The following is a 72089-nucleotide window of genomic DNA, read 5'->3' on the forward strand; positions in this document are numbered from 1 at the left end:
ACCCTGTAAGTTGTCTTAATATCTCTCAGTTGCCCCTCCAGCCAGTCAACTTTACCCATTAAGCGGGCGTTCTCCCGTACAGCCTGCTCATTGAGCTTGGCCTCGGTGACCTGGCATTGCGGGTACTCTCCGGTGTTACAGGAGGTTTCCTCCTGAGTGTGCCTTTCCTGCCTCTCTTTGTATAACTCATCCACTAATCTGTTCCCCACTGTGGCCCTTGCGGCTGACTGCTCCTCTGACTCTTGAAGTTCTGCCTTAAGCTTGCCAACCTGCTCCCTGAGCAGCTGGACTTGCTTCGGCAAACACAGGAGCCAAATGGCCTTTTGTTTTGCTTTTTTGTACTCGTTACTCCCCGTCCACTCAGTAGCTTTGTCCTCAGGACTCTCAGCCCGCTACAGGTCTAACACCCACTGCTGTGTTACGTTAACTTTTCTGAATACGTACGAGGAAATCTTATCCTCCATTGCCGATCTCTTGACCTTGAGATCTTCCATAACTGTCTGTTCACTCAAACCAGGGTCCCTTCGTGGTTGCCAGATTCTGTAAGTGATTTTGCCCTTGGTGGTTTCGAATCACCCCCCCCCCGCCTGCCGTTACAACAGTTCTAGACCCGGGAATTATAGTAGTGAACAGAATACAGTTACAGACAGATCTTTCACTCTCAATCGTCACAATGCTTTTATTCAAGTTAAAGCACAACCTGCTTCCAGTAAAACACACCCTGGTGGCATAAAGTAAACACAGTACCACACAACACTGGCCCATCTGAACAGGCCCCTATCGCGAAGTACCCATGACTAAAACACCCCTGCTTGACTCAATAGTGCACCACCGAATCTGTCCAACAGACTGTGCATACACCTATGATCCACGCAGAACCTCCCCACTAAACCCCTAAGGCTTGGTTGGGACACACAACATTCCTTCACACTATGCAGTGGTCTAAAGGAGATGTGGGCTGGGATAATGCTCACCAGTTACCTGTTTGACTTACTCGCTGCTTTTCCCGATGAGGCGTATCTTCTGGTTCTGTACCAGTCTGTGGTTTCCAAGTCCAGTCTTAAGGTCAGCTTCCCAGTTAAAATAGCAAAGCTCTCTTTGCTCATAGATGGTTTCTTCTCTTCCTCCCAGACGGAGTGCTCTGTCCTTGAATGCGTTGAACGAAGCAAGCAAGCGTAGAAGAGAGATGGCAGCAAACTGAAAAATGCTTGCTGAATCCTCGTGCCAAAAAACAGTCCTTTGCCTGAGGCAGTCCAACTAAAGAGCATGAATCACATCTCTGGCTTGTGCCTTTGTTTCCGGGCTCTTCCTGGGGACAAAGGCTCCAATGAGTCTAGGTGGCCAATCGCTTCCTTTGTCCTGAGGTTCCCGCACTCCAGGGCTATGTCATTCCAGGATGATAGCTTGAGCACTGACCAGTTTACCTGATCTCTCACTGATGGGTTCCCATTACATGACAAAAGGGTCCTCCATCAGCCATCTACCTGCGATGAGGTTTATGCTTTCAGCCATTGACCCATCTCAGACTATCCCCGCCCACCTGATGTGTATTCCTGTGGAACATGCCTGGGCCTGTCCCAGTCATGCTGTCAGCTCTTCTGCAGATCAGCCATGATCTTATTGAATGGCGGAGCAGACTCGAGAGGCCGTATGGCCTACTCCTGTTCCTATTTCTTATGTAAATGAAATATGGAAAAGCAATGTCCAAAACTTAAAAGTCCAAAATCCTGACGTCTGTGTCGATGTTTACGCCGATACTTACAGCTGTGCACCCACACACTTGGGGGGAATGTTGACCACGACCGTGTCATCTTCCCAACACGTTATCAGAACGCCTGCATGGCCCTTCAAACACGTGCCTGAATGCATTCACGCAAACATGTACACGCAAACAGTGGTTATAGAAAATGCCAGTGATGCCGGTGAGTCATGCTTCCAGCAGCATCCTAGCATGCGCATGGGTGCCTGTGCCCTCACTCACCTTGGCCAGCCTGCTGTTCGCTTCAAAAATTGTACAGCACTAAATGGCTAATAGTGGCCATCTGTTGCTGCAGATTGCCCAAAATTGGTCAAACATCGCAACAAGGATAGATAGACTGCAGTGAGAAGCAGGCACATCCATCTCACTGATATATGTAAGTAAATCATCATCATAGGCGGTCCCTCGAACGAGGATGACTTGCTTCCACGAGTTGACAGGTGTTTCAATGAAGGACCCGATGTTCCAGTCCTGAACTCCAATTGAGGGGGTGGAAAGTGCCTGTGCATGGATTTTTTTAACATGGGGTAACCGTTGCACACCAGCCACCACACGGGCTTGACAGAACTAGGCCTTTATCCAGTGGCAAGGGCTAACCAGGACGACTGGAAACCTGCTTTGCTGCACGGACCTAGCGCGCACACATATCGCAGTGTGGGCTGGCCCGTGCTGCCCCTGGGCCCTGGGCTCTTCTGGGCCCCGTACCCTCATTTGCCGTACCTCCGCCATAATCTCTCACTGCTCCACCGCCTCAAACATTCACCACATCTCCGCCACGATCTCTCGCCGCTCCTCCGCCAACATTTGCCTCACCTCCGCCGCGATCTCTCGCCGCTCCTCCACCACAAAAACAATCACACGCACCTCTGCCACGATCTCTCACCGCTCCTACACTATGATCTCTTGCCGCACCTATGCCACAAACTCTCGCCGCTCATCTGCCCCGACCTTCCCACTCCTCTGTACCTGGGCCCCGCCGATGTTCCTGACGTCTCAAAATCGTCACACATTTGGAGCAGCTCGCGCTGGAGGTTGAAGTATGCCGCTCCAGCTCTTTTGTAGCCCGACCTGCGGAGGTATTCTCTCGTAAGTAACAGGTAAGTAAATACCTGTTTTCTTAAAAGCATCCTTAAATCTCCCTTTACATGCAGCACTTTCATATTATGAGTATTATATGGTATTATAATTTAGATGGGGGGGGGGGCGGAGGGAGAGTCTGTGATTACTTATCAATTTGGAAGGGGTCCTTCAACTAAAAAAGTTTAAGAACCAGTGATGTAGGCTAACACTCTAGTGCAGTACTGAGGGAGTGCTGCACTGTCAGAGATGCCATCTTTCAAATGATATGTTATACCGAGGCCCCGTCTGCCTTCCATTGGAAATATCCAATGGCACTATTTTGAAGAGAAGGGGAGTCCTCCCTGGTGTTGAGGCCAATATTTATCCCTCAATCAGCATCACTAAAACAGATTATCTGCTCATTACATTGCTGTTTGTGGCACCTTGCTGTGCGCAAACTAGCTGCTGTGTTTCCTACATTACAAGTGACTACACTTCAAAAGGACTTCATTGGCTGTAAGATCTTTTGAGACGTCTTGATGTAGTGAAAGGCTGTATATAAATGCAAGTTCTTTATAGACACAATTCCAAATATTTATCATCAGAGCCACCTTGGAAAAGCTGAAAGGGTGTGTTTTAATGGTATTTTCTTTTTTTTGTAAAAATTTTAATTTCATTTGAAAAAGGAATGGAAAGTAAAAGTTATGGAAAGTTTATTATTTTTAAATCCAGCCAAATTAAGGTAAACTGTCAGTTTCAGAGTTCTTGGATTTTAAGAAAAATGAAACATCTATTTAAAAAAAAACTCTGGTAATTTTAAAAGGAATGAAACATTTTTAATTAGTGAAAACACTGCAGACATTGGTCATCTCCACCCCCAGCAGTAAATATGTTTTTGGCCACTGTGGACCAAACCATGCAAAGTCTATGCTACCCTTTCCATATTTGGCTGTTCGAAAGAAGCTTAATGAAAACTACAGGAACGATATCTGTTTCTTATGTAGCTTACTGGGCTGGAAATTGATTAATGCTAATTTTTTTTAAACTACAAAAAATGCAAAACTCAGCAGGACATCAGATAGGGAAGTACAGGATTTTGACTCAGCGACGACGAACGAACACCCGAACTATGTCCCAGTCAGGATTGTGTGTGACTTGGGAGGTAAACTGGGAGATGATGGTGTCTTCAAGACGTTGGTACTTTTTACTCCCTCGGGGCTGGGAGATGCTGTCCAAACTGGCTTGGTTAGAGGACATCCCATTTCTAACCTAAATTGAGAATCCTAGGGACCAGGAGAAACTTCTTTACCCAGAGAGGGGTTAGAACATGGAACTCGCTGCCGTATGGGAGCGCTTGTGGCGAATAGCACGGCAGCATTTAAGACGAGGCTAGTTGAGTGCAGGAGGCAGAAAGGAATAGAAGGTTGTGAGCATGTGGAATTCTCTACCACAGAAAGTTGTTGAGGCCAGTTTGTTAGATATATTCAAAAGGGAGTTAGATGTGGCCCTTACGGCTAAAGGGATCAAGGGGTATGGAGAGAAAGCAGGAAAGGGGTACTGAAGTGCATGATCAGCCATGATCATATTGAATGGTGGTGCAGGCTAGAAGGACCGAATGGCCTACTCCTGCACCTATTTTCTATGTTTCTATGTCAGGTTTCTAAAATTTCCAGCATCTGTAGTATTTTTGCTATTGACTTGATTAGAAGCTGTCTTCCTTCCTCCCCATGTTCTGGGACAATTTGCAGCAGAGATCATCATTCTGCTCAGCTGGGGAGCGAGCACCGAGCACTCGCGCTGCAGTCGAGCCACACCTCTCCCCAGCCTGCTTTGTGACGTCATATAGTCAGACATGGGTAGAGCGGCGTGCAGCCAATGGGTTCACAGCCACCCTCGTGGGCCATCAGCAGGCGCTGTGAGCGCCCCGCCCCGCGCGGCTCTGCCCACGAGCGCCGTCACCTCATTGTTAACTGCCGCTATTCTGGACGCTTCTTTCTCGGGCCAGAGCCACAGCATCCAAGAAGAGGCGAGCGAGCGGATTGAGCCATGTTGTTGTTGCTACTGGAGGCCGGCTCCTCTCTGATAGAAAATGCCGTGGAAAGGGTGGCGGAGGGCAGTTTGACATTCACCGTGCTGGTTACTTCAGCCTTTATCTTGAGTCTGGCGTACTTCTCCAAAATGACTTTCAAACAGGCTGAAAATCAGAAAGATTTGGTATGTGTGACAATTCCGTGGCATGATTTTTTTTGCAAATGTTTATGTTGGTTTATTAATATGCACGAATAATTTATGCTGGCAACAATGCGTTGCCTTTTTCCATCGAACCCAGTTAGTTCGCGCTTGGTTCTGTAGTCATTCAGATTTATAAATGATTCATAAATTTTCTTCTGACATGGCAATAATTACAAACCGACTAGAAATATTGAGCTGTTTAATCTTCAAATAATAAAGGTTTATTTTGAACGCATGTATCACTTTTTGAATGAGTTCATCAGCTGTAGTGAGGGAAAGGTTTCAGTTGGGTTGGACTGTAACAGATGGATTGGGTGCATTTCTGTTGCTGCACACGGTCTGACAAAGTTGTTCTGGGGTTGTCCGTCCACTAGGAGCCAATTTTGCCCTGAGAATATGCAAGACAAATTATTTTGTAGTAGAATCACTAAAGCAAAGGATCCTTTTGGTCAATACAAAAGCAAAATACTGCCTATGCTGGAAATATGAAATAATAACAAAATGCTGGAAATACTCTTAGACAGCATCTCTGGAGAGAGGAACAGAGTTAACGCCGCTGAATTTACAGCCCCTACGGGCGCATGTGTAAAAGGTGTGCATGTGCCTGTCGGAGCCCTGCAAATTTCAGGTTTAGGCATGCAAAGCGCATGCGCCTAAACCCGGAACTTGCGATCTGTCAAAATTTGACCGATCGCACGTATCCAAAGGTAAAGGACCTCCGCCAGCGGAGAGTTGGGCTATTTGCCCAAATTCTGTCCAGCGAATGCCCTTGAAATTCTTACGACTGATAAAAGCAGGTGTAAGGCTTTCTTTTATCAATGTAAGACTTTTTAAGGACAGAATTTTCCCCCCAATAATTTAAACATTTAAAAAATAAGAAGTTTATTTTTTAGAGCCTTTAAAATATGTACATTTTTTGTTTGTTTCAATAATTAATTAAATTCCATTTTGATTAGTTTTAAACATATGTTTTAAAAAAAATTAATTTTAAGTGCTTGTGTGTTTTTGGGGGATTCTCATTCATACTTACGGTGAGTTCCATACGTACGTACCATAACTATGATTGAGAACCCCCCAACTTTGGTTGGGCTGGCGCACGTCATCCCAAGGACGTGTATAAAGCGCTTAAGTCCCTGGGATACGTGCACCTCTACGCAAGCCTTTATGTAGAGGCCCAGGACCAGAAGTCTCCAAATCTCCGGGGCCACTAGGTAAATTCATATACATTTTTCAGGTTGGAGGCATCCGCTTGTGGGAAACCTCAGACCGCAATTTCTGGTCCAATGTTTCAGATCGATGACCTTTTGTCCGACTGGAAAAAGTTAGAGATATAACAGATTTTAAGCAAGAGCAGGGGTAGGCAGAGGGGAGAAAGGAACACAAGGGAAGTATTTAATAGGGTGGAAGGCAGGATGATTAAATGACAAAAGGGATGATAGTACAAAGCAAAAAGAGATCATAATCGGACAAGTTGAAACAAAATATAAGTCTCGAAGAGGTCTTTTTGGCCGCATTGCTGTTTAGTGAGAATTTTATGCACTTCTATCTGAATAGATAAGAAAATGAGTAAATATATGCATCAAGATGAAACTTTAAAAACAAGTGATAATATGTGATCAATTATTATTTTACTGAAAATATTTGAGACTAGAAAATCTAAGGACTCCTTCCTCGGGCAGTATATTAATAGGCCTACAAGGATGCAGGCATTGATAAAATGGCAGAGACATTTAATAAGTAATTTGCATTTGATCTTTACTAATGAGAAGGATATTGGAAAGGAGTCAATTCCTGAAGTGGTTGAGAGCAAGATGATTGCTATTAGATTAGGAGAGAAGTTTAAAAAAAAAAATTAGGATTGCGAAGAGGAACTATGAAATTAAATTATCAAGGAACATAAAACAAAATAGTAAAATATTTTACAGGTACATCAATACAAAAAGGAAGGTTTGGGATGGGAATAGTGCCATTAAGGGATAGACAGGATAATACCACAGGTAACGGTAGAGAGATGGCAGAAATATTAAATAATTCTGCTTCAGTATTTATTAGGGACATGACATTGGATGATGATATTAGTAATGAGATAAGTACATTTAAAATAAAAAGAGGGGATATATTAAATAAACTAATCAAACTCAAAAGAGGGGTTGCATCCACGCATTTTAAATGAATCTAGGGAAGAGATAGCAGAGGCCTTACTACATATATCTAATAATTCATTAGAAAAAGATGTAGTGCCAGAGGACTCGCGGATAGCTAACGTAATACCTATATTTAAGAAGGGGATAGACCATATCCAGGGAATTATAGACCAGCTTAACATCGGTGGTAGGAAAAATAATGGAATCCCTACTAAAGGAGAAAATAGAAGAACATCTTGAAACCAAAAATATTAACAAGTAGCATGGATTTCAAAAGGGAAAGTCTTGCTTGACCAACTTCATTGAATTTTTTGAAGCGGTAACAGAGAGTAGACAATGATAATGTAGTACAGGTTGAACCTCCCTTATCCGACTCCCTTATCCGGCACCACCCCTCGTCCGGCATGATTCTGGTGGCCGGGGGTGCATGTGCAGAACGCGACTGACCTCCACCCCGACTTTGGGGCCGTGCTGACACTCGCTGGGGCCACGCCAACACTCTGCCTGCTCGGGGCACCGACCTCCCTTTATCCGGCAAAATTCCTTATTCGGCACAGGCCAAGTCCCGAGGGTGCCGGATAAGGGAGGTTCAAGCTGTAGCTGTAATTTATCTAGATTTTCAAAAGGCCTTCAATAAGGTACCTGTAATAGACTGATGAACAAGGTCAGAGAATGCAGAGTCAGAGGACAAGCAGCAGAATGGATAGCTGGCTGGCTTCAAGACAGAGAATAGGGGTAAAAGGTAGTTATTCACAGTGGCAGAAGGTGGGTAGTAGTGTTACACAAGGATTAGTGCTAGGACCACTGTTCACAATTTATATTAAGGATTTAGACTTTGGAATCAAAATCATAATTTCTAACTTTGCGAATGACACCAAATTGGGGGCAATAGTCAAGACTGAAGAAGACTGCCTGCAACAAATTATAGGGGGACATTTAATAAACTTGCAGAATGGGCATATAATTGGCAAATCATGTTCAACACACAACATAAGAAATACGAGCAGGAGCAGGTCATTTGGTCCCTCGAGCCTGCTTCGCCATTCAATAAGATCATGGCTGATCTGATCTTGGCCTCAACTCCACTTCCCTGTCCGTTCCCTATAACTCTTGACTCCCTTATCGTTCAAAAATCTGTTGATTTCTACCTTAAGTATATTCAATGACGCACCCTCCACAGCTCTCTGGGGTAGAGAATTTCAAAGATTCATGACCCTTTGAGAGAAGAAATTCCTCCTCATCTCCATTTTAGATGGGCGACACTTTATTCTGAAATTATGCCCCCTAGTTCTAGATTCCCCCACGAGGGGAAACATCCTCTCTGCACCTACCCTGACAAGCCCCCTCATAACCTTATACGTTTCAATAAGATCACCCCTCATTCTTTTAAACTCCAATGAGTATAGGTCCAACCTGTTCAACCTTTCTTCATAAGACAACTCTTTCATCTCAGGACTGCCTCCAATATATCCCTCCTTAAATAAGGAGACCAAAACTGTACGTGGTACTCCGGTGTGGTCTCAACAATGTCCTGTACAGTTGTAGCAAGACTTCCCTACTTTTATACTCCATCCCCCTTGCAGTAAAGGCCAACATTCCATTCGCCTTCCTAATTACCTGCATACTAACTGTTTCTGTTTCACGTACAAGGACCCCAGATCCCTCTGTACCACAGCATTTTGTAATCTCTCCCCATTTAAATAATAATTTGCTCTTTTGTTTATCAAAACAAAGTGGAAAATCTCACGTTTTCCCACATTATACTCCATCTGCCAAATGTTTGCCCACTCACTTAACCTATCTATATCCCTTTGCGGACTCTTTGTGTCCTCTTCACAACTTGCTTTCCCACCTATCTTTGTATCATCAGTAAATTTGGCTACATTACACTTGGTCCCTTCATCCAAGCCATTAATAAAGATAGTAAATAGTTGAGGCCCCAGCACTGATCCTTGTAGCACCCCACTAGTAACAGATTGCCAACCTGAAAATGATCCATTTATCACGACTCTCTGTTTTTCCTTAGTCAGCCAATCCTCTATCCCTGCTAATATATTACCACCGACCCCACAGGTAAATGTGAGGTTGGTGGGAAGAATACGGAGGTCACTTATTACTTGGAGGGTGAGAATCTCGGTGGGGTAGAGGAACAAAGAAATCTCGGAGTACAAATACACGAATCACCAAAAAGTTGCGACACAGGTTAGCAAGGCCATTAAAAAAGCAAACCAAGCACTCGGGTTTATTTCTAGAGGTATAGAATTGAAGGGTAGGAACATAAGAACATAAATAGGAGCAGGAGTAGGCCACCTGGCCCCTCGCGCCTGCTCTGCCATTTAATAAGATTATGGCTAATCTGATCATGGACTCAGCTCCACTTCCCTGCCCGTTCCCCATAACCCTTTATTCCCTTATTGCCCCAAAATCTGTCTATCTCCGCCTTAAATATATTCAATGACCCAGCCTCTGCAGCTCTCTGGGGTAGAGAATTCCATAGAGTTACAACCCTCTGAGAGAAGAAATTCCTCATCTCAATTTTAAATGGGCGCCCTAGTTATAGTTTCCCCTCTGTATGGAAATATACTCTCTGCATCTGCCTTGTCGGCCCCCTCATTTTCTTATATGTTTGAATAAGATCACCTCTCATTCTTCTGAACTCCAATGTGTATAGGCCCAACCTACTCAACCGATCTTCATAAGTCAACCCCATCATCTCCGGAATCAATCTAGTGAACCTCCTCTGAACAGCCTCCAATGCAAGTATATCTTTCCTTAAATACGGAGACCAAAACTGTATGCAGTACTCCAGGTGTGGCCTCACCAATACCCTGTACAGTTGTAGCAGGACATCTCTGCTTTTATACTCTCTTCCCCCTTGCAATAAAGGCCAACATTCCATTTGCCTTCCTGATTACTTGCATAGTAACTTTTTGTGCTTCATGCAAATAGCCTACTCCTGCACCTATTTTCTGCAAGGGCCCCCCAGGTCCCTCTGTACTGCAGCACTTTGCAATTTTTCTCCATTTAAATTATAATTTGCTTTTCCACTTTTTCTGCCAAAGTGGATAACCTCACATTTTCCCACATTGTACTCCATCTGCCAAATATTTGTCCACTCACTTAGCCTGACTATATCCCTTTGCAGATTTTTTGTGTCCTCCTCACAATTTGCTTTCCCACTCATCTTTGGTTTCATCAGCAAACTTGGCTACATTACACTCAGTCCCTTCATCCAAGTCATTAATATAATAGAGATTGCAAATAGTTGAGGACCCAGCACTGATCCCTGCGGCACCCCACTAGTCAACTGTTTACAAACCAGAAATGACCCATTTATCGCAATTTCTCTGTTTTCTGTTATTTAGCCAGTTCTCTGTCCATGCTAATATATTACCCCCAACCCTGTGAATTTTTATCTGGTGCAGTAACCTTTTATGTGGCACCTTATTGAATGCCTTCTGGAAATCCAAATACATCACATCCACTGGTTCCCCTTTATCCACCCTGCTCATTACATCCTCATAGAACTCCAGCAAATTTGCCAAACATGATTTCCCTTTCATAAAACCATGCTGACTCTGCTTGATTGAATTATGCTTTTCCAAATGTCCCGCTACTGCTTCCTTAATAATGGACTCCTGCATTTTCTCAACCACAGATGTTAGGCTAACTGGTCTATAGTTTTCTGCTTTTTGTCTGCCTCCTTTTTTAAATAGGGTCGTTACATTTGCAGTTTTCCAATCTGCTGGGACCGCCCCAGAATCCAGGAAATTTTGATAAATTACAACCAATGCATCCACAATCCCTGACGCTACTTCTTGTAAGACCCTAGGATGTAAGTCATCAGGTCCAGGGGACTTGTCCGCCTTTAGTCCCATTATTTTACCGAGTACTACTTCATTAGGGATAGTGATTGTATTAAGTTCCTCCCTCCCTACGGCCCCTTGATTATCCACTATTGGGATGTTTTTAGTGTCTTCTACCATGAAGACTGATTTAAAAAATGTGTGTTCCACATCTCTGCCATTTCCCTGTTCTCCATTATTAATTCTCCAGTCTCATCCTGTAGCGAAGTTATTCTAAACCCGTATTGAACCTTGGTTAGAGCACACTTCGATTACTGTGTACAGTTTTGGTCGCCGTATTAGAAAAAGAATATAGAGATACTGGAGAGCGTGCAGAGAAGATTTACAAGGATGATACCAGAAATGCAAGGGTATACATATCTGGAAAGGGTGAATAGGCTAGGTCTCTTCTCTTGAAATAAGAAGGCTGAGGGGTGACCTTATAGAGGTCTTTAAAATTATGAAAGGTTTTGATAGTGGATGCAGATAGAATGGTTCCACTTGTGGAGAAGAGCATAACTAGAGGCCATCAATATAAGATAGTCACCAAGAAATCCAATAGGGAATTCAGAAGAAATTTTAACCAAAGAGTGGTGAGAATGTGGAACTCGCTACCACAGGGAGTGGTTGAAGTGAATAGTATAGATGCATTTAAGGGGAGGCTAGACAAGCATATCTGGGAGAAGGGACTAGAAACATCGAAAATAGGTGCAGGAGTAGGCCATTCGGCACTTCGAGCCTGCACCGCCATTCAGTAAGATCATGGCTGATCATTCCTTCAGTACCCCTTTCCTGCTTTCTCTCCATACCCCTTGATCTCCTTAACTGTAAGGGCCATATCTAACTCGCTCTTGAATATATCCAATGAACTGGCATCAACAACTCTCTGCGGCAGGGAATTCCACAGGTCAACAACTCTGAGTGAAGAAGTTTCTCCTCATCTCAGTCCTAAATGGCCTACCCCTTATCCTAAAACTATGTCCCCTGGTTCTGCACTTCCCCAACATCGGGAACATTCTTCCCGCATCTAACCTGTCCAGTCCCATCAGAATCTTATATGTTTCTATGAGATCCCCTCTCATCCTTCTAAACTCCAGTGAATAAAGGCCCAGTTGATCCAGTCTCTCCTCATATGACAGCCCAGTCATCCCTGGAATCAGTCTGGTGAACCTTCGCTGCACTCGCTCAATAGCAAGAACGTCCTTCCTCAGACTAGGAGACCAAAACTGAACACAATATTCCAGGTGAGGCCTCACTAAGACCCTGTACAACTGCAGTAAGACCTCCCTGCTCCTATATTCAAATCCTCTAGCTATGAAGGCCAACATATCATTTGCCGCCTTTACCGTCTGCTCAACCAGCGTGCCCACTTTCAGTGACTGATGAACCATGACACCCAGGTCTCGTTGCACCACCTCTTTTTCTAGTCTGCCACCATTCAGATAATAATCTGCCTTTGTATTTTTGCCCCCAAAATGAATAACCTCACATTTATCCACATTATACTGCATCTGCCATGTATTTGCCCACTCACCTAATCTGTCCAAGTCACCCTGCAGCCTCTTAGTGTCCTCCTCACAGCTCACACCGCCACCCAGTTTAGTGTCATCCGCAAACTTGGAGATATTACACTCTATTCCTTCATCCAAATCGTTAATGTATATTGTAAAGAGCTGGGGTCCCAGCACTGAGCCCTGCAGCACGCCATTAGTAACTGGGGTGCCATTCTGAAAGGGACCCGTTTATCCCGACTCTCTGCTTCCTGTCTGCCAACCAGTTCTCTATCCACGTCAGTACATTACCCCCAATACCATGCGCTTTGATTTTTTTACACCAATCTCTTGTGTGGGACCTTGTCAAAAGCCTTTTGAAAATCCAAATACACCACTACCACTGGTTCTCCCTTGTCCACTCTACTAGTTACATCCTCAAAAAATTCCAGAAGATTTGTCCAGCATGATTTTCCCTTCATAAATCCATGCTGACTTGGACCAATCCTGTCACTGCTTTCCAAATGCGCTGCTATTTCATACTTAATAATTGATTCCAACATTTTCCCCACCACTGATGTCAGGTCTATAATTTCCCGTTTTCTCTCTCCCTCCTTTTTTAAAAAGTGGCATTACGTTAGCTACCCCCCAGTCCATGGGAACTGACCCAGAGTCAATAGATTGTTGGAAAATGATCACCAATGCATCCACTATTTCTAGGGCCACTTCCTTACGTACTCTGGGATGCAGACTTTCAGGACCGGGGATTTATCGGCCTTCAATCCCATCAATTTCCCGAACACAATTTCCCGCCTAATAAGGATATCTTTCAGTTCCTCATTCTCACTAGAGGGTTATGCGGATAGATTTAGATGAGGAAAGACAGGAGGAGGCTCGAGTGGAACATAAAGGTTGGGCCGAATGGCCTGATTCTATGATGTATATTCATTGTAATCCTATGTAATATTATGATGGCTAAAATAAACATTTTAGATGAGTTAGTTAGGCTAAAGGAAGACAAAGCGCCAGGGCGTAATGGGATATATGTGAGGGAGGAAATTGCAGCGGCCCTAGAAATTATATTTCAGGATTATTGGTGTGAAAGAGTATTGGAGAGTGGACATTTTTTAAAAAGGAAGATTGAGCTAATCCAGGTATTTACAGTTTGTGGCAGGGAAAATGTTATAATTAAGGATAAAATTATGTATCGAGATAAAAAGACAATAGAAGTGGCCAGCATGGATTTCAAAGGGATGATTGTGCTTGACAAACCTTCAGAATTCTTTGAGCAGGTAACAGGCATGGTAGATGAGGAAATGCAGTAGATATAGTGTATCATCATCGTCGGCGGTCCCTCGAACCAGGATGACTTGCTTCCACATGAGTGCACAGATGTTTCAATGAAGGACCCAATTTTCCAGCCCTAAACTCCGATTTAAGGGGTGGAAGATGCCTGGGCGTGGATTTTTTTAACGTGCGGTGACTTGCACATCAGTCACCATACAGGCTTGACAGAACTAGGCCTTTATCCAGTGGCAAGGGTTAACCAGGATGACTGGAGACCTGCTCTGCTGTACGGACCTAGTATGCACTCGTATCAGTATTCGCGGAGTCAGAGGAAATGTATTAGCATGGATCGAGAATTGGCTGGCTAACAGAAAGCAGAGAGTCGGGATAAATGGGTCCTTTTTGGGTTGGAAATCGGTGGTTAGTGGTGTGCCACAGGGACCACAACTGTTTACAATATACATAGATGACCTGGAAGAGGGGACAGAGTGTAGTGTAACAAAATTTGCAGATGACACAAAGATTAGTGGGAAAGCGGGTTGTGTGGAGGACACAGAGAGGCTGCAAAGAGATTTAGATAGGTTAAGCGAATGAGCTAAGGTTTGGCAGATGGAATACAATGTCGTAAAATGTGAGGTCATCCACCTTGGGGGGGGGGGGGTGGGGGGGGGAACAGTAAAAGGGAATATTATTTGAATGGGGAGAAATTACAACATGCTGCGGTGCAGAGGGACCTGGGGGTCCTTGTGCATGAATCCCAAAAAGTTAGTTTGCAGGAGCAGCAGGTAATCAGGAAGGCGAATGGAATGTTGGCCTTCATTGCGAGAGGGATGGAGTACAAAAGCAGGGAGGTCCTGCTGCAACTGTACAGGGTATTGGTGAGGCCGCACCTGGAGTACTGCGTGCAGTTTTGGTCACCTTACTTAAGGAAGGATATACTAGCTTTGGAGGGGGTACAGAGACGATTCACTAGGCTGATTCTGGAGATGAGGGGGTTACCTTATGATGATAGATTGAGTAGACTGGGTCTTTACTCGTTGGAGTTCAGAAGGATGAGGGGTGATCTTATAGAAACATTTAAAATCATGAAAGGGATAGACAAGATAGAGGCAGAGAGGTTGTTTCCACTGGTCGGGGAGACTAGAACTAGGGGGCACAGCCTCAAAATACGGGGGAGCCAATTTAAAATCGAGTTGAGAAGGAATTTCTTCTCCCAGAGGGTTGTGAATCTGTAGAATTCTCTGCCCAAGGAAGCAGTTGAGGCTAGCTCATTGAATGTATTCAAATCACAGATAGATAGATTTTTAACCAATAAGGGAATTAAGGGTTATGGGAAGCGGGCGGGTAAGTGGAGCTGAGTCCACGGCCAGATCAGCCATGATCTTGTTGAATAGCGGAGCAGGCTCGAGGGGCTAGATGGCCTACTCCTGTTCCTAATTCTTATGTTCTTATGTGCTGCCCCTGGACACTCGCCTTTCACGACTACCAGGTCTTTGCAGCCACTTAAGTATTTTTGAAGTGTAGTCACTGTTGTAATGTAGGAAACACAGCAGCCAATTTGCGCACAGCAAGCTCTCAAACAGCAATGTGATAATGACCAATTCATCTGTTTTTTTTAGTGGTATTGATTGAGGGATAAATATTGGCCAGGATACTCTGGATAACTCCCCTGCTCTTCGAATTAATGCCCTGGGATCTCTTTCGTCCACCTGAGAGGACAGGCGGGGCCTCGGTTTAGAAAAACTTGCATTAAAAAGACTGAGCCGCATGGTCTATATAGGCTTTAGGAAAGCCTTTGACAAGGTACCACACATGATTACTAAAGAAGAATGAAGGGGTATGGAATTAGGGGGGTAAATAATAGGAGCTAAGGGCAGTATTCAGAATGATTGGAAGTGGCTAGTGGAGTCACTTCTAACAATTATCAATACTTTGGATACAGAGGGAGTGATGTTGCAATTTTCAGATATACCAAAAACGAGGTAGAGTTAATTCTTTAGAAGATCAACAACTTGCATTTATATAGCACCTTTAACGCCATGAAACATCCTAAGGCTCCTCACGGAAGGGTTAGCAAACAAAATTTGACACTAAGCCACATAAGGTGGTATTAGGACAGATGACAGAGGTAGGTCTTATGGAGCGTCTTAAAGGAAGAGACAGAGGTTTAGGGAGGGAATTCCAATATTTAGAGTCTAGGCAGCTACAGCTATGGCTGCCAATCGTGGAGCGATTTAAAATCAGGGATGCGCAAGAGGCCAAAATTGGGAGGAGCATAGAGAGCCAGGAGGGTTGTAGTGTTAGAGAAGGTTATAGAAATAGGGAGTGGCGAGACTATGGAAGGACTTGAAAACAAGGATGAGAATTTTAAAACTGAAGCATTGCTGAACCGGGAGCTGATGTAGGTCAGCGAGCACAGGGGTGATGGGTGAACTGGACTTGGAGTGAGTTAGGACATGGGCGGCAGCATTGTGGATGAGCTTAAGTTTATGGAGGGTGGAAGTTGGGAGGCCAACCAGGAGAGCATTGGAATAGTCAAGTCTAGAGGTAACAGTGACATGGATGAGGGTTTCACCAGCAGATATGTGGTCAGAAGCTCATCTTGGGGTCAAACTCGACACTTGGTCAAACTTGGCTCAGCCGTAGACAGCTGACAGGGAAAGGGAGGGAGTCAGTGGCTACAGGATGGTGCAAAAAGATGCTGCAAAGACCGAGCCGGTAGGGAGGAAGGAAGTAAACGAAAGTGTTCGGTAGACAGGACATTGAGGGCAGCACGTTGGGTTGATAAGGCCATAAAAAAAGCTCAGTGTTTGATTTTACACAAGTTCCACACTACAGGAAGGATACTAAGGATTCAGAGAAGGTTTAAGTAGAATTGTGTCTGGTATAGGAAATAGAAATAAAACAACTTAAAATTGGGTATTTTTTCATTGGAATCATGCAGATTATGGGACGATATGATTGAAGTGTTCAACATTATGACTGGATGATACTGGGGAGATAGAAGCCGACTGTTTCCAGTTATTGAGGGGCCATAGATACAAGATTAAATGCAAGTACAGTATTTTAGAACAGAGTGTGGAGATACCATTTACACAGGTATGCAACAATAGAATTCACCTCCAATGTTAGTGGTTGAGGCAGAAACTATGTCAATGTTCAAGATGGGATTGGATGAAGAGATATGGAAACAGGGTGGGTAAATGTGGTTGCATGGAGGATAAACATCAACGTGGACTGATTGGGCCAAATGGTCTGTTTCCATGTCGTGTTGTAACTTTGATGTATTTCAATGAATCCACTGGATTTGTTTACTATGTTATTTATTTGATTTTCTTTCAGAACTACCCACCTTATATTCATTCTAGCATTCCATTCCTTGGACATGCAATTGCTTTTGGAAGAAGTCCAATTGAATTTTTAGAAAATGCATACAGTAAGGTAAGTGTTCAATATATTTTTATTCCCCTCAATCACGCTGCAATAATCTAATTGTGCTTAGTTTCCAATTCCTACAGTTGCACTATTTCTGTTCTTGCTGATGTAAAAAAAAGTAAGTCCTTGCACAGAATGTTGGATTTTGAAATGAGGATTGCAAAGGCAGGTACATGGAGTTAGGCCATAGATCAGCCATGATCTCATTGACTGGCAGAACACGCTCGAGGGGCTCAATGGCCTACTCTTGTTCCTATGTTCCTCTGATTGCAGTGTGCATATCTCGGAAGAACATCGTGTGGGTGAGATGGGAAGAAAGCTCTCCAGGCTGTTCAAATTCATATTGTTGAACAGAATTTGCACCATTTGAATTGTCATGGATTCTTACATTTATTAAATATTTTGCAGGAGTTTGAATAATTCTAGCAAAAATTTCCACAAATGTAGCACTAAAATTTCTGGCTAGCCATCAAAATGAATGGCCAACCGTTCAGGATTTTTATTTACAATAATCAACTTTGATTCCACAAATGACATTTCAATGTTTTCCAGTGGACTTGAAACCATTGTGTTTCATATAAAAGGACAAATATAGACATAAATAAATATTTTAATTTACCTGTTCATCAGATATTTATCTAGCTTCTCTTTAGTTAATCAGCATAACATTAACTCTTTTGATGGGTGTCTATTTCACGTATCTACTGAATAGGATTGATACTAATCTTTTACCTCATTTGAAGTCTACCACTGCTCTATGTATTCTCTCAGGGTATAATTACACTGCAGTTACTAGTCTGGTTCCAGCCAGGCAGAATCACATTTACCTTCCCTGGATCCTGGCTGAAACTGTACTGGTCTTGCCTGACACATCACTGTCCACATGACTCCCAGCATTTTTTTAATTTCAATGTTTAGAGAGCGAAGATCCCTGCTCTCTAAATATTTAAACTGAGGTTAGATAGGTATACAAAATGTCCAACTGAATATTTTCTAAAGCAGGTTTGACACTGCTCTGGATTTACCATCCATACAGTATCACTCCAAAGGGTTCTGAGTCATATCTCAGCACATTGCTTTTGGAATCAGGTTGGTCTCCGGATTTACACTGCATGTTTAGACAGCACAACACTATGGGGCCAAGTTTCCACCGACCCCTAGAATGGCGCACCACCGTGAGGTCCGTCGACTTTCTGGAACAAAAAGTGCGCCTAATCCTTAATGTGGTATTCTCCATGCTCATCAGGCCTCCTTCGGACTCGGCGGAGCGCAGCTCCCCCTACTTCCTCCCCCCCCCCCCCCCCACCATCTCTTTCTTCCTCCCCCCCCCCCCCCCCCACCATCTCTTTCTTCCTCCCCCCCCCCCCCCCAATCTCTTTCTTCTTCCCCCCCCCCCCCCCAATCTCTTTCTTCTTCTTCCCCCCCCCCCCCAATCTCTTTCTTCTTCCCCCCCCCCCCCAATCTCTTTCTTCTCTCCACCCCCCCCCCCCATCTCTTTCTTCCCCCGCCCCGCCCCGCCCTCTGGCCTGTTAGTTTGGAGTAACTATTGGCTGTCTGAACTTGCTTAAATGGCCAAAACAGACGTAAGTGGCTGGTAATGCCCTCTTTTTTTAAAAAAGAAACTGTATTAAAAAGAAACTGAACTAACTCACTGAAACTGGAGCAAACTAAATGTGAAGAATTGCGATTTTAAAGATACTCCAAAAAAAACTAGTTGCTCCAAAAAATAGGAGCAACTGCTGTGGAAACTTGACCCTAAATGTGCAGTGAAAATGCTCCCTAAAAGGCAGTTAATGTTTATTAGAGCTTCACCACCCCTCCCCACAGATTAGTAGATATTTGCAACAAACTCCCGAATAGAAAAAAGAGCAGAGTGAACATTTGGTTAACAATGGGATTGAAGGTTATATAAATAACTATGGTCATGGTTAGTTAGTTGCTTTTAGAAACCTGATATTTCTTGTGCTGGTGGGACCATAGAAATGTCATAATGTGAAACTAAATTGGTCATGGTATAGGTTGTATTCGTGGAATTTGACTAGATTATTTCAGTCGGGTCAACGAGGAATTTTATAATCTTGGCTGTTCTTCCTGTGGGTATTTTCCTTCAATAAATGAAATAAGTGGCGAGTGCATGATGAAGACTAATAAAGTTCATGGTCTGTTGAAAGGACCAGGTTTTCTGAGGTGAATGGCATTTTTCAATACATGCTTTGTTTTTAACCTGCTTTAAATCATCAGCAGCATAAATGTACAGCAAAATACTCCAGATGCTGGAAATCTGAAATAAAAACAAAATGCTGGAAACAGTCAGCAGGTCAAGCAACATCTGTGCAGAGAGAAAGGAATGGTTAATGTTTCTAGTCAGGGAAAGGTCCTCGACCTGAAACATTAACCCAAACCACCTCTCTCCATAGCTGCTGCCTGACCTGCTCAGTGTTGCCAGCATTTTCTGTTTTAATTCAGCAATATAAATACCCAGATTATCTCCACTCATTCTTCCACTGAAAATAATGACCCAGAATTTGCGGTCAGCGGTGTAGCAAAGGCGTTTGCCACTGGCCCCAAAGTAAGCTTCGCACAAAGATCTCATGATCTCTGTGTCGAGAATTCTGGGTTTTCCGACGAGTAGTTGAAATCAACGTAGTGTAAAAGGGAATCCCATAGTGTGAGCTGCTGTGACGTCAACCAATCAAAAAACAAAATTCTCAGTGCACCAGGAAATGGGTAAGCTCCTTCAATTCTAACTTTAAAAAACAAAGATTGGGGCTCTCACATGGGGTAAAAGCAAAACTGAAATAAAGATAAACAAACTTTCAAAAAAATGTACATTTGTTTATAGCTTAATTTTAATTTTTATTAAGCCAGTGGTCTAACTTTTAATGGGGTATTTAACAGCGTAATTACTGCAGAAGAGCCAATGCTTTTCAGTTTCCATGGTTTGAGATTTCACTGATTGTCAGCTCTGTGGTGTGGGCATAGTGCAGCTTGTGGAGGAGCAGTGAATGACTGACTGCAACTAAATCCTGAAGTTGCGGTTAGTTTCAAAGGTGAAATGACTGGGACCACTGTCAGTTTGCCGTCATCAGGACCCCAGATTCTGGGCCAATGAATCTCTGAATGTCCCTTCATAATCTGGTTGGCAACCAGTAACTAGTTGGGTGCCGCAGGGATCAGTGCTGGGACCCCATCTATTTACAATCTATATTAACGACTTGGAAGAAGGGACTGAGTAACGTAGCCAAGTTTGCTGACGATACAAAGATGGGAGGAAAAGCAATGTGTGAGGAGGACACACAAAATCTGCAAAAGGACATAGACAGGCAAAAATTTGGTAGATGGAATATAATGTTGGAAAGTGTGAGGTCATGCACTTTGGCAGAAAAAAATCAAAGAGCAAGTTATTATTTAAATGGAGAAAGATTGCAAAGTGCTGCAGTACAGTGGGATCTGGGGGTACTTGTGCATGAAACACAAAAGGATAGTATGCAGGTACAGCAAGTGATCAGGAAGGCTAATGGAATCTTGACCTTTTATTGCAAAGGGGATGGAGTATAAAAGCAGGGAAGTCTTGCTACATCTATACAGGGTATTGGTGAGGCCACACCTGGAATACTGCGTGCAGTTTTGGTTTCCATATTTATGAAAGGATATACTTACTTTGGAGGCAGTTCAGAGAAGGTTCACGAGGTTGATTCCGGAGATGAGAAGGTTAACTTATGAGGAAAGGTTGAGTAGGTTGGGCCTCTACTCATTGGAATTCAGAAGAATGAGAGGTGATCTTATCGAAATGTATAAGATTATGAGGGGGCTTGACAAGGTGGATGCAGAGAGGATGTTTCTGCTGGTGGGGGAGACTAGAACTAGAGGGCATGATCTTAGAATAAGGGGCCGCCCATTTAAAACTGAGATGAGGAGAAATTTCTTCTGAGGGTTGTAGATCTGTGGAATTTGCTGCCTCAGAGCTGTGGAAGTTAGGACATTGAATAAATTTAAGACAGAAATAGACAGTTTCTTAAACGATAAGGGGTTATGGGGAGTGGGCGGGGAAGTGGAGCTGAATCCATGATCAGATCAGCCATGGCCGTATGGCCTACTCCTGTTCCTATTTCTTATGTCCTTATAATGAGTACCAGAGTCCCCTCATTGCTCCTCTTTAAGCTCTTACAAGTGTTTTTACATTCTTTTGAAGGCATCATGCCTGAAGTTATGTATGAAGTTATAAATGTGGCTTTAACCATGGATTCTCCAAGATTTGAATAACCGGATCTGACATGTAATGAAATGCCCTTGAGATGGAACTCAATTTGTTTTCTTGATGGTAGCTTTCTATTGGTTATAGCCTCACTTATCTATAATCGCACCAAAATCATTTCCCTTTGCCAATGTATATCGTGCAGTGTATTTATGAATCCATTTTTCTGTACAAATGGGTATTATATATTCACTTGTAGGTAATCCTGATGAGGTTGTGCGGCCCAATCCCATTAACCATCTGATCAAAATAGTATATTTATAGCCACATTAAAATCCATCTGCCATTACGTGTTTCATCCAGTTAATTGGTACCGATCCCTTTGAATCCAGTCAGTGTATCACAATTCAGCTGCTAAATGGCTAATGTCCTCAGTCATAATTGCACTGCTGTGGATTTACATCCGATTTGAAAATCTAATGCATCAATCTGTTCTATAAATCAGTAGGGTGCAAGTTTAAATCTATCTTCTGCAGCTGAATTTTCACAAGTTGCTGTTTCGAGATGTGTTGAACTCTCTCAAATATAATCAGAAAGGCAGATTTTTATTTAATTGAAGCTTGCGCAGAGAATTACTGAGCTGGAACTAAAGGAATGTACCTTTGGAAAATAATAGATAAAGTAATGTGAATTCATTTGGTTATTTAAAAAAAATAATTCCTAATCTCTTTTTTTTTGGTTTTTGAACAGTATGGTCCTGTGTTTAGTTTTACGATGGTTGGGAAGACATTTACTTATTTGCTGGGGAGTGACTCTGCAGCTTTACTCTTCAACAGTAAAAATGAAGACTTGAATGCTGAGGATGTTTACTCCAGGCTTACAACACCAGTTTTTGGCAAAGGAGTTGCTTATGATATCCCAAACCCAGTATGTATATTCTATTGTTGTATAGAAAATATGATGCTACAAACATCATAGAATCTCAAGCCCTATCTTGTCATTAATTTGTTAAATATTTATTACACTGTCTATTTTCTTTTTTATTAAGATTTAGTTCTGTTTCATTGCCAGTTTAGCTGTGGTGGTTTATGAAAATCTTTCAGGATAGTAAGCTGTTGAAAATGGAACTTGTCTCATGAAAGCAGCAATGAAATAGTGTCAATCTTGCTCGCAATAAAACTACTACTTCGCAGCTTACCGTAAGCAATTCATTTATGTCTCAAAAAAGCTATCAAATGACCTTCGGCTTTGGTCATGTTTATGATATACATGTAAAGTGCTTACAATAAATTCCATATAGTTATGTAAAGTGGCTTTCACTTCTTTATAGACATGTATCTGTTTTCAAAATCTTTGCCATGAACAGATAAAGTACATAATGGTTAGGATTATAACAACTGATCATCCCAGCTTGCTCTTTCATAGTGGCCAATTATAGTGGGGCATTGGTGGATGCTTGGAAGCAGGTCTCCAGATCTCGCCTCAGCCAGAACTGGTGTGTGGAGCAGAAGAGTTCAGGAGAAAAAGGAAAGACAATGAGAAATAACATCCATCTACATCTATACAATTAAATGTCTTGTGTGCGTCACATAGGTAGCACATTAAATCTGGTCCGAGCATGCACAAATTAAGTGTTATGTTTTTCTGATTGGCTCAACAAGCACTATGTTAAATTAATCATATTGATGTGTACAATTACAGATCAAGAGCTCAAATGAGAATCCTGCACAAAACTGACCAATTTAATTGCTCTAATAATTTCTAAGACCATCAAACTGGTTGCAGCAGCAAAGATGCAACAAGCCAATTATGTTGCTCAATTTATTTTTTAACTTTTTATTTCAGCTGCCATCTTGATTTCTGATCCAGCTGTATAGATAACATTTAAACATAATAAACACACGCAAATTAAATTAATTCTGGGGGGGCGGGGGGATCAAAGCTAAACTTACTCATAAAATTAGCCAGCCATTGTATGTTAGAAATGCTTCCAAAATATTTCCCCTGTGTACGCCTAAGGTTTGATTGTGTAACGGGGTCTTTCCCGGAGAGGCTCAACCAAACAGCAGACTTGCATATAACATCATCTGTCTGAATATATACTTTGATACATCAGTATCATAGAATTTGTGGCATACTTTATTTGATCATGTTTCTCAGTTGACTTAACCTTCCACTGGTAATAACAAATGCAGTAGAACAATCTACCTCCTACTGTTCTCAGTTCAGTTAATTGTGTATCCATTTTGAATATCTTTTTTGATGAGAAGACATGATAGCATGCACTTCAGTTTATAAGAGATCAGTTTCATAATTATTAATTTCATTAATCAAGTAATGTTAATACTTGTTTTAATCATTGAAGATGATTCTGATAAAGATGCAAGCATAGCTTATCTATGTCTATTTCTCTTCCCCTCTTCACTTTTTATTTTAAAGACAATTATATTAATGGCATATATTGTGGAAATGGACATTGTGGTTTTGATGTCCATAAGATTGTCCATAATTTGAGTCTTGTACCACACGTGTAGTCTGAGAACCAATTTCCTCCCCCCACTCCCTCTGTTGGGGCTATTTCAGCGCATGCAACCCAGAGCTAAAGCATAGACATGATTCAGTTACTTCATGACAAGGCTGCCCACTTCTCTCCCTACCTCTTTTCATAATGCAGAGTAAAGGAAGCTGTACTCTGCATTTATCCTCACCCGAGAGTGGCCAGCGCTATCCAAACTTTTTCATCTTTGAGCTTAAAAATTTCACCTTGCAGTAATTTAAGAAACTGTTCCAGATTGTAGAAGGTTAATTTCTTTAGAGTATTGACTTGTTTCCGTAAATGCAAATTGTATTAATGCATCTTCATTATTTCATATATTGTTGCTTTCTCATCCTTCAAGATATTTCTGGAACAAAAGAAGATGCTCAAAACTGGTCTCAACATTGCTCAATTTAAACAGCACATCTCTCTGATTGAAGAGGAAACCCATGAGTATTTTAAACGCTGGGGTGACAGTGGGGTTAAAAGTAAGTGCTCGAATGTTTCATTTTCACAATTGTGCATACTGTCCCAATATGCTAATTTGGATTGATGAAGGCATTTCATAACTTTGGTTAAGATCTGAATCTTTAATTTAAAGCTCATTGTTTGTCATAAAACATATACAATTATGGGCTTTTCATTTCCCCGGTACTGAAAGGAACCAAGACTTAAGCCCATACACAGCTCAATAGGTAAGTGCAGCGTTGAGCACTGGAAGGGCCCCACTTTTGTTTCTAGGTCTGTACTTCATTTGCTGATCTTAACCATGTGGAAGTGTGCCTGGAAGTAGAGTGGAAAATTAGCCAGGGCTTCTATCCCTGAGTGAGACCCATCAGAGGCTATTTAAACCAAGCAATGTAGACTCTGGATGCAAGATAACATTAGGCTCAGCTGTTAGTGCTCCATTTGGTCCATCTTAGCTTGTCTGATTTTGCTGTCCAAGATCACACAGGAAGATTGGGCACTTGGATGAGGTACCAGAGGATCACATGTGTCCACTGAAATTATCCTCTGTGTAAAACAAGAGTTCTCCTCGAAAAATCTTCCCTTTTCATTTCCACCCATGAATGGTTTAAAAAAAATGACAGAAAAATTTAGCTTAAAAAGGAAGGCCCGTGACCAGTTAAGTCGTTGAGATCAAATGTTTGTAAACACATGGTTCGACACTGTTCATTCTAAGTGAGCCTGCTTTTGAAAAGAATAAGAAGAAACTGCTTTAAATTTGAAAAATCCAGGGAATTTTGCTTGCTCTTTACCTTTTCTCTGTAGAGATGTAACATCTGCAAATATCACTTTTTTCTAAGGGAGAAAGGCTGGACACACAATTTTAAAATTCTTTCTCCTCCCACAAATGTACTAACTCTTGCTGGAGTCATCATCATAGGCAGTCCCTCGAATCGAGGATGACTTGCTTCCACATCAAAAAGTTCACAGGTGTTTCAATGAAGGACCTAAAATTCCAGGTCCTGCACTTAATCTTGAAGGGTGGCAGACGCCTGTGCGTGGATTTTTTTAACGTGGTGGCCGTTGCACACCGCCACCACACAGGCTTGACAGAGTTAGGTCTTGGTCCAGTGGCAAGGATTATCCAAGACGACTGAAGACCAGCTCTGCTGCACGGACCAAGTGCGCGCACACATATTGCAGTGTAGGTTGGCCCGTGCTGCCTTGCTGGAGTACAGCTGCACTAGTACTAGGGGCTCTGTGGTAGCTTTTTCAATCTGAACAATGTGTCCAAAGGATATTCAACCATGCAGTCTAGCATGGTAAAACATATTCCTGTTCTTGCACAATATCCACACATGTACTTCCCAGTGGGGTTTACAGGATAACTTTGGAGAATTCTGGCTGAATTTTATTTTCCAAAGAATTGAGGGAAGAAAATGGCAGAAGAAAATGGCAGACAGGAAAGTGCAACAGTGTCACCAAATGGCCAGAGGCCTGTAATGGCTTGGAGGACAAGCAAATGTTGACTGATACTTTACCAGTGAAATATTTATACCTTGATGTTGACGCAAAGCATGGCAAGAGTTGTGACGTGTAACAAGTTTAATATGTACAAGAAATGCATTCCATATGCAAGACTTTTAATATATTACTAACTGCTGTCCCATGGCATTGCTTACTATGAGTTGGAAGTTTTATAAGATCAGCTGCTATGCAAGTATTTTTACCTGGGATGCTAAATTATTGACCATGGAGTTCTGGGAAGAGGTTCTGGGGTAAGCAGGGTTCTGTAAACACTGGAAATAGATTTTTCTGGGAACATTGTGGGAGTACTGAAAGTGCCATCCAGAGGTTTGTGTGGACGAAGAATGAATCCTGGGATCCAGGAGAACTGGGAAGAGTGCTTGGGGGAGGTCGCTGATATCTCGCAGTATTGCATGGGAGCAGGGTCAAGCAGATCTTTTAGAGGGGATGCACCTAAGAGAATCAAACTCATACTGCCATTGGCCTCTTTCTAACCATCATTCAACATCCTCCTACCATGTTCCACCAATCGGCCTCTCTGACCCATCCACAGCCAGTTTTGTGCCCATAGGTTCCCCCACCACTATTTTCCCCATCACTGGTTCTTGCCTTTATGCTACTGCCTTAAAGCATTTAAGAGTAAATTTTCTGGATGGAAAATCACAAACTGGTGTACAATTTCCTGATCTGCAATTCTGGCATGCGTTCGAAGTCGAGGTGTATTAGCGAACTTGCTGACCTTTAAAGTCTTTAGTAAATATAAAATCCCATAAACAAAATCTACTTCAAACCCCCAAAAGTTCATAAATTGCAGATTTTCCAAGTTTTATATTTAAAAAAAATTTCTTGCGCCTCAAAAATGGTTGAAATTTTTTTAACTGAGTTTTCAACAGTAATAAAAAAGTGAGTGACTAAAACATATATTTCCAAAAAGCAATCTTTATTTTCATTTCTAACCATCAATGGAGAAACCACATGTCTTGTCTACCATTGTTAATAACCTTACATAAGTGACATCAATTACCTGAAATAAAGCTTTGAGAATTCAATTTCTGTGGTACTTAATGTCTTTTGGGAAAAGCAATGGAAATCTGAACTCTTCCCATGATGATATATCCAGTTATGCTGATTGGAAGATTGCATGCTTGGGGAATTTTGCAAACTTCCCATGCTGAAAGTTCTGTCCAACTGTTTTAGAAACATAGAAAATAGGTGCAGGAATTGGCCATTCGGCCCTTCGAGCCTGCACCACCATTCAATAAGATCATGGCTGATCATTCCCTCGGTACCCCTTTCCTACTTTCTCTCCATACCCCTTGATCCCTTTAGCCGTAAGGGCCATATCTAACTCCCTCTTGAATATATCCAATGAACTGGCATCAACAACTCTCTGCGGTAGGGAATTCCACAGGTTAACAACTCTGAGTGAAGAAGTTTCTCCTCATCTCAGTACTAAATGGCTTACCCCTTATCCTTAGACTGTGTCCCCTGGTTCTGGACTTCCCCAACATCGGGAACATTCTTCCTGCATCTAACCTGTCCAGTCCCATCAGAATCTTATATGTTTCTATGAGATCCCCTCTCATCCTTCTAAACTCCAATGTATAAAGGCCCAGTTGATCCAGTCTCTCCTCATATGTCAGTCCCGACATCCTGGGAATCAGTCTGGTGAACCTTTGCTGCACTCCCTCAATAGTAAGAACGTCGTCGCTCAGATTAGGAGACCAAAACTGAACACACTATTCCAGGTGAGGCTCACTAAGGCCCTGACCAACTGCAGTAAGACCTCCCTGCTCCTATACTCTAATCCCCTAGCTATGAAGGCCAACATACCATTTGCCGCCTTCACTGCCTGCTGTACCTGCATGTCAACTTTCAATGACTGATGAACCATGACCCCCAGGTCTCGTTGCACCTCTCCCTTTCCTAATCTGCCAGTACAAAATGTCCAGTTGAAGCTTAGGCTTTTGACACTGGCTGATAACCATGAGGCATTAAAAGACACAAGACAATTCAATGGGCAAATTTAATCAATTGCATTATATGTAATTTATGAATTTTTACATTTTATTTAAACCTTATTTGGGTAATTTAACATTTTCAGTGGCTGAAAAAAATTGATGGTTGAAATGCTTTTTTCAAAAAGTGTTTTGAGTGATTCAGTTGGTTCATCAATAAACTATAACAGCAAAATTGTTACATACAGTTTTCCCGTTATAAAATGTTAATAGTTAGTCGACATATTTACTGAGGTGTACGAAAGCATGGGCCTTGGGTTAAACATCCGTAAGACCAAGGTCCCCCACCAGCCTGTCCTTGCCGCACAGCACTGCCCCTCAGTCATCAAGATCAATGGCTCGGCCCTGGACAACGTGGACCATTTCCCATACCTCAGGAGCCTGTTATCAACAAAAACAGACATTGATGAGATTCAACACCGCCTCCAGTGCGCCAGCGTAGCCTTTGGCCGCCTGAGGAAAAGAGTGTTCGAAGACCAGGCCCTCAAATCAACAACCAAGTTCATAGTCTTCAGGGATGTAGTAATACCCGCCCTCCTGTATGGCTCAGAGACATGGACCATGTGCAGTAGACACCTCAAGTCACTGGAGAAATACCACCAACGATGCCTCCGCAAGATCCTACAAATCCCCTGGGAGGACAGACGCACCCACATCAGTGTCCTTGTCCAGGCCAACATCCCCAGCATTGAAGTACTGACCACACTTGATCAGCTCCGCTGGGCAGACCACATTGTCCGCATGCCAGACACGAGACTCCCAAAGCGAGCGCTCTACTCTGAACTCCTTCATGGCAAACGAGCCAAAGGTGGACAGAGGAAACGTTACAAGGACACCCTCAGAGCCTCCCTCATAAACATAGAAACATAGAAAATAGGTGCAGGAGCAGGCCATTCAGCCCTTCTAGCCTGCACCGCCATTCAATGAGTTCATGGCTGAACATGAAACTTCAGTACCCCCTTCCTGCTTTCTCGCCATACCCCTTGATCCCCCGAGTAGTAAGGACTTCATCTAACTCCCTTTTGAATATATTTAGTGAATTGGCCCCAACCACTTTCTGTGGCAAAGAATACCACAGGTTCACCACTCTCTGGGTGAAGAAGTTTCTCCTCATCTCGGTCCTAAATGGCTTACCCCTTATCCTTAGACTGTGTCCCCTGGTTCTGGACTTCCCCAACATTGGGAACATTCTTCCTGCATCTAACCTGTCTAAACCTGTCAGAATTTTAAACGTTTCTATGAGGTCCCCTCTCATTCTTCTGAACTCCAGTGAATACAAGCCCAGTTGATCCAGTCTTTCTTGATAGGTCAGTCCCACCATCCCGGGAATCAGTCTGGTGAATCTTCACTGCACTCCCTCAATAGCAAGAATGTCCTTCCTCAAGTTAGGAGACCAAAATTGTACACAATACTCCAGGTGTGGCCTCACCAAGGCCCTGTACAACTGTAGCAACACCTCCCTGCCCCTGTACTCAAATCCCCTCGCTATGAAGGCCAACATGCCATTTGCTTTCTTAACCGCCTGCTGTACCTGCATGCCAACCTTCAATGACTGATGTACCATGACACCCAGGTCTCGTTGCACCTTCCCTTTTCCTAATCTGTCACCATTCAGATAATAGTCTGTCTCTCGGTTTTTACCACCAAAGTGGATAACCTCACATTTATCCACATTATACTTCATCTGCCATGCATTTGCCCACTCACCTAACCTATCCAAGTCACTCTGCAGCCTCATAGCATCCTCCTCGCAGCTCACACTGCCACCCAACTTAGTGTCATCCGCAAATTTGGAGATACTACATTTAATCCCCTCGTCTAAATCATTAATGTACAATGTAAACAGCTGGGGCCCCAGCACAGAACCTTGCGGTACCCCACTAGTCACTGCCTGCCATTCTGAAAAGTACCCATTTACTCCTACTCTTTGCTTCCTGTCTGCCAACCAGTTCTCAATCCACGTCAGCACACTACCCCCAATCCCATGTGCTTTAACTTTGCACATTAATCTCTTGTGTGGGACCTTGTCGAAAGCCTTCTGAAAGTCCCAATATACCACATCAACTGGTTCTCCCCTGTCCACTTTACTGGAAACATGCTCAAAAAATTGCAGAAGATTTGTCCAGCATGATTTCCTCTTCACAAATCCATGCTGACTTGGACCCATCATGTCACCATTTTCCAAATGCGCTGCTATGACATCCTTAATAATTGATTCCATCATTTTACCCACTACTGAGGTCAGGCTGACCGGTCTATAATTCCCTGTTTTCTCTCTCCCTTTTTTAAAAAGTGGGGTTACATTGGCTACCCGCCACTCGATAGGAACTGATCCAGAGTCAATGGAATGTTGGAAAATGACTGTCAATGCATCCGCTATTTCCAAGGCCACCTTCTTAAGTACTCTGGGATACAGTCCATCAGGCCCTGGGGATTTATCGACCTTCAATCCCATCAATTTCCCCAACACAATTTCTCGACTAATAAAGATTTCCCTCAGTTCCTCCTCCCTACTAGACCCTCTGACCCCTTTTATATCCGGAAGGTTGTTTGTGTCCTCCTTAGTGAATAACGAACCAAAGTACTTGTTCAATTGGTCTGCCATTTCTTTGTTCCCCGTTATGACTTCCCCTGATTCTGACTGCAGGGGACCTACGTTTGTCTTTACTAACCTTTTTCTCTTTACATACCTATAGAAACTTTTGCAATCCGTCTTAATGTTCCCTGCAAGCTTCTTCTTGTACTCCATTTTCCCTGCCCTAATCAAACCCTTTGTCCTCCTCTGCTGAGTTCTAAATTTCTCCCAGTCCCCAGGTTCGCTGCTATTTCTGGCCAATTTGTATGCCACTTCCTTGGCTTTAATACTATCCCTGATTTCCCTAGATAGCCACGGTTGAGCCACCTTCCCTTTTTTATTTTTACGCCAGACAGGAATGTACAATTGTTGTAATTCATCCATGCGGTCTCTAAATGTCTGCCATTGCCCATCCACAGTCAACCCCTTACGTATCATTCGCCAATCTATCCTAGCCAATTCACGCCTCATACCTTCAAAGTTACCCTTCTTTAAGTTCTGGACCATGGTCTCTGAATTAACTATCATTCTCCATCCTAATGCAGAATTCCACCATATTATGGTCACTCTTCCCCAAGGGGCCTCGCACAATGAGATTGCTAATTAGTCCTCTCTCATTACACAACACCCAGTCTAAGATGGCCTCCCCCCTAGTTGGTTCCTCGACATATTGGTCTGGAAAACCATCCCTTATGCACGCCAGGAAATCCTCCTCCACCGTATTGCTTCCAGTTTGGCTAGCCCAATCTATGTGCATATTAAAGTCACCCATTATAACTGCTGCACCTTTATTGCATGCACCCCTAATTTCTTGTTTGATGCCCTCCCCAACATCACTACTACTGTTTGGAGGTCTGTACACAACTCCCACTAACGTTTTTTGCCCTTTGGTGTTCTGCAGCTCTACCCATATAGATTCCACATCATCCAAGCTAATGTCTTTCCTAACTATTGCATTAATCTCCTCTTTAACCAGCAATGCTACCCCACCTCCTTTTCCTTTTATTCTATCCTTCCTGAATGTTGAATACCCCTGGATGATGAGTTCCCAGCCCTGATCATCCTGGAGCCATGTCTCCGTAATCCCAATCACATCATATTTGTTAACATCTATTTGCACAGTTAATTCATCCACCTTATTGCGGATACTCCTTGCATTAAGACACAAAGCCTTCAGGCTTGTTTTTTTAACACCCTTTGTCCTTTTAGAATTCTGCCGCACAGTGGCCCATCCTGTTCCCCGCCCCGGGCCTCTCCGCCCCCCACCCCCCCCCCCCTTTCTCCCCTCCGTCTCCTGCCTCTGCCTCCCTTTTGTCTCCCTCTGTCTCCCTGCATTGGTTCCCATCCCCCTGCCATATTAGTTTAACTCCTCCCCAACAGCACTAGCAAACACTCCCCCTAGGACATTGGTTCCGGTCCTGCCCAGGTGCAGACCGTCCGGTTTGTACTGGTCCCACCTCTCCCAGAACCGGTTCCAATGCCCCAGGAATTTGAATCCCTCCCTGCTGCACCACTGCTCAAGCCACGTATTCATCTGCGCTATCCTGCGATTCCTACTCTGACTAGCACGTGGCACTGGTAGCAATCCCGAGATTACTACTTTTGAGGTCCTACTTTTTAATTTAGCTCCTAGCTCCTTAAATTCGTTTCGTAGGACCTCATCCCTTTTTTTACCTATGTCGTTGGTACCAATGTGCACCACGACAACTGGCTGTTCTCCCTCCCATTTCAGAATGTCCTGCACCCGCTCAGAGACATCCTTGACCCTTGCACCAGGGAGGCAACATACCATCCTGGAGTCTCTGTTGCGGCCACAGAAACACCTATCTATTCCCCTCACCATTGAATCCCCTATCACTATCGCGCTCCCACTCTTTCTTGCCCTCCTGTGCAGCAGCGCCAGCCACGGTGCCATGAACTTGTCTGCTGCTGCCCTCCCCTGATGAGTCATCCCCCCAACAGTACTCAAAACGGTGTATCTGTTTTGCAGGGGGATGACCACAGGGGACCCCTGCACTACCTTCCTTGCACTGCTCTTCCTGCTGGTCTTCCATTCCCTATCTGGCTGTGGACCCTTCTCCTGCGGTAAGACCAACTCACTACACGTGATACTCACGTCATTCTCAGCATCGTGGATGCTCCAGAGTGAATCCACCCTCAGCTCCAATTCCATAACTCGGACCGTCAGGCGGACACACTTCTCACACACGTAGTCGTCAGGGACACCGGAAGTGTCCCTGAGTTCCCACATGGTATAGGAGGAGCATATCATGTGACCGATCTCTCCTGCCATGCCTTAACCCTTAGATACCCTTAAATTGGTAATAACAATGTTACAGTTCACTTACTGATATAAAAAATAAAAAGAAAAGCTACTCACCAATCACTTACCCCATTGGCTGTGACGTCACCTTTTGATTCCTTTCTACTTCTATTTTGCTTTCTCTCCCGCTGTAGCTGCACCGGTACGCCTTTTATAGGCCGCTCCGACACTGCTCCCGCCTCTCGCCAACTGCCGCTGACTCTCGAGCTCCCGCTGGGCCTTTTATAGGCTGCTCCGACACTGCTCTCGCCAATTGCCGCTGACTCGAGCTCCGCTGGGCCTTTTATAGGCTGCTCCGACGCTGCTCCCGCCTCCCCAACTGCCGCAACATCCCCACTGACACCAGGGAGTCCCTGGCCAAAGACCGCCCTAAGTGGAGGAAGTGCATCCGGGAGGGCGCTGATCGCCTCGAGTCTCATCGCGGAGTTCATGCAGAAGACAAGCGCAGGCAGCGGAAAGAACGTGCGGCAAACCTGTACCACCCTCCCTTACCTTCAACGACGGTCTATCCCACCTGTGCCAGGGACTGTGGCTCTCGAATTGGAGTGTACAGCCACCTAAGGACGCATTCTAAGAGTGGAAGCAAGTCTTCCTCGTTCCGAGGGACTGCCTATGATGATGATGATGTTAGTTAACATAAATCTGACGGGAAGAATGATTTGTGGACATCCAATGAGTGCCATATACAATATCTTATATATATAAATATGGTATTTCATATTTAATGTCTCTAATTTAATCGATCTCCAATTTATTTATTTTTAGATTTGTTTGAGGCCCTTTCGGAGCTGATCATTTTAACAGCCAGCCGCTGCTTACATGGTAAAGAGATTCGAAACCTGCTTAATGAAAAAGTTGCACAGCTCTATGCTGACCTTGATGGTGGATTTACCCATGCTGCCTGGCTTCTTCCTGGTTGGTTACCTCTTCCCAGCTTCAGGTAATGAATAGTGGGTAAAGTGGCAAATCGTACTACTCTGGTAAGACTTGGGTCAAACAGAGCAATTCTTTGGATTGGGACAAAAGTAAAATATTGCGGATGCTGGAAATCTGAAATAAAAACAGAAAATGCTGGAAATACTCAGCAGGTCAGGCAGCATTTGTGGAGAGAGAAACAGCAATGTTTCAGCCCAACGACCTTTCGTCAATGATCTTTGGATTGGGATACTGTTGAAATGCTTTAGTAGTACTCCCATATTTTAAATTATTGTCCCATGTGCATGCAGGTGTGTGTATTTTAAATGTACTATTCCTGTTTTTAAATTCTATTTATACTAGTTATCTCCTGTAGCATTCCTCAAGGTGAATCAGATGATTATGCTGTTTCAGAAGAACAAAACCATATACCGTGTAGAACATAATTTGTTCTGTTTAAGGCTAGACATTTTTTTGCTATGCATTCTTGAAATGAATGGTTTGGTCAGTTATAGGTCAGGTTGTAGACTTTGCTTTTGTGTAAACTGCATCCATTTGCACTGGATAGTGTGTGACATTGAGTGTTAATATAGAGTTTTTAACATTCTTGGAAGTCTCATGACATTGCTTATGGTGAGTCAGAGAATATGTTGTTTTATAACGAGAGGATTTATGTCAATAGCAGAATACAAGAGCAAAGACTTACATTTGTACAAGGAAATGGTTCAGCTGCAGAGTACTGTATGCAGTTTTGAGTGCTCCATTATAGAAAGAACATTAAAACCATAGTGTCCATCAGGTCGGGACAGGACAAGGTGGGTTATAATGCCTCTTTACTGAACTACTTTGCAGAGACTCACTGTCTAAGCTCACTCATGAAGATGGCATTTCATTGAGGTATTGGGGAATTAATTGAGGTATTCGGGTGTTTCCCAGCCTGAGGAATTGTTTCCTAGTGAGCAGTCAATGCCTTCACGAGAGGGTGAAGAAATTGGTGGTAGATATGGGAGGAGAAAATACACAAGTGCTGAAATAGTGCAAATGTATGTCGTGCTGGAACATATTTATAGTAGTGCAGCTTGGGGTGTTCTACATAATCAGATTGGGGCACATTGATGTAATAACATCCCATCATGTTCTCACTACTTTGCAATTAATTCTCAAACTGTGGCACTGTTGTGCCCCTGTCAAGTGGTTTAAAGCTGCCTTTGTAAATAAGTTTCATCCACATTGTTCTCTTAAATCATTAAAACTTCCCTCTTTATTTTTGGATAGGCGGCGAGATAAAGCACACCGAGAAATCAAGAATATCTTCTATAAGGTAATCCAGAAACGGAGGGAGTCTAATGAGAGGGAGAGTGACATATTGCAGACCTTATTGGATGCCACTTACAAGTAAGTCCTCCACTCTGAATACTAAAGAAGGCTTTTCTTCTTTCAAAATGTTCACTAGTTTATATGTGAAGAGATAACTTCTTCAATTCTTCTTTGATATGGTAGTAGCAAAGCAAATCAAAGACCAATATCTAAGTCAGATATCCAGGCCAAAGCTTCCAGTGTAACAGCGTGAATATCTTGTAGGCTGCCTGCAAATTTCCTCCGGGCAGTGCTCAATGATGTGCTCCAGGGTGTGATTAGGAGCTCCACAGTTGCATGATGGGGATGCTTTAATCTTCCATCTCAGGCGAAGGTGGCAGCATCGACCATAACCGGTTCTGACAGTTGATGGTTGTCCACTGTTTGCGGGGAAGGTTTGATCCTTCAGGTGCAGTCCTCTATAAGGAATCCATTCCATATGTCACAGTTCTTCCAAGCATTTCGCCATCAGTCATCAAGACTGAGGGGAGATTGCTGAAGGGCTTCGATGACGGTCCAAAATGGCCTTCTAGATTTGAGACGGGTTGGTGGTAGAATGGTCATATTGGCCTGGATCGGCCTTTGCTTGTGTAGCAGTTGTATTTTCTGGAGACTGCATATTCGCGGCGTAGGTGTGGTGGTGCGATATTTTTTTTTGCAATGAAGCTGAAAATTTTGAATCTTTCTCTTCAATTCTAAAATGCTACTCTAGACCTGAATTATGGAGCCTTGTTCATGTTTGGTGTACACGTACCCCAACATCTCAGTTGGAATTAAGATGCTGATAATGATTCAGATATAAATGTTTAAAAGGCTAGGCATTTTTTCTAAGTACATCAAAAGTATAGATTCTGATAAATATACACTTGAATTTTCAAATTACTTTAATGAGCAGTGCTGAAGTGTGTTGGAAGAGATGAAATGCATCTACACAACATAAGCAATGTGCTGTATTTCTTAACTGTTCTATTGGTGCAGTTTAGATTATTGTTACTTTTCTCCTGTGTTTAAAAGCAGTGAATATATTCTTGTGCTATTTGTATCCTAGACTGTATGGATAATGATTCGACATCATCTTTCAAAAGGGAATTGGATATATACTTGAAAAGGAAAAATTTGCAGGGCTATGGGGAAAGAGCAGGGGAATGGGACTAATTGAATAGCCCTGATAAAGAGCAGGCACTGGCCCAACGGACCAACCTTCTGTGCTGTATCATTCTGTGTGGTAAGCTTTCCACCCACTAACGTTTGCTGAGTTTCTGATCTCGGCTGTGTTGAGTGCAATCCAGGTGCTTCTTCACAAGGACATGCTCCTCTCTGCATTCCTTCTACTCCTTTTGGGGTTGGCATAGATGTGAGTTTACGAGCAAGGTCCCAGTCTGCTCTTTCCAGTTAAGGAAAAGCTGCCTGTCTTGAGATGGAAAACATTCTTTTTATTTCAATCATTTCTTACTATAGTACTGAAATTTACTTTGATTTTACATTTTTTTTTCCAGGGATGGTGCTCCTCTGACCAATGATGAAATTGCAGGCATGCTTATTGGGCTGCTGTTGGCAGGGCAGCATACTTCCTCCACTACCAGTGCCTGGATGGGATTTTTCTTGGCTAAAGACAAAGTGCTGCAGGAGCATTGCTATGCAGAGCAGAAAGTTGTGGCTGGGGAGGACCTGCCACCACTACACTTTGATCAGGTACATGCCTGGCCTAAACTGCGAAAAGTAGAAAGATTTGTAAACTATGATTGTTTAGCAGATGAACAGTTAAACACATTAATTACAAATGCCTCTGTGTACTTCTCATTCACATTAAAATTTGAGCGTCTCTGCAAATTAGAATAGAGCTCCTGCAAAGTCTGGGGAAAAGCCTGTCACACACGGGTGATACTGTCGGGAGCATGGTTCAGGATATTGTGGATCCACAGCCCTGATTTTCTGCCCATTATTAAGCAATGTGAGCATTGATTTTTCCTGAAAGGCCCTGATCAAGGACTTCGCCTTCTGTTCCTTTCATGGGATGGTATTACACATTTTAGTCATTTGTTTTCCCATTTTAAAATAGTTTTTGTGCCCTTGAAGGTGAAAGATGGAACAATTTTAGCTTTTTTGGTACTGCATTTCTCTCAGATTTGTACTATTCCCAACGCCAAAGTATTTTCTGAGTAATGTGGCATGTCTGCTTTACAAAAGAAGAGGATGAAGTTGATACTAAAGCAAAATACTGTGGATGCTAGAAATCTGAAATAAAAGCAGGAAATGCTGGAAATACTCAGCAGGTCAGAACTGACGAAAGGTCATCGACCTGAAACATTAACTCTGTTTCTCTCTCCACAGATGCTGCCGGACCTGCTGAGTATTTCCAGGATGAAGTTAATGTTGAGTAGAGGAGGGGGGGGGGGGAGATAAAGATATTAAATAGGATAAAAATAGATAGAAAGCAGCTGCTAAATAGGTTTGCATCACTCAATTAACAAGTCACTTGGTCTAGTTGGGAGGCAGAATAGGTTGTTGAGGGAAGCTAGGGTGGAGATAGAAGAAGCTCTGACTACAATCTTTCAATCCTCATTGGATATTGGAGTAGTGTCAGAGGACTGGAGAATTTCAAATGTTACACCCCTCTTCAAAAAAGGGGGCGAGGGATAAACCCGGTAACGACAGACCAATCTTTCTAACGTCTGTGATGGGAAAACTACTGGTGACCGTTGTCGAGGACAAAATTAATTCTCACTTGGAGAAGCATGGGTTAATAAGGGGCAGCCAGCACGTATTTGTTAAAGGCATATCGTGTTTGACTAACCTGATTGAGTTCTTTGAAGTAAAAAGGTGGTGCAGTAGATGGTGTAGATATTGACATTCAAAAGGCCACATAACAGTGTCACGGATTGTTAACCGGTTTATTGGGTATGAAGTGTATAGTGACCGTGTCGTGACTCCTAAATTTCATCCACTCCACCGTTGTAACACACGCACCGAGTATTCCGAGAAATCGGGTCTGTGTTCCAGGGATGAGGATAGATTGGAGATGGTGCAATCGTTCTCTTTAGAACAAAGAAGACTAAGAGGAGATTTGATAGAGGTGTTTACAATCATGATGGGTTTAGATAGAGTAAATAAATAGAAACTGTTTCCAATGGTTGAAGGATTGATAACCAGAGGGCACAGATTTAAGGTGATTGTCAAAAGAACCAGAAGGCGACATGAGGAGTGGTTAGGCTTTGGAATGCATTGGGTGGTCGAAACAGATTCAGTAGTGACCTTCAAAAGAGAATTGGATAAATACTTGGAAAAAAACAGTTACAGGAATAGGGGGAAAGATCAGGGGAGTGGGACTAACTGGATTGCTCTTTGAAAGAGCCAATGCATATTTGATGGACTGAATGGCCTCCTTCTGTGCTATACTATTCTATGATTATCTTTATCAGCAAGTCCCCTTAACCTTAGGATACCCCTGTGAATATTTCCTCTTCCAACAATTGCTATGGTTCACTTTAGTACCTGAATTCTGAGCTGTGGACTTGATTTGAGAAAGTCATATAAATCACCTGTAACAGCAAATATTAGTTCTAGAAATTCCGTACAATCCCGGTTGGGACGCTAATCGATTTCCATGCCCGCGAAATTGAGTCTCTGCTGAAAGACTGCAGGGGGTGCCAGTGGTGTAAGTGCGCGTCGTTAGGCTCCAAGCAGTAACAAAAATGAGGTGTTGTACAATCAGTAGTGAGTATTGGTGAAGGCGCCTTCCAGCCATTAAAGGGGAGGGTCACTGGAGACCGCACACCAGCCCCTAATGATTTGGGGAGTGCAGAACAGCGATATGCTGTGGGATGAAATGCAAAGGCTTAACTGCCCGTAACACTCTGGGGACTAAGCAGCATTTATCTGGCTGCAAATACATCGTGTTCTCTGGCACGCATGAATGACCTTTGGAACGGAAGTACTGGGGAGCATCCCTTTAAGTAGCGCCCTACCAGCCGGCTTGTTCACGCCTCCGCTACCTGGTGCTGTAAGCACGAGGTGGTAATGCGGGGGGAGCAACTGAAGCTTGCAGATTGGACACCCAGCGAGTGTTGCACACTCGCTGAAATCACAATCTGCATGTCGAAAGGTGCTGAGGCGTTGTTATCGCCAGTGCTAAGGGGCCAGTGAATGTGACATGCTGCGTGGGATTCACCCCTTTGGCGCGCTCCCCCAGCCACCCCAAGGTGCTAAGCAGCTGAATTTCTCCCCCTCATTTTTTTTATCATTCATGGAATCATTTGATTACAAGAGAAACAGGACAAAATAAATAGTGGCCTAGGACTGACCTGGAATAGATTCATTAGTGATTAATGCAAAGCCAACATCATGCTTATTTTTGGTTTCTTTGTAGCTGAAAGACATGAGTATGTTGGATCGCTGCTTAAAGGAGACACTAAGGCTTCGTCCACCAATAATGACGATGATGAGGATGGCAAGAACTCCACAGGTGCGTAAGAGCCTGAGGAAATAACAATTAGTGTTTGGTCTTGACTTTGGGCGTTAAAAATGCTATTGTGGATTCTGTGGAGTTGGGAACTAGCTGTGTTGTAACTTGTGACTTTGCTCAGAAAGAATTGGTGAATATTTGCTGACAAACACAGCTTTTGATTTTCATGGCAGAATTACTTCTGCAGTTCCTTCTTTTGAGTCTATGCACATTTTAAATGGATTATGGCAAAGTGAACTTGTACTTAACTATACACAGGTGTGACCAGAAATTATCCTCATTGTTGGTCTCTACAGTGACAATCAGGATTCAACAATCTGAACGTTTGCTGTTAATCTTCCTAGATGGCTTTGTGGGTAATTGTATTACATGGTGATGAGATCAGAATGATCCCAGGTTCTGTAGTGATGCAGCTGATCTCTGCTAGAGTGCTAATGACATGCTACAACTGGCTTCAGCGTTCCAAGGTGGCGAAGGATAATCCAGTGAACACTACTGGCACGTGTTTGCATGAGGACAGGATTAGGCACTACTGTGATACCCAACACTTGATTACCATTATATACCATGATGACTCTCATTGTTTCAGTTTGCATATGAAGAATGGATGAGCGGCTATTGCCTTGATGTCTGTGATCAAAAATCGCTGTAATATTTACTGTTCTCTTGTTAATTACAATTCCATCCAATGTTCCCTGTAAGCTGCGCAGCCGCACAGCACTCCAGGCATCCTGCGCAGCTGGCTTGCGGGCTTTTCAGTGCAAAAACTGTGCATGGGCGGTATTTTGAAGGGGCCGCGTGGTGGCGAACAAAATTACAGGTGTTATGTATGTAATCTTCATGTAACTGTAACCTTCATGGAACAACATTGTACACTGTATACGCCTAAGAAATGCACACCTTGACCACAGGGGGTGAACTTGTGGGAGACACTCCTCACCTGGTCATCCAGGTATATAAAGGGAGGTCCCACGCAGCGTCAGCACTCCTTGGTCCTGTGAATAAAGGTACAGGTCACAGAGTGACCTTGTCTCCAGTATGTGCCTCGTGTTGATTTACAGTAGAGTATAAGGACACAACATTTGGCGATGAGAAACGGGAATCAATGACTCACAAGAATGGCCACTGGTAGCACAGAGGAACGGTACTGTGTTGGTGAGGACTGGGACGATTTCGTTGAGGCTCCAGCAGAGCTTTGTCACGAAGGATTGGCTGGGAGCGGCAGCGGCTGACAAGCGAAGGGCGCATCTACTGACCAGCTCTGGACCCAAGATGTACGCGCTAATGAAAGACCTGCTCGCATCCGAGAAGCCAGCGGACAAGATCTTTTGAGGAGCTCAGCAAATTGATCGGTGAGCACCTCAAACCGGCGAGTACTATACACATGGCCCGACACCGATTCTATACGCACCGACGTCGGAAAGGGCAGAGCATACTGGACTTTGTTGCGGACCTTCGGCGCTTAGCCAGCCTCTAAGTTCACAGACGCCTGCAGGGGGGAGATGTTACGGGATTTCTTCATTGAGGGCATTGGTCATGCCGGGATTTTTAGGAAGCTAATTGAGACCAAGGACTTGACCTTGGAAGCAGCGATGTTGATGGCTCAAACCTTCATGGCGGGGGAGGAGGAAACCAAGATCATATACGAGCGCAACTTTGCTCCCAATGTGGCGATGGAGCAGGGAGTTAACATGGTAAACGCGACTCAGAACCCCGCAGGCAGGCAAGGACAATTCGACACCGACCAGGCAGTAACAGACTCTAGGGTGGGTCCTCAACAGAGACAATGGCAAGTTGAACGGACATTTACACCATCACAAGGGACAATACGTTCCAGGATGGGGCCATTGACACCCACTAACAGAGTGCTCAAGAGTAATCAGACAATCGGAGAGGAATGCCTGAACAGCTCTTTTGTTCACAACAATCTCAGCTCATGCTGGAGGTGTGGGGGCAGACATGCTGCGAAAACCTGCAGGTTTCAACAATTTATCTGCAGAAATTGTAACTTCAGTGGACATTTAGCCAGAATGTGCAGGAAACCCGCAGCGAGGCTGGTTTACGAAGCGGATGAACCACAAGAGGGGTCTGCAAGGCAGGGTTATGCTTGGGACACAACAATGGACGCTGAAGTTCAGCGGGTTCAGGTGGCAAACATCCACAGCTCATACACAAAGACGCCACCTATGATGATTAGAGTACTGTTAAACGGCATCCTGGTACGCATGGAGCTGGACACAGTAGCCAGCCAGTCAGTTATGAGTGTCCAACAATTCGAGAAACTATGGCCACTCAGAGCTAGCAGACCCAAACTAGAACGCATTGACACGCAATTACGGACGTACACCAAAGAGATCATCCCAGTGCTAGGCAGTGCAATGTTGGTGATCACACATAATGGATCAGAGAACCGGCTGCCACTCTAGATTGTCCCAGGAAATGGTATCGTGCTTTTGGGGAGGAGCTGGCTAACCGAGATGAACTGGAAATGGGCGGATGTGCACGCCATTTCATCTGTGGAGCAAAGTTCATGCTCACTGGTCCTACAAAAGTTTGAGTCACTATTTCAACCTGGTGTCGGGACTTTCAAAGGTACCAAAGTAGTGATACGTATCACCCTGGATGCCACACCAGTGCACCATAAAGCCAGAGCTGCACCATATGTGATGCGGGAGAAAATTGAGTGAGTTGGACAGGTTGCTAAGAGAGGGCATAATTTCGCCCGTTGAATTCAGCGACTGGGCAAGCCCCATCGTCCCTGTCCTAAAAACGGATGGCTCGGTCAGGATCTATGGCGACTACAAGGCCACCATCAACCAAGTGTCCCTACACGACCAATACCCGCTTCCGAGAGCGGAGGATCTTTTTGCCACGCTGGCAGGTGGCAAGCTGTTCACCAAGTTGGACCTAACTTCGGCCTACATGACCCAGGAACTGGCCGAAGAATCCAAGCTACTGACCACCATCACCACGCACAAGGGGCTGTTTGTTTACAACAGGTGTCCATTTGGCATTCGTTTAGCAGCCGCTATCTTTCAAAGGAACATGGAAACTCTACTCAAATCCATCCCCGGAACAATCGTATTTCAGGACGACATCCTTATCACGGGTCGAGAAACCGAGGAACACCTCCACAACCTGGAGGTGCTACACTGACTGGACCTTTTGGCCTGTGACTAAAGAAGTCCAAGTGTGTGTTTTTGGCCCCAGAAGTCGAGTTTTTAGGCAGGAGGGTTGCCGCAGACGGGATCCGGCCTACCGAATCCAAAACTGAGGCGATCCGTCGCGCGCCCAGGCCCGGCAACACATCGGAGTTGCGTTTATTTCTGGGACTCTTGAACTATTTCAGAAACTTTCTGTGGAACTTAAGCACATTGTTGGAGCCGCCACACGTGCTCCTACGTAAGGATTGCGATTGGTTTTGGGGGGACTGTCTGGAATGGGCTTTCAATCGGGCGCGGAACCTGCTTTGTTCTAATAAGCTGTTGACTCTGTACAACCCCTGTAAGATATTGGTTTTGACATGTGATGCATCATCCTATGGGGTTGGGTGCGTGTTGCAGCAGAGTAATGATGAGGGCAAACTCCAACCTGTGGCTTATGCTTCCAGGTCACTCTTCCAAGCAGAGAGAGGATATGGGATGGTTGAAAAGGAAGCACTCGCATGTGTCTACGGGGTGAAAAAGATGCACCAGTACCTTTTTTGGCAGAAGGTTTAAGTTAGAAACGGACCACAAGCCGTTAACATCCCTGTTGTCCGACAGCAAAGCTGTCAATGCCAATGCCGTCAGCTCGCATACAGCGATGGGCTCTCACGCTGGCTCTGTGTGACTACACCATACGGCACCGGCCAAGCACCGAAAATTGTGCTGACACACTCAGCAGGCTTCCACTGGCCACCGCTGAGGGGGCAGCGGAGCAAAGTGCTGAGATGGTCATGGCTGTCGATGCTTTCGACAGCGCAGGCTCCCCCATCACAGCCCACCTGGACAAACTGAGATCCCCTCCTATCCTTGATTAAGAAATGTGTCCTTACTGGGAATTGGACGCCCACACACGGAACATGCCCTGAAGAGGTCAGACCGTTTCACAGACGGATGGATGAACTCTCCATCCAAGCCGACTGCCTACTATAGGGCAGCCGGGTGGTCATGCCCCAGAAGGGAAGGGAAGCATTCATCAGGGAACTCCACAGCGAGCACCCAGGCATTGTGCTAATGAAGGCCATTGCCCAGTCACATGTATGGTGGCCAGGAATTGATGCAGACCTGGAACACTGTTCGCAGGTACATGCGTGTGCCCAGCTGGGCAATGCCCCCAGGGAGGCCCCACTCAGCCCGTGGCCCTGGCCCACCACGCCATGGTCACGTATTCACGTAGACTACGCGGGCCCGTTCATGGGGAAAATGTTCCTCGTTGTTGATGCGCACTCGAAATGGATCGAGTGCATCATATTAAATTCGTGCACGACATCCACCACAGTGGAGAGTCTGCGTGCGGTCTTTGCGACCCAGTTTGCCGGGCATCCTGGTTAGCGACAACGGCCCATGCTTCACTATCTATGAATTCTAGGAGTTCATGTCTGGTAATGGCATCAAACATGTCAGGACAGCACCGTTCAAGCTGGCTTCCAATGGCCAGGCAGAACGTGCAGTCCAAATCATAAAACAAGGCATGTTCCGGATTCAAGGACCCTCCCTTCAATGCCGCCTATCGCGCCTCCTGCTGGCCTACAGGTCCCGACCGCATTAGCTCACTGGAGTCCCGCCAGCGGAACTACTCATGAAACGTACACTTAAACCTCGGCTGTCCCTCATTCATCCAGTCCTGTCATTGTTGAGGCCAAGCTCCAGTCCCAAAATGAGTGCCATGACCATAACTCAAAGGGGAGATGTATAGAAATCGATGACCCTGTATTTGTTCTTAATCACGCTTTGGGGCCCAAGTGGCTTGAGGGTACTGTAATTTGTAAAGAGGGGAATAGGGTCATAGTGGTCAGACTTAACAATGGACAGATATGCCGCAAGCATCTAGACCAAGTGAAAAAAAGGTTCAGCATCGACACTGAGGAACCTGAGGAAAATCACTGCCCACACCACCACCAGTGAACGAGCAACAAGAACCTTCAGCAACATGCACAATCCCTGCTGCCAGCCCGGACGAGCCGGAATCACCACGGGTGAAAAAGACGCATGCCAAGGCTCAACAACGAGACCCCCAACTGCGGCGCTCCACGAGAGAGCGTCGACCGCCTGAAAGACTCAATCTTTGACCCAAAGACGTTGGGGGGAGGTGATGTCATGTATGTAACCTTCATGTAACTGTAACCTTCATGTAACAACACTGTACACTGTGTACACCTAAGAAATGCACACCTTGACCACAGGGGGTGAACTTGTGGGAGACACTCCTCACCTGGTCATCCAGGTATATAAAGGGAGGTCCCACGCAGGGTCAGCACTCCTTGGTCCTGTGAATAAAGGTACAGGTCACAGAGAGACCGTGTCTCCAGTATGTTCCTTGTGTTGATTTACAGTAGAGTGTAAGGACACAACAACAGGGGACCTTGTTCCTCTGTTATCCTAATCTGTTAGCTTAATTTGAGGTAATCTGTTTATTTTTTGATGTGCTTACACTGTTGCTCAATTAATGATCTTTAACATGGCCTTAACAATTGGCTTTTTGAAAAGGTGTTCACTCCTGTTTTTGTGCAGTAAAAATGCTTAGAGCAGTGTCAGCTGTGGCTCAGTGGGTAGCACACTCTCATCTGAGTCGGAAGGTTGTGGGTTCAAGTCCCACTCTAGGGACATGAACACAAAAAAAAAAAATCTAGGCTGACACTCCAGAGCAGTGCTGAGGAAGTGCTGCACTGCACTGTTGGAAGTGGTGTCTTTCGGATGAGACGTTAAACCGAGGCCCAGTCTGCGTTCTCAAGTGAACGTAAAAGATTTCATGGCACTATTTTGAAGAAGAGCAGGGGAGTTATCCCCGGTGTCCTAGTCAATATTTACCTCTCAATCAACATAACAAAACAGATTATCTGGTCATTAATACGTTGCTGTTTGTGAGAGTTTGCTGTGCGCAAATTGGCTGCCGCGCTTCCCACATTACAAGTGACTACACTCCAAAAGTACTTCATTGGCTGTAAAGCGCTTTGCGATGTCCGGTGGTCATGAAAGGCGCTATATAAATCCAAGTCTTTTCTTTAGTATTATCAATTAATCTATTGGCATTTTCATCCAAAATTCTACCACTTCTTAATTGTCTTGTGTAATTAAAATGAACAAACTGAACAATATTTGTATTGCTGAGCTGTAATTCCTCTTACAGACTGTAGCTGGCTACACCATTCCTCCTGGTCACCAAGTGTGTGTCTCTCCTACCGTCAACCACAGACTTCAGGACACTTGGGCCGAGAGGTTTGATTTCAACCCAGATCGCTATCTCCATGATAATCCAGCAGCCCTGCAAAAGTTTGCATTTGTGCCTTTTGGTGCAGGTAGGCCTTGTGGCTCTTGAGCCTTTTCTGAAATTTGATTGGCAGACAAAAATGGTGATAATCATACAGACATTTAAATCTTTGATCTGAGCAACTGGGATGGATGGTTTGTGAACATGTGCTGACATTTTGGTTAGATATGGGTTCACCCAGTTGATTCAATCCACAACGGAGATTCTTGATCCCAGCCTGGACATCTCCGATGTTAATTACAAGACTTCGATGTACGGGGCATGATTTGCAGATGATACAAAAATTAGCTGTGCGGTTGATGGTGAGGAGGAAAGCTGTAGACTGCAGGAAGATATCAATGGACTGGTCAGGTGGATAGAAAAGTGGCAAATGGAATTCAATCTGGGGAAGTATGCGGTAGTACATTTGGGGAGGGCTACCAAGGCAAGGGAATACATAATAAATGGTAGAACACTGAAAAGTGTAGAGGAACAAAGGAACCTTGGCGTGCATGCCACAGATCCCTAAAGGTAGCAGGCATAGATAAGGAAGTTATGAAAGCCATACGGGGTACTTTCCTTTATTAGCTGAGGCATAGAATATAAGAGCAGGGAGGTTATGCTTGAACTGTATAAAACACTAGTTAGGCCACAGCTAGAGTACTGCGTACAGTAATGGTCACCACATTACAGGAAAGATGCGATTGCACTACAGGGGGTACAGAGAAGATTTTTGAAGATGTCTGCACTGGAGAATTTTAGCTCTGAGGAAAGATTGGATAGACTGGGTTTTTTTTTTAAGAACAGAGGAGGCAGAGGGGAGACTTAATTGAGGTGTGTAAAATGATGAGGGGCCTAGATAAGGCGGATAGGAAGGACCTATCTCCCTTAGCAGAGGGGTGAATAACCAGGGGGCATAAATTTAAAGTAATTGGTAGAAGAATCAGCAGAATTGAACTTTTTTCACTCGGGGTCTGGAACTCACTGCCTGAAAGGGCAGAAACCCTCATTGCATTTAAAAAGTACTTGGATATGCACTTGAAGTGCTGTAACCTACAGGTCTACGGACTAAGAGCTAGAAAATGGGATTAGGTTGGCTAGCACAGATACAATGGACCTCCTTCTGTGGCATAAATTTCTATGATTCAACAGATGCAAGATCAAAATCGGTATATCATTAAGCCCATTCCTTTTTCTCGATCAACCCCCCCTACTTATCTGACTTCTCACTATATTCTTTCCCTTTCTGAAAATGCATTGTCCCAGTAGCATACTCCATAACTCTACTGTTCTTTTGCATGAAATGTTATGTCTGATTCCCCATCTTACTCCTAAGGTGCTACTTTTTAAAATTCATTATCTTAAGGGAACAATTTGCTTGATTAAGTCAATTTCATTTATAATAAACTGATATTGGGTCCCTGCAAGGTGGTTTTTCACAAATAATGTCGAGCCTTATTTAACATTTCCCCAAATTCCTGATACCTGGAATCATCATTGTTGCTCACCGTTCTTGGTATAAGGTATTGATCACCTAGTTTTACAAAGGGATAGAAATTTATCACATTACTGGCCAAAAATAGAAAATTGTTGAAAATTGTCATTTACTGCCCAAATATCGCCTGGCAGTAAATTCATCATTCAATTAGCACCAGCCTTATGAAATACCGCTCACCCATCTTTTTCGACATTATTTTGAGGTCATTAGTCGTGCAACGTCCAAATAAAGCCAGCGGTAAATTCATCAATAAGATCCATTTTACAGCCGGACTGAAATACCGCCCTGAAAACACACATCTTACCTGATCTTAAGCCAGCCTTATCGACGCCATTTTGATGAAAGGATGATTTGACCGAAGGCTGATTAGCATTAGTTATAGCTTTACAGTTATTATGGAGTAGGATTTTTAGGGATTTTAATATTTTGAATTATTTTAAGGAAATTTGAAGCCATTTTACAAAATGGAATGGACATTTGTGTTTATTGAAGGGGATTTGAGGATACTTGAAAACATTTGTGGAGATTTAAATGAATGGCACCTGTAATATCTCTGCCTGTATTGCTGACTAATTATCTAATCAGAATAGAGGTGGAAGAAGGTTTATTGCAGAGCATTATGAAGTTAATCAAAGAGATCGTAGACTTATGAAGCGGAGGTGGCCTTGCCCCAACGAATTTTCTGGGAGAAGCACTCATACCTGGACCTGACTGATACACAGTGCATTAGAAGGTTGCGGGACCACTTGAAGAGAGAGTGGAGGAGGAGTGTCACTTGAATAAAAAGGCTGTCGAAACATTTCTCTCCTCTCTCTCCCCATCACCTCCCCCCCCCCCCCCCCAAACGACCAGTTTGATCAACAATACTGCCTGACAGAATATTTTGTTCTCATCTAAATTCATCAAAACTACGATCAGACTTGCAATTTTCACACTAGTTACATGGTGTACATCTAAGAACTCAGTCTCAAAGTGCAGCATTTGCTCTGTGTAATGATTTAATTTGCACTACGATCTTGCAGCACAGGTTCCTAGGATTAAACATATAAAACAGAAGATTGGCAAGTACAGTACTGGAGCTCGTCTGTTTGCTGATGGCTTTACAGAAACTCCCCACATCTGATTCACTGAGCACTTAAAATTTAACAACTGCTGATTGTAATAGTCTAAATAACAAATTCGCTACTCTAAAGTGGTTATTTCAGAATTACATTAAAAGCAGAGATCCTTCAAAAAAAATATGGCTCTCAAATCCATCATCAGCATCATAGAAATTGAGGAAGACTTGCTTCCACTCTAAAAGTGAGTTCTCGGGTAGCTTATACAGTCCAATGTGGGAATTACAATCTCTGTCACAGGTGGGGCAGACAGTGGTTGAAGGAAAGGGTGGGCAGGGAGTCTGGTTTGCCGCACTCTCCTTCCGCTGTCTGCACTTGATTTCTGCTTGCTCTCAGTGACGAGACTCGAGTTGCTCAACGCCCTCCTGGATGCTCTTCCTCTACTTAGGGTGGTCTTGGGCCAGGGATTCCCAGGTGCCGGTGGGGATGTTGCACTTTATCGAGGAGGCTTTGAGGGTGTCTTTGAAACATTTTCTCTGCCCACCTGGAGCTCGCTTGCCGTGTAGGAGTTCCAAGTAGAACGCTTGCTTTGGGAATCTTGTGTCAGACATGCGGATGATGTGGTCCACCCAACATGGTCAGTGCTTCGATGCTGGATCCTGCAAATCCACTGGGAGGATAGATGCACCATTGTCCTGTGTGTATAACTGTGGTCAAATCATTTATCTAACCTCCGAGGCTCCAAGCATAGAAAATACCTGTGATTTTGAGGTTGCTGGGTGGGAAATCATGTGCTACCGAGATATTAAAAGGTCAGCAACAACCTAACCAAACCATTATCCTTGTTGGAAAGGCAGCACTCTTTGCTTGCAGAACATCTGCAGGGTACAGTTTTGCCTCATTTCTCTGATGGTGCCATAGATATTCTGATGGAGGAAATAGGGCATGGGTGGATGGAGGGGGTTTTCTCACCAAAGGTATTGTTGGATCCCCAAGTAATCTGCCAACAAGAACAGCAGGAGGTGGCAACCAGTATAAATGTCATGAGCAACATACTGAATACTTGGAGGCAATGTACCAGATCAGCCAAGGAAAGAGAACACGATGTTATATTCCATTAATTCAGTATACTAAGCACCTATGATACTTACAATTACTTCAGAGCCGGCCCTGGAGTCTCTTCAGCCGGCCCCGGAGAGAAAATAAACTTCAAAGAAAAAAAATGCGCATGCGCAGAAGACTGCTTTTTGAACTGAAAAATCAGTTCGATCTTGCACAACGACTCAATCGCTACCACCAAGGCCAGGTAAGTTTTCACCAAACATTCAGGGTTGGGTGATGGCAATCTTTGGGCGGTAAAAAATAAGTCGGGAGGCCCAAATAGTGCCGAGAAATGGGCGGTGGCAGATTTTGTTGAATTTCTAGCCCTTGGTTTGTATGCTATCCCTCTGCTGATGCAATACATTTGCCCTTTTTAAAAACTAGCTAAGGCATGTTGTTGATTGTTTCATAGATTAGCCCCTAGATCTTATCCCTTTGCTTCCTCTTTTATAAACCCTTGAATAATCCAAAGACGCTCACCTGACCATTAATCAGTAAGTAGGTTCAGCTACAGGCTAAGAGCTTTACTTTCCAGCGTTGAAACTTGTTTTTCTTTTCCTCTGTCTAGGTCGCCATCGTTGTATTGGGGAGAACTTTGCATATGTACAGATCAAGACTATCTGGTCCATTTTAATCCGGTTGTATGAATTTGATCTTGTTGACGGATACTTTCCAACAGTGAATTACACAACCATGATACATACTCCTAATAATCCAGTAATCAGCTACAAGAAGCGTGTGCAATAAGAACTGGCCAAATAAAAGTCAATCTTACTGTTTTTAGTAATCTGTAAGTTTATGGCATCAACAATTATTTCATTGATCAATTGCATATATACAATTAACATTTCAATGTACTGATTATTTATTACATGTAAGACCATTAATTATTTTTTTAATTGAAATCCCAACTGGTAGGCTTTGGCAGATAATGTCTTGAAGGATAACTTACCAGTTTTGTAGATGGTGATCCTAATGAATTCTGGTATCTGCTGTTAACAAAATCAACTGAAATTGGACTTGCCCCAAAACAACAAATCCAGCCTTTATTAAATTAACTGGTTTTCCTTAATAAATGAGTACTGTCTCTTCTGGCAGCATGGCGGCTGATTGTATTTTTGATTCCATGCATTGTGATTATCCCCAATTCTCACATCACTTCACAAATATGAATTGTGTCTATAACATTAGACACTTTATACTGATTTCTCATGACAGCTATAAGTACACTGAGGTAATGTAAAGAACATTTTATTCCTATTGTATATTTCTTCAGTTGACAGCAGTGGGAATAGGTTACAAGCATGAAAATAGTATGATAAAGGTTTGCCTTTAAATATGCTGAAATTAATTTATCAATTATTGAATAGTGATATTGAGTTTGGAGAGTTTCTGAAATTGTGGTATAGTCTCTTGAGAGCTACTGTATGTAGTAGTACGTTTATAACCCCTACTTGAGCTTGGGAGGGAGAATATGGTTGAGTTTATAGCTTCTCAAATCTAGATTGCTTGGTGTTTTGCAAAAATGAATGAACAGTTGTATAATTTCAAAGTGTGCCTGTCCTATCTTCAAAAGTAACTATGTAAACATTTAGTGATATGTACAGAATGTGAAATTCCATTAGTTATTGTTTTGCTATATAATTTACATTGCTTTTAAATTACTGATGGTTTTTAAGTCAATGCTCATCTCTATTTTTACTATATAATATTTACAGCACAAACAGGCCATTCGGTCCAATAGGTTTATGCTCCACACGAGCCTCCTCCCAACCATGCTCCATCTAACCCTATCAACATAGAGTATAGTTTGTTTTGCAGCATTAATGATAAATTGACCAATAACATGCCCAGATGTTTTGTAGTTATTGAAAATTACTGTTTCAATGCAACAATTTGAATCTTTAAAATAGTAAAATATTGTGCCATTTTGAAACTGAGCACATTAACTTATTTTAAAATACAAGTATAAAATGGAAACTAGTGAAATTATTAATTGTAGTGAATTCATTGATACTTGTTTAGTGTTAGCATTTCTAATAATATGATTTAAAAAATAGGTGGCACTTCTTTATCTGCACTGAAAGGAGAACACCAGCAGGGGGCGATACAAATATTGAGGGCATTGAAGCCATGGTATGTGAATTTGTCAGAGTAACATGGCTGAGAATTCAGCAGGTCAAGAATCAACTGTGCCCTGAAAAAGATTACAGCATGGATTTTTGTGATTCTAGCACCCAACAAGTACAGGAAAATCCTTTAACCCACCTCCCTCCCCATTCTGCACCTGAAGAGAATGTAGCAATGTAAATTAAATGTGTCAGAGGGCTCTGCACTCTGCCCCCACCTGTAATAAAAGACCTGGGCTAGAAGTGTCCCGTTTGGGGCAATAACTTTTGCCATAGCCTAAAAGTATTGCCGGGCGCTATGCAAGTGAAACCGACGCAACCTTCCGGTTTAGCATTCCAGGAAGGAAGTGGGGCATTAAATTGAGTGCTTCCGCTTCCCTTGAAGTGCTAAACCAGGCAAAAGGGGTGATAGCGCTGGACAATGTCGAGTGCAGCGCTGCCGGGATCCGAGGCTCCTTCCATCCCTTAAAGGGAAAGGCCATTGCTGCAGGCTCTGCATGGAAATGATGTCCCTCCTTGCTGATGGCAGCCACAATCCGCGACGATCAGCCCCAAGCGCACTAACAGAGTGCAGAGCTGATCAATTGCAGCACAGCAAAATGATGAAAAAATAACAAGCGGTGAAAACAAATTTGTTACTTGAGTGGCCTTACCTTTAAATACCGCTTCCCCAAACGGTCGGCCTCCCTTCCAACACCTCGAGCAGCTGCCGGTTTTGACGCCCAATGATGCTGCAGGGGGCGGAACTGAAGTTCGCATCTGGGGCGCTGCACAGGAGATCGCGGCGCTAGGTGTTACCGCCGCCACAAATCTCCACGGTAAGTTCATGGGTATCAGTACTCTTGCACAGCCAGTGGCGCCCCGTTATCACCCCACGGAGGCACTAATGGGAGGCACAAAGGAGGCCAATTTCTCCCCCTGTTTAGGTGTTATCTGTCTCAAGGCTAGGCTAATATTGAGACTTTTTTGTGCAAAAAGTCCAAAAAATATTTTTGTTGCTTTTTGTACTTGTAGAATAATGTTAATGCTGGAGGCAAAGTTTGAAGTTTAATAAGATGCCATCTTTTTTTTTTTGCAATATGTCTTATTTTGGAGACACAACCCCCTTGACAGTACCTCAGGAAAGGACCAGATAAATAACTTCAGCAGCTCACTGTTTCTTTACCCCAGAGAAAAAATGTAAGCATGTAACTACTCTGTCCCAAGCAGAATAAAGACAAGCTGCACTTCACAGTCAGACAACAACTTTTATTTACATATTGTACTAAAATGTCCTAAGGTTCTTCACAGGAGCACAATCAAAAGATGGAAGTAGCGGTCTTAGTGATGGAGAGGATATGAAGCTCAGGGCTAAATAGAATGGCAAGGTTGTGAACGGTGTGGTTAAGCCTGATAGTGCCCAGAGATGGGAATGGAATTGGTGGATGGAAACAGAGTTTGAGCCAGGCTGCAGAAAATGGCGCTGGTTCTACCAATGTTTAATTGGGGGAAATTTCAACTTGTCTCATCCAGAATTGCATGTTGGCCAAGCAGTCTGAAAAAATGGGCAGTGGAGGGTCGAGAGCAGTGGTGATGAGGTAGAGCTGGATATAGTCATCATACATATGGAACCTGACAGATGATGTCGCTGAAAGGCAACATGTTGGGGGGCCAATGATAGAACCTTGGTGGACTTCAGAGGTAATGGTGTGGGAGCAGGAAGAGAAACAGTTGCAGGAGATTGTCTGACTATGACTGCTGGATAGGTAAAAGTGGAACCAGGTGAGGGTTGTCCCACTGAACAATGAAGGAGACACTGGGAGGAGGATGGTGTGGTCAACCATATCAAAAGCTACAGACCAATGGAGAAGGATGAGGGGGGGATAGTGCACCACAGTTACATGGGATGTAATTTGTGACTTTGATTAAGGCTGTTTCAGTGCTGTGGCAGAGGCAGAAATCAGATTGGAGAGGTTCAAACATGGAATTGTGGGAAAGATGGGCACGGATTTGGTGGGCAACAAAAGGACTTGAGAGGTTGGAGATGGACGATAGTTTGCAAAAACATGGGTGAAGGGGGGACTTTGGCGAGGTGGGATGATAGCGGGTATGGTAGCATAATGGTTATGTTACTGGACTAGTAATGGAGTTCTGGACTAATAATCTAGAGAAGTGAATTTAAATCCCACCATAGCAGTTTGTGAATTTGAATTCGGTTTTAAAAAAAATAAAATAAATCCTAAATAAAAATCTATTAATAAAGGTGATCATGAAGCTGTCGGATTGTTTTAAAAACCCAAGTGGTTCACTTATGTCCCTTGGGGAAGTCAACTGTCCTTACTTGGTGTGGCTTACAAGTGACTCCAGTCCCATACCAATGTGGTTGACCATCTGAGCAAGCTGCTCAGTTGTATCAAATTGCTACAAAAAAAATAAAACCGGACCACCCACTATGGCCAGGCATTGAATTCGGACTTGACAAAGGAACACCCAGCTCAGATGATACTGAAAAGTACTCCTCACTAACAGCTCGGGACTGGTGCCAAAGGTGGGAGAGCTGTCCCAGGGAGTAAAACAACAGGTATGATTCTGTGAGTATGGCTATATCAGACTATCAGTCGATATCCTACACTCTTCCATCACTACCCAAAGTATATCTTGTCCCACCAGCAGGGCAGACCCACCAAAGGTGAGGGCACCGTGGCATTAGTCGGGTAGGAGTGGCCTAGGGTGTACAAAATGGCATTACCATCACCAAATCCTTCACCTTCAATAGCCTGGGGGTTGCCATTGACCAGAAACTCAACTGGACCAGCCAAATCAATGCCAAGGGCACTAGAGCAGGTCAGAGACTTTGTATTCTGCAGCAAGTGGCTTTCCTCATGACTTCCCAAAGCTTCTTCACCATCTACAAGTCAGGAATGTGATGTAATACTCTCCACTTGCCTGAATGGGTGCAGCTGCAGCAACACTCAAGAAGCTCAACACCATCCAGGACAAAGCAGTCCACCACCTTAAATGTTCACGGCCACCACTGGCATAGCGTGTGTACTGAAGGGGAAAATGGGAATGCTTCTCTTCCCACAGCGGGCCCTTTGATATAAAGGATAAATTCTCGTACCAACCCCCGTAGCAGCCCTCGAAGTATTAGAAGGAGATGGATGGCAAGCTACAACGATCTTTAATTACGGACGCCCGGGAACACTTCTCATCACAGCCGCCTGTGAGTGGAGATGTTCCCTGAATAGCAAAATTGTACATCATTTATACATTTCATAGATCCCTTCGCCTCCTTCCACCCCCCTAGTAAGACCTCCCTCGATCTCTAATTGGGTTACCTTATTAGTAATATTCTGGATTGGCAGGCCAAGATCTCAAGGCAACTTTTAGACCTTAACTGGGATGACCTCATTGGCGTGGAATTTGATGATCGTACGTAGCGCTTAAAAGTCTGTTGAGAGTCTTTTCACAGAGTCTTATCGGACTGGACGTACCTTAATGTTATCCAGTGTTTTGGTCCATCAATGTTGAATCAGAGGCCTCTGGGTCCTTGGTGCTGGAATATGTTAGAATGTGAGGTCAGCCACAGACTTCTGCCCCTTTTGCTGAGCCAATGTAGAAGCCAGCACTTTAAACCTTATTTCGCTTATATCTCTAATGCCAATTTTCTCTTACAATTCCCCACTTTGGCCCTTGACTATATCCCAAGTAGGCCATATTCCCTGGAAACTACTTCCCTGTGGGCAAGTTCCAGATATGTCCGTTCGCCTGGGTGGCCATCTCCCAAACTTCAAGACCTCTTGTGACTTCTCCCACAGGGCTATATAAGGTAAGTCCTTCCTGCAGGACTGTTTAAATTTTCGTCCCTTATTGTCTTATTAATAGTGCGTGCCCCAGCGTGTCATTTGGCCTGTTTAATTCGTGCACAGGTTAACCCTACCAGTACCATCAGGACCAGGCCCTGTATTACTACAAGTACATGTGATATAATCCTTATCCATGGGTGGATCTGAATATTAAGTCCATTGTTCCACAGTTTTGAGTACCAAGGCTGGTCGGCCATCATCGCGTTAGTGTCTCTTTGTAGGTTGTCTATTTCTTCCATCAACCGTATATACTGTCGTCTTTGGTTTTGGATTCCTTGCACCAATTGTAATTGTTCCTCATTTAATTTGGGTATCTGTTTTCCTTGCGGTTCCCATACCGCCTCCTTGTACCCTTCTCGAAGGGTATCCATGACCGTTCCGTGGATAATTTCCATTGTCTCGGGATGTATGTGGTATCCATTTATGTCTATTTTTCCCCATGGGCCTGAAACAGAAGTTAGGGTTGGTGATGACCCTAGGGTAGGGGGTGACTCCGCTTCTGGTCTTAATTATCAGGTTGGCTGCTCCTGTGCTCGCGCACCAATCTCCATTCCCTTGTGGAGCAGCGATTGTTTCGGAATCGCATTCGAGAGGAGTGATACTCAACATGCATCCGTTTGTTAAGTGGAATCCGCAATCATCATCCGTCATTCTTATGTCAATCATCGACATAAAACCACTTGGTTATTTTTATAGCAGTCGGTTATGTCAATGCCTTTGGTACTATTAATTTTAATCACCTGTCTGGAGGGTTGATGGTAATGCAACCGTGTTCAGTTTCTTACTTCACCGATATTGTCGGTTTGGTATAAGGGGTCTCCCTTTGTTACGTTATACTGTGGTATTGATAAAACGAATCCGATCATATTCACATGTCCAGTAATATATCTAAATTTTGGCACCCATGCATGACTATTTTTCCGTACCTTGCACGTGTTGTTCATGTTTTTGTCCGGAGTCCAATTATTAAATATGTCATTCGGGATCCAATCTGGTATGTACCCATTCTGGAGTTGCTCCAGGTTATGTTGTACCTCACTCAGTATCCAGGGCCCATACCCAGAGCAAAGTATCTCCGCTTGTAATCATTTACTTAGGTCGTTCCCCATTGCGTGGATCAAATTTATGGTCTTGGCATGTTCCTGTAATGTGTGGGCCACTTGTAACAGTTCCCCTTCTGCGCCATCTCCCAACTGCGCTTGCAGGGCTTGGCTATCTATTTCCCTCCCCAATAAACCCCTTAAGATTTGCGTTAAGGTGTTAACCCGGTCGTCTATTGCATACAGGTCTATGGAATTCATCGTCGCAACCCCCACCTCATAACCCGTGCCTAATGTTTCCAATATTCCCCTTTTCATTCGACTTTGTTCTGTTCCCTTTCTGACATTAAATCTCAGGGTAGTGGATTCCGGGCCTTTGAGGATTCATTGTGTCAGGTTCTGCTATAGACTTATAGTTTCATTCCTACAGAAGCTAGGAAGGATGATATCCGTTAGATTTAGGACTACTGTAAGTAGTTGCTGATGCACCCCAAAATATATCCTTTCCTTAGATTCCTTTATTACTAGCCCCCTTTTGGCTCCAGTCTTTATGGACGGGCATATGGGGGGGGAGGCTAGCGTGGTTGTGCTGGGAAGAGTTGTTGTCCCCAGGGTGGTTGTTGGGGCAGCGGTAGGGGGTCTATCTCGGACAAGGATATCCCAACACCACTGGTCCGTTCCCACGGACAGGGAGGCCGGACATATCTTCCACCTGGTATTCCCTTGTTGTGGCCTTCCCGAGAATTGAGTGAAGACGGGCGTGCACCGTATCTGTATCCCCTCCCTACGAGTGCAACTTCCTCATTCTTCTAACACGAAATAGTATTATGGTCTCATTTACTGCTAATGTTATGCCCTTGTTGTTGTTCCACTCCCACTGTCGGTTGGAATCTCTTAAGTTGTGTTATGCCCGTTACCTGTTAGTCCAATGCTACAATTCAAATCTACCATTGTACCGACTACCACCATTAGGGTTTTTGAATCGGGATCACAGCTAATGTTTTCCAACGTTTTATAATATAGGCCTGGCGGTCCGTTACTTCATCAGTGGATGTTCCAGCTCCAAGGAGGGATAGGATCCTGTAAAACACAACGTTTTCTGGTGGCTACCGGTTGGTTAGGATCCAAATCATTTCAGCTGGGTCCAGTGTTTCCATTTGCCAACACCTCCTATATCTATGCAAGCACATGTGTCACTAACCATAATCACCTGGTGGGGTCTGGTCCATTTTGGTGAGAATCCGGGTCTTTCAGGATTTATCTTTACCATGACTCAGCTCCCTATTTGAGGTACCTGAACCTTTTGTTCCTTCGTGTCCCTTTCTAGATCCCTAATAATTTGTTGGTCGCTGGCTTGTGCTCGTAATTCATGTGATTGTTTACATCACGAACCTCCGTATGTTATCCTTGTAGGGCCCTATGTCTTCACTCCCGGTAACCAACACTTCTGGCAGCTTCATGGCTCTTCCTGTCATTAGTTCAAAGGGGGTCAGTCCTGTAGTTAGGGGTAGCTCTTAATTTCATTAGGATTCGTGGTAGTAACTCAACCCACCCCTGTCTGGTCTCCTCGATTGCCTTAGCCAGTGCTGTTTTTAAGGTCCTATTCATTCGCTCTACCAATCCGGAAGACTCCGGGTGGTATGGGATGTGGAATTTTTGTTTAATCCTTAGCAGGGCGCAAGCTTGCTTCATGATTTTTCCCGTAAAATGTGTACCCTGGTCTGAGTCCAACTGTAGTGGCATTCCCCACCTGTGTATTATTTCCCCGGCCAGGATCTTAGCTACTGTATCAGTGGTGCAGTTTCTAGTGGCGAAGGCTTCTACACATTTTGTAAATTGGTCTATTATTACCAGACAGTACATTTTTCCCCTTTGGCTAGGCAGTGGCCCAGTAAAGTCTATTTGTAAGGCTTCCAAGGGTCCCTTTGGGCGAGTTTGGTGTCCTAGCCGGACCTTTATCTTTTCCCTCGGGTTGTGTTTAGTGCATGTTAGAAAACCATTGTAGGAAATGTATATGTCTCTACCCATTCCTTTCCACCACCAACATCGTGACATGGAGCTCATTGCCGGTCCTACCGGTATGGGTGTATCTGTGGTAGAGACTCAATAGGTTCTGTTGAATACACTCCGGGGCCACTACATTGTCATTTTTCCTCCAAACTCCATCCGCCCCCCCTTTTAGCTCCATTCTGTTCCCACCCTTCTGTTTCTTGCAGGGTAGATTCTCCCTCATACTCTTGAGTATGTTTACTTCCTCCGTTTGGGTAATACATGAGCCAATCGGGGCGTTACGAGTCATATCTAATTCAGCTGCCTGTTTGGCAGCTTTGTCTGCCCAGGCATTTCCCTGCTGGTGCCTATCTGTGATCTTTAGATGCGCTTTAATTTTTATCACTGCACATTCCTGAGGGAGCAGGGATGCTTCTACCAATTCCTTAACTATCTCTTCGTGCCCTCCCGATGTCACGTACCCCCGCCTCTTCCAAGCAGTCATATAATCATGTACTATCCCAAAGGCGTAACGGCTATCTGTGTATATGTTGACCCTTTTCCCTGCTGCTAGTTTTAATGCTTCGGTGAGGGCTACCAATGCTGCTACCTGAACCGATAAGTTTCCCTCTCAGGATCCCCTTTTCTTGATTTGTCCATTGTTGTCCACCACTGCCCATCCTGTTTGAGAGGCTCCGTTTACATATCGACAGAATCCATCCACATTGAGGTCCATATCTGCCTTTTCAAGCGGGGTTTCTCTAATGTGACTCCCTCCCCCTTCATTTCCCGTGAGACCACACTGGTGTTCTTTACCTTCGGTGACACTCTATCCTGCGGGATTATTCCCGTTGTCCTTTATTATAGTCACGGCGCCATTTGAGGGTAAGAGCATCGCTTCCCAATTGGCGCGCCGTGCATCGGATACGGTTCTTAACCTTCCTGTGTTAGGTAATTCCATGAAGGGTATGCGGCGTGTGTAAGATGAGCTTGCCCGGTCATCACTATAGGCTCACTGGCTCTCACGGTCCATGCGACACATCGGGACAGCCCTGCGGCTACCGGTACTTGTTTCGTGGAATAGTATGCCACAGGCCTTTGCCTATCCCCATGTTCCTGGGTTACCATCACATTGTAATGATTCTCACTATGGTACATATACAGGTGGCAGGGTCTATTCTGATCCGGCAGTCCCAGAGCGGGTGCGCTCACAAGGGCTTGCTTCAGTTGTATGAACGCCGCCTCCTGGGGGCTTCCCCAGTCTACGGGCTCCTGGGATAGTCTCCCTCCTTTTACCAGATCCTGTATTAGTTGGTCCATTTCTGCGTACCCCGGGATAAAGTTCCGGCAATAGTTAAATAGTCCCAATACCTGCCAGACCCCTTTTACCGTTTCTGCTCTGGGCATTGATCTAATAGCGTCCTTCCGATCTGTGGGCATCCGTCTATTCCCTTGGGCTACTTAGCCCAAGTACGTAACATCCTCCTTTCCCACCTGGGCTTTCCTAAGATTTGCCTTCAATCCAGAGCGCTGTAGCTAGGGCCAACATGTGTTGCTCAGTACCTGAAGCGATAAGAATATCGTCCACGTACTGTAGTAAAGTGCTTCCTTCGATGTCCAGGGATTCCAGAATTCCTGACAATGCCTGATGGAATATGCTCGGGCTATTGTGAAACCCTTGCGGTACTCTGGTCCAGGTATACTGTTTCCCCTTTACAGTGAAGGCAAACTTCCACTGACTCCTCATCAAAGGTATAGCCCAGAATCTGTTCGCAATGTCGAGTACAGTAAAGATTTTATGTTCTGGGTTCAGGCCATTGAAAATAGTGGATGGGCTCGCCACAATCGGGTGTTCCCTCAGGGTGACCTTGTTCAGGGCTGTATAGTTGACAGTGAACCTGTAGGTTCCATCACGTTTCTTTACCGGTCACACCGGTGAATTAGTGGTGGCAGTTACTAGCTTTACCACTCCTTGTGCTTCTAATTCTTGCACTATTTGGTGAATGGCTGCTTCAGCCTCGGGTTTTAAAGGATATTGTCTGTGGGCCTTATGTTCTGGCCTGGGAATTTTGACCGGGTCAACTTGGGCCAGCCCGCAATCCTGTTTGTGCTGTGCCCACAAAGCCGGGTATAGTCGGCATACACTGCCCCACATGCCCTTTGTTTCCCACTCAGGCTTGCTACTTGCTGCTGATGTTCTGGGCAATTGAACTTCTGTTGGGTCTGATATTTCTCTCCCCATATTATCCGATTACACTGGGGGTCTATAAGCACCCCTACTTCCCTCAGGGTGTCTATCCCTAGTATGGTGCCTTCCAGGTTAGGGCAGCACCAAAATTGGGTGGGTATCATTATTCCCTGTATCTCAGTACTACTTCGCTTAATGTTGCTTTTTTGGATGATCCTCCTATCCCTTGAATATTAACCGTGGTTCTTATAAGAGGGAGGTCTAGATTAGTTATGGATACTGATGCTCCCATGTCCACTAGCATGTTGCACTGCCGGCCCCCTAACACTGCACTAATAAACATATGGGGATCGAGTGTCGGCTGTCCCAACCTTCCCTCGAGGGCCAGTAATTCCTAGTGACCAATTTAAGTAAGTTGATGAGTTCCTCCGGAGAGGGTGTTGTTTGTCAGAGAATTTCCATCAGTTCCTCATGCGTGATGACGTCCCTGTCTGTTTTCTGGTTTGCTGGGGGCCCTTTCCTGCCACCCCGCCTCCCGCTGCCCAGCATCTTTTTGCTACGTGTCCCAGTTTGTTGCATTTACGTCCCTTTTTCAGCCTCCCTTTGCGGGCAATCTCTGCTAAAATGCCCATCCTAATATGTGTAACACGACAAGGGGGCTGCGCGGACGTCCTCCCTATCTTCCTTTTCTCCTGTCACTAATGCTGACGCCATTATCTTGGCGACCTTTTTCTTTTGCTCGGCCTTTAATTCCTCCACGTTTTGTGCCCATTCTCAGATTTCATCATCATCATCATCATCTATCTTGAATCCCAGCTTAATTATTTTTTGATGCGCCTCCCCCAGTCCATCCTTAAACATTTCTAAAAATGCCGCATCCTCTTTATCGGGGTTGTTAGCACAAGAGTGGTCCTTGTAATCGAGCCATTTCCGCTCTCCATATTCCCCTACAGTTTCGTTCGGTTTTTGGATTACTTTTAATATCCTGCTCCAATTAGTTCTTATTGGTCCCCAACATTCATCCATCCCGTGCTTGAGGTCCAGTATCCGCTGTGCCTTAGTTTGCATCGGGTTTCCCACCGTCATCCAGTTGCATTTTGCACAGCTTGGGTAGCCTTTGCCAGTTTACATTACCGGTTTTAGCATTTACCAGACCATGTACATCTCCTAGGATTAGATTATGTGCATTGAACATTTCCTCAACCTTTTGCCAGAATTCTGTATTTCTGCTATTTGGTTTGGGGTGGGTAAATCTTTTAGCAGTGTCTGTCTCTCATGCGGGGTGAGGGGAACTTCTTGTATGGTGACGTGAGCGGGTTGCTGCCCATGTGCAGGGACGGTGGTAGTACGTATGGGAGCCCTTCCTGGGTCCTGTTATTATCTTGGGACCCCTGCCTGTACCTCTTTCGGGGAGGGGTATATTTGGGGTAATGGGGAGGTTATTTTTGGGTCGGGTGTTGCTGATGCGCACTGTAGGGTTTGTCCCTTCTCTTTTACAGCCTTTTCTAATTCCATTATTTTAGTTTTTAATTCCTGAATCAATTCAGTGTGGGTATCTCTTTCTTTTACCTGTTTCCGGTAACAGGTAAGGATAATTACTTGGGCCATTGGAACCTTGTGTTTGGCCTGACTTTCCCACCATTTTTTCTGTCAATTGGAGTATCCGTGGGCTGCCACCCTTTCCGTTTCATTTCTTCCATTTAATGTTGTGTATTTTTTGCCCAGCAAATTTAGTAGAGACTCTTTTGGTCCCCAGTTACATTCTTCCTCCTTTTTTTGCTGGCCTGGGTTATAAGAACATAAGAATTAGGAACAGGAGTAGGCCACCTAGCCCCTCGAGCCTGCTCTGCCATTCAATAAGATCATGGCTGATCTGGCCGTGGACTCTGCTCCACTTACCCGCTCGCTCCCCATAACCCTTAATTCCCTTATTGGTTAAAAATCTATCTATCTGTGATTTGAATACATTCAATGAGCTAGCCTTAACTGCTTGGGCAGAGAATTCCACAGATTCACAACCTTCTGGGAGAAGAAATTCCTTCTCAACTCGGTTTTAAATTGGCTCCCCTGTATTTTGAGGCTGTGCCCCCGAGTTCTAGTCTCCCCGACCAGTGGAAACAACCTCTCTGCCTCTATCTTGTCTATCCCTTTCATTATTTTAAATGTTTCTATAAGATCACCCCTCATCCTTCTGAACTCCGAGTAAAGCCCCAGTCTACTCAATCTATCATCATAAGGTAACCCCCTCATCTCCGGAATCAGCCTAGTGAATCGTCTCTGTACCCTCTCCAAGGCTAGTATATCCTTCCTTAAGTAAGGTGACCAAAACTGCACGCAGTACTCCAGGTGCGGCCTCACCAATACCCTGTACAGTTGCAGCAGGACCTCCCTGCTTTGGTACTCCATCCCTCTCGCAATGAAGGCCAACATTCCATTCGCCTTTCTGATTACCTGCTGCACCTGCAAACTAACTTTTTGGGATTCATGCACAAGGACCCCCAGGTCCCTCTGCACTGCAGCATGTTATAATTTCTCCCCATTCAAATAATGTTTCCTTTTACTGTTTTTTTTCCCCCCAAGGTGGATGACCTCACATTTTCCGACATTGTATTCCATCTGCCAAACCTTAGCCTATTCGCTTAACCTATCTAAATCTTTTTGCAGCCTCTCTGTCCTCTACACAAACTGCTTTCCCACTAATCTTTGTGTCATCTGCAAATTTTGTTACACTACACTCTGTCCCCTCTTCCATGTCATCTATGTATATTGTAAACAGTTGTGGTCCCAGCACCGATCCCTGTGGCACACCACTAACCACCGATTTCCAACCTGAAAAGGACCCATTTATCCTGACTCTCTGCTTTGTTAGCCAGCCAATTCTCTATCCATGCTAATACATTTCCTCTGACTCCGGGTACCTTTATCTTTTGCAGTAACCTTTTGTGTGGCACCTTATCGAATGCCTTTTGGAAATCTAAATACACCACACCTCTATCCACCATGCTCGTTATATCCTCAAAGAATTCCAGTAAATTAGTTAAACATGATTTCCCCTTCATGAATCCATGTTGCGTCTGCTTGATTGCACTATTCCCATCTCGATGTCCCGCTATTTCTTCCTTAATGATAGTTTCAAGCATTTTCCCCACTACAGATGTTAAACTAACCGGCTTATAGTTACCTGCCTTTTGTCTGCCCCCTTTTTTTAAACAGAGGCGTTACATTAGCTGCTTTCCAATCCACTGGTACCTCCCCAGAGTCCAGAGAATTTTGGTTGATTATAACGAATGCATCTGCTATAACTTCCGCCATCTCTTTTAATACCCTGCGATGCATTTCATCAGGACCAGGGGACTTGTCTACCTTGAGTCCCATTAGCCTGTCCAGCACTTTTCTCCCCCCCACCCCCCCCCCCCCCCCCCTAGTGATAGTGATTGTCTCAAGGTCCTCCCTTCCCACATTCCTGTGACCAGCAATTTTTGGCATGGTTTTTGTGTCTTCCACTGTGAAGACCGAAGCAAAATAATTATTTAAGGTCTCAGCCGTTTCCGCATTTCCCATTATTAAATCCCCCTTCTCATCTTCTAAGGGACCAACATTTACTTTAGTCACTCTTTTCCGTTTTATATATCGGTAAAAGCTTTTACTATCTGTTTTTTATGTTTTGCGCAAGTTTACCCTCGTAATCTATCTTTACTTTCTTTATTGCTTTCTTAGTCATTCTTTGCTGTTGTTTAAAATTTTCCCAATCTTCTAGTTTCCCACTAACCTTGGCCACCTTATACGCATTGGTCTTTGATTTGATACTCTCCTTTATTTCCTTGGTTATCCACGGCCGGTTATCCCTTCTCATACTGCCCTTCTTTTTCACTGGAATATATTTTTGTTGAGCACTATGAACGAGCTCCTTAAAAGTCCTCCACTGTTCCTCAATTGTGCCACCATTTAGTCTGTGTTCCCAGTCTACTTTAGCCAACTCTGCCCTCATCCCACTGTAGTCCCCTTTGTTTAAGCATAGTATGATCGTTTGAGACACTACTTCCTCACCTTCAATCTGTATTACAAATTCAACCATACTGTGATCACTCATTCCGAGAGGATCTTTTACTAGATCATTTATTATTCCTGTCTCATTACACAGCTTGCTCCCTTGTAGGTTCTGTAACATACTGTTCTAAGAAACAATCCCGTATGCATTCTATGAATTCCTCCTCCAGGCTACCCCGTGCGATTTGATTTGACCAATCGATATGTAGGTTAAAATCCCCCATGATTACTGCCGTTCCTTTTTCACATGCCTCCATTATTCCCTTGATTATTGTCCGCCCCACTGTGAAGTTATTATTTGGGGGCCTATAAACTACGCCCACCAGTGACTTTTTCCCCTTACTATCTCTAATCTCCACCCACAATGATTCAACATTTTGTTCATTGGAGCCAATATCATCTCTCACAACTGCCCTGATATCATCCTTTATTAACAGAGCTACCCCACCTCCTTTCCCTTCTTGTCTATCTTTCTGAATTGTCAGATACCCCTGTATGTTTCATTCCCAGTCTTGGCCACCCTGCAACCACGTTTCTGTAATGGCCACCAAATCATACCCATTTGTAGTGATTTGTGCCGAAAACTCATTTACTTTATTTTGAATGCTGCGTGCGTTTAGGTAGAGTGTTTTAATACTAGTTTTTAAACCATGATTTTTGGTTTTGACCCCTCCTGCAGCCCCTTTATATTCATACATATTGTCCCTTCCTATCACCTTGTGGTTTACACTTAACCCCAGTGCTACTCTGCTCTGTTGCCTCCTGCCTTTTGCATTCTTTTTTGGGGTCCTATTCAGCTGCGCTCTCACCCACTCTAACTAGCTCAGAGCCCTCTCCTGGGTTCCGAATACTCCTCACATTGAGGCACCGAGCTTTCAGGCTTGCCTTTTTATTACACTTTGACCCTTTAGAATTTTGCTATACAGTGGCCCTTTTTGTTTTTTGCCTTGGGTTTCTCTGCCCTCCACTTTTACTCATCTCCTTCATGTCTTTTGCTTCTGTCTCCATTTTGTTTCCCTCTGTCTCCCTGCATTGGTTCCCATCCCCCTGCCATATTAGTTTAACAGCACTAGCAAGCACTCCCCCTAGGACATTGGTTCCGGTCCTGCCTAGGTGCAGACCGTCCGGTTTGTACTGGTCCCACCTCCCCCAGAACAGTTTCTAATGCCCCAGGAATTTGAATCCCTCCCTGCTGCACCACTGATCAAGCCACGTATTCATCTGCGCTATCCTGCGATTCCTACTCTGACTAGTACGTGGCACTGGTAGCAATCCCAAGATTACTACTTTTGAGGTCCTACTTTTTAATTTGGCTCCTAGCTCCTTAAATTCTTCTCGTAGGACCTTTTTTTAACCTATATCGTTGGTACCAATGTGCACCACGACAACTGGCTGTTCTCCCTCCCTTTTCAGAATGTCCTGCACCCGCTCCGAGACATCCTTGACCCTTGCACCAGGGAGGCAACATACCATCCTGGAGTCTCGGTTGCGGCCGCAGAAACGCCTATCTATTCCCTTTACAATTGAATCCCCTATAACTATCACTCTCCCACTCTTTTTCCTGCCCTTCTGTGCAACAGAGCCAGCCACGGTGCCATGACTTGGCTGCTGCTGCCCTCCCCTGATGAGTCATCGCCCTCAACAGTACTCAAAGCTGTGTATCTGTTTTGCAGGGGGATGACCGCAGGGGATCCCTGCACTACCTTCCTTGCACTGCTCTTCCTGCTGGTCTTCCATTCCCTAGCTGGACCCTTCACCTGCGGTAAGACCAACTCGCTACACGTGCTACTCACGTCATTCTCAGCATCGTGGATGCTCCAGAGTGAATCCACCCTCCGCTCCAATTCCACAACACAGTCCGTCAGGAGCTGGAGGCGGATACACTTCCCGCACATGTAGTCATCAGGGACACCGAAAGTGTCCCTGAGTTCCCACATGGTACAGGAGGAGCATATCACGTGACCGAGCTCTCCTGCCATGACTTAACCCTTAGATACACTTAATTTGGCGACAGCACTGTTAACAGGTTACTTACTGACATAAAAAAGAAAAAGAAAAACTACTCGTCAATCACTTACCCCTTTGGCTGTGACGTCACCTTTTGATTTCTTTCTACTTCTTTTTTGCTTTTTCTCCCGGCTGGAGCTGCACCGGCTGGGCCTTTTGTAGGCCTCACTCACGCTGCTCCCGCCTCTCGCTGACTGCCGCCGCCTCAGGAACACCCGCTGGGCCTTCTGTAGGCCTCACTCACGCTGCTCCCACCTCTCGCTGACTGCCGCCGCCTCAGGAACACCCGCTGGGCCTTTTGTAGGCCTCTCCAACTCACGCTGCTCCCACCTCTCGCCGGGTTCCTGTTCCCTTATTGGTTTTATTCACCTTTTTTACTAGCCGAGTTACCCATCTTACTTTGAGGAAGGTGTAGGGGTCTTGGGCATTCCCTTTAATTCGTGTTTGGGATGCAGGATGTTGTCTATATGTCTCCCCTTGGCGCCGTACACTCGTACTGCCACGCTTCTGGGTCAATATGTCTCCTCCCTGTGCCGTGTGCTCGTACTGCTTGGGTCAATAGGTCTCGTCCCTATGTCTTCCCTTGCGTCGTATCCTCTCACTGCCGCGCTTCCTACACACGCGCGTCTCAGAGTATGCCTTTTAACCCCCTTCCACCCTTAGATCGTCCCTGTTCCTGTCTCAGTCCCTCCGGGACCCGCTACAGATGGTTCTTTATACAGATGTCCTTCCCTCCCGGTTTACAATGCCACAGCTCTAACTTGGAGGTAAATTAAACTTACTCACCCCAACAGCTCGATCATTGTTCTGCTCGGGAAGTTCTTGTACGCTGCTCGCAGCGCCAAATTGAAGGGGAAAATGGAAAGGCTTCTCTTCCCACAAGCGGGGCCCTTTGATATAAAGGGCCGACGCTCGTCCAACCCACGTAGCAGCCCTCGAAGTATTAGACAGAGACGGACGACAAGGTATAACGATCTTTAATTATGGACATCCGGGAACACTTCTCCTCATCATAGCTGCCTGTGAGGGGAGATGTACAATTTTGCTATTCAGGGAACATCATTTATACATTTCATAGATCCCTTCGCCCCACCCCGGTATGACCTCCCTCGATCTCTAATTGGGTTACCTTATTTGTAATATTTTGGATTGGTAGACCAAGATCTCAAGGCAACTGTTAGACCTTAACTGGTATGACCTCATTGGCTTAGAATTTGCTGATCGTACGTAGCACCTAAAAGTTTGTTTAGAGTCTTTTCACAGTCTTATCTTGTTGGAGTGGATGTACCTTAATGTTATCTGGTGTTTTGGTAAATCAGTGTTGAATCAGAGGCATCTGGGTCCTTGGTGCTAGAATATGTTAGAATGTGAGCTCAGCCACAGATCTTCTGCCCCTTTTGCTGAGCCAGTGTAGAAGCCGGCACTTTAAACCTTATTTCGCTTATACCCCTAATGCCAATTTTCTCTTACAGTACTAACGGGATGCACTGCAGCAACTTGCCAAAGCTTCTTCAATAGTACCTCCTGAACCCGTGACCTCCACCACTTAGAAGGAATGCAGCAGGTGCATGAGCATCACTTCCATGGATCTCCCTACCCAACAGCATTGGGAGTATTTTCACTACATATAGTGCAGCATTTCGAGGGGGCACACCAGCTGCTCAAGGGCAACTGGGGATGGTCAATAAACGCTGGCCTTGCTAGCAAGATCCATATGCCCAGAATGAATAAAACAAATATCCCAACAGCAGACTCAATACCCAGAAAAATCTGGATTTACCAGACTGTCATTAGGATAAGTGAACACTAGCTCACAAATACCCTCCTGCAATACAAATACAATACACTGCTGTAAGAGCATCTGAATCTTGCACTAAGAGTTTCCTTCCACACCAGAAGAGGTTTGCCATTTTTACTGTTCCCTGCATGGGTTAGTGAACAAGTAATGGGCTAAGTGGTCTTAATCCTAACCACAATTCATACTTGATAGTTTCCTCCACCTGGTGTCACTGATCGAACTGCTACATAGAGAAACTGATCTGAAGGGGGGAGAATAAGAGCTTGATACTTGGAGAACATATGGAACAGGAAAAGATAATTTGTTCCATCAGGTTCCTTTCAATATGCTATGCACTCTGATATGACATCCATCTAACACATTTTCTGAGGGGATTGATTTTAAAATAAAACTTCCAGCGGCAAAACAATTAATTTCCACCAACCACCCTCACCATGTAGAATCATAGAATGATACAGTACTGAAGGAGACCATTCAGCCCTTTATGCCTGTGCCAGCTCTTTGGTAGAGCTAGCCAATTAACCCCATTCCCCTGCTCTTTCCCCATAGCCATGTATTTTTTCCCTTCAAGTATTTATCTAATTCTCCTTTGAATGTTAACAATTCAAACTGTTAAAAAAACATTTCAGACTGTTTAAAAAAAAATCCTATTGTCTCTGGTTCTTTGCCAATCAGCTTAAATCTTTGCTGGTTACTGTCCCTGGAAACAGTTCCTCTTTATTTACTCTATCAAAACCATTCCATCAACTCTCCTCTGAACCTTCCTGCTCTAAGGAGAACAACCCCAGCTTCTCCACATAACTGAAGTCTTTCATCCTTTGTACCATTCCAATAAATCTCTTCTGCGCACCCTCTCTAATGCTTTGAAATCCTTCCTAAAGTGTGGTGCCCAGAATTGGTTACATTACTCCAGCTAAGGCCTAATCATTGTTCTATAAAGGTTTAGCATAACTTCCTTGTTTTTGTATTCCTCTATTAATAAATCCAAGGATCCCATATGCTTATTTAAAATCGGCCTTCGCAGCTTGTCCTGCACCTTCAAAGATTTATGTAGATACACCCCCAGGTATCTCTATTCCTGCACCCCTTTAAAATTGTATCATTTAGTTCATACTGCCTCTCCTCATTCTTCCCACCAAAAGGTATCACTTCACACTTCTTTGCATTAAATTTCATCTGCCAAGTGTCTGCCCATTTCACCAGTCTGTGCCCTCCTGAAGTCTGTTACTATCCTCTTTTACTACATTGTTTCTTTTCAATTGCAAACTTTGAAATTATGCCCTGTATACTCAAGTCTATGACGTTAATATTTATCAAAGAGCAGTGGTCTGAACACGACCCCTCGGCAACACCACAGCATACCACCCTCCAGTCTGAAAAACCATTCATCACCCTTTTGCCTTGCCCCATCACCCCTTTTGTCATTTAATCACTCCTGCCTTCCACCCCATCGCGGAGCTTCTGTTCTTTCCCCCCTCCCCTTTCCTTGCTACTGTACTTGCTTAAAACCTGTTACATCTCTAACTTTCCTTTCTCCACAGATATTGCCTGGCCTACTGAGTCTTACTGATTAGTATAACCCAATGGGAGATCGTAATCCCCATCCCCAAAAATACCTTATTTGTCTCTTGTCCTGCACTTCCTTGGCTTCATTTTTTTCCTTACACCTCCAAGAAGTGCCTTGTGATGTTTGTCTCCATTATATAAACAGGATCCCACGGGAAGGAGTTGCTAGCACCTTAAGGCCCTGTTCTTGGGTTTTCTTACCAGAACTGTTGAAGACCTGTAGTGCGTGTGCTAAAAGGGGCAGTGGCTACCAACATTTGTTGAGCCATTTCATAGACCGCTGTCCCCACTGCCCCTTTTGTAGTCCCAGGGAATTCATGCTTCATATGTATGTACAGTGAGGCTGTACCCCCTCTTTCATTATTTGAAAAGGATGCTTTTACATTTTGGATTTAATCCTGTTTATTTTTGGACACATGTGCAGGGCTACCAAGTTAGAGGACCTCCTGTTGGGCTTGCTCCTTGGCCTTGCCAAGTCTGCAGGATCAGGATGCCAAGGATCACAGGCAGCTTTCCTCCAACTGTTTGCCCACATTTCAAGTCCAGGTGACCTGGCTCTAGAACCAGAGTGATGGAATTTTTGTATTGATCATCCAGATTTCACGGTTTGATTTGTTAAATTTTAATTAATTTTGTTCAAGTGAGCCAATCCGTCTCTAGAAATTTTGCTAGTGTTACCATGGAGAGGCAGCACCTGATTGTGTCCCTAAATGGCCAGTCACAAAATAGGACCCAACCATTGCATACACATAGGGGCCGATAATGTGATGGTGAATGTCATAGTGCCTCTGGCGCTGGAGTGCACATTATGTGGCAAGTACTGCCAGTGCTCTGAGCTTGTGCATGGATTCAATAAAGTGAAGGGCGATACCCATAATACAGTTGAGGCACCTGAACAGCTCAGCGCAAATCAGTTCTCTCCCCTCACCAGTGGTTTGTTTTATACCACTGACACCACCTAATTTAAGTTGGGTGATTTTGCTCAGGCTACAATTGAGGGACTACATTGTCAACACCTCAAAGCTAGGGAGGAATAAATCCTCAAGAATCATATTTGTCTTTGCTAATCAGTGCCAAGCACTGGACAAAAATCTGTAGTATTTATTTGAATGCCCACAGGATTGGATTTCGATGTGTTACACCTTCACTTGGCTGAAGTACCAGAGGAAGACCAGCCTCTGTGGAACCATATACCGAGTCAACAAACTGAAGGGAAAAAATAATTAAATAGCGTATGTTAATAGTCTAGGGCAAACAAGTGGTGAAGATGGATGAGAAACTAGGACCCAAGAGTTACTACTGGCAATTTAAGCATTATATAAAGACTGTAATCTAGCTCTCAGATTTCATACAAGCACAAAGAGGCATTTGGCCCATCAATTCTGACTTTGCCAAAACAATCCAAAACTAATTGGATTGCCCCACTCTCTCTATGGGCTGCATAATTTCTCTGCTTCAAGTATTGATCTACTTTTCCTTTAAAAGCAGCAATGGATTCCGCCTCAAGCACAGCCAGAGGAAATAGTATTTTCCTATTCATGCTTTGAAAACTCAATTTTTAAAACCTTTATTAAATCTCCTTAGCTATCCTAGCTCCAGTGGCAATCGTCCTAGTAACTCATGTTTCTCCTCATAATCATACCTTCATATAAACATATGAAAAAGAACTGGAAAGGAATATCTGGCAGGTCAAGTCTGTCCGATCCAGATATTGTGTAACCTCATACATCACTGACCCATCCTCCCCACAATCACGCAATCTCCTGGG

General features: G+C 44.1%; 1 protein-coding gene across 1 annotated transcript; it reads left to right on the forward strand.

Annotated features, from left to right (window-relative positions):
- The first annotated feature begins 4753 nt into the window (after positions 1 to 4753).
- On the forward strand, positions 4754 to 50809 carry cyp51 (cytochrome P450, family 51). Its single transcript, XM_070881315.1, has 10 exons — positions 4754 to 5032; positions 17159 to 17257; positions 22197 to 22373; positions 24344 to 24470; positions 33638 to 33812; positions 35063 to 35182; positions 36640 to 36835; positions 39510 to 39605; positions 45936 to 46104; positions 50281 to 50809. The coding sequence occupies exons 1-10, from the start codon at positions 4865 to 4867 to the stop codon at positions 50457 to 50459; spliced, it is 1506 nt and encodes a 501-aa protein (XP_070737416.1). The 5' UTR covers positions 4754 to 4864; the 3' UTR covers positions 50460 to 50809.
- The last annotated feature ends 21280 nt before the right edge of the window (positions 50810 to 72089 follow it).

The sequence above is a fragment of the Pristiophorus japonicus genome, chromosome 5 (genome assembly GCF_044704955.1).
Source record: "Pristiophorus japonicus isolate sPriJap1 chromosome 5, sPriJap1.hap1, whole genome shotgun sequence".
Classification (NCBI taxonomy): Eukaryota; Metazoa; Chordata; class Chondrichthyes; family Pristiophoridae; genus Pristiophorus; species Pristiophorus japonicus.

Excerpts from the sequence above, each read along its gene's own strand:
- cyp51 (XM_070881315.1), top strand. The coding sequence starts at position 4,865 with ATGTTGTTGTTGCTACTGGAGGCCGGCTCCTCTCTGATAGAAAATGCC. Across the intron at positions 17,258-22,196 it reads TAGAAAATGCATACAGTAAG|TATGGTCCTGTGTTTAGTTT; the intron begins GTAAGTGTTCAA and ends GTTTTTGAACAG. Across the intron at positions 39,606-45,935 it reads GGATGGCAAGAACTCCACAG|ACTGTAGCTGGCTACACCAT; the intron begins GTGCGTAAGAGC and ends TTCCTCTTACAG.